At 39.4% G+C, this 72,089-nt stretch overlaps 1 protein-coding gene across 1 annotated transcript; it reads left to right on the plus strand.

The window, feature by feature from the left end:
* Nucleotides 1–37,321: 37,321 nt before the first annotated feature.
* Nucleotides 37,322–38,372, plus strand: LOC109207883 (dehydration-responsive element-binding protein 3-like). Its single transcript, XM_019370885.1, has one exon. It carries the CDS (start codon nt 37,535–37,537, stop codon nt 38,210–38,212), a length of 678 nt encoding a protein of 225 aa, XP_019226430.1. The 5' UTR covers nt 37,322–37,534; the 3' UTR covers nt 38,213–38,372.
* The last annotated feature ends 33,717 nt before the right edge of the window (nt 38,373–72,089 follow it).

The following is a 72,089-nucleotide window of genomic DNA, read 5'->3' on the forward strand; positions in this document are numbered from 1 at the left end:
CTCTGACATGTATATGTTTCCCCATGTCCACTTGCTAGCTGGTTTCAAGATGCCAAATTTGAAAAGTACAACGGGCACGGAGACCCGATCGTTCGCCTGAAACGATACTGTAACCATCTGAAGATGAGTTGTTAATGGCCTATTTTAGAGAAACTCTCACTGGAATTGCTTCCGAGTGGTACATCAATAAAGAGATTACTCATTGGCACGTGTGGGATGACTTGGCCCGAGATTTTGTCCGCCAGTTCCAGTATAATGTGGACATCACTCCCGACAAAAACTCTTTGTCCAATTTAAAAAAGAAAACAACAGAAAAGCTTCCGTGAATATGCTGTCAAATGGCGCGAGCAAGCCGCTAGGGTAAAGCCTTCAATGGACGAAGTTGAAATAGTTACGGTCTTCCTACGGGCCCAAGAGGCGGACTACTTCCAGAACATGATGTCTGCTATGGGTAGACCGTTCGCTGAGCTATCAAAATTGGAGAGATGGTCGAAAATGGTTTGAAAACGGGCTGAATCTTGAGTCAAACTACTTTTAAGGCTGCATCACAGGCCGTTCAGAATGGTTTGGGGAATTTGATGAACAGAAACAGGAGAGAAGAGGGAGCCATGATGGCTTCGAGCTCGAAGGGGGCCCGCAGGTCATTTAACCAATCATATATTCTTCCTAAGGTCCCACAACACTATTATCCCCATCAAGATGCTACTTATGCCGTGGCACCGCCTCCATATGCGGTGATGAACGCGTAACCTTACATGCGGCCATAATATTATACACAAAATCGAGCTCCACCTCCCAGAAATGCCCGTCCCTACCAAGCTCCATATAGTCCCCAACCAAATGATCCTTAATATAATCCTCGCCCGAAAGAGCCTTTTAGAAAGAATCATTTCACCCCTATTGGTGAATCATACTTGAGCTTGTTCCAAAAGCTAATCCGTCTAGATCTGCTGCAGCCAGTGGCCTCGAACCGACCGAACCCCGAGTCCCCCTTGCACCGAGCAGATGCAAGATGTGAATACCACTCTGGAGAAGTGGGACACAGTACGGAGGACTGTTGGACCCTCAAGAGGGCAGTTGAAGACTTGATTGAAGCCGAAAGAATCGTTCTTCGGGACGAGGAGGCTCCTGATATGATGAACAATCCCTTGCCTGCTCACAATAATGGCCAGTAGTCGGAATGATTTTTGAAGATGAGGAATTTGATCCGGCATTGAAAGCCATTGCAGCCATTGCCGAGACAGAAAAAAAGCCAAAAACCGGTCACCGAACCTGAAAGTTCCCTATCAGACGGGAGTCTTGGTAGCCAGTCTTGCTATCCTTTCTGCGTCTGGATTATCTCAGGGTGCGATCCGGATGTTTTACTTTATTGTCTTACTTTCCGATGTAAACCCTTCTATATTTAAAATTCAAAAAAAATTAAGAAAATCAAATAAAATTAATATTTCATTGTCCAGGAATGTCTCTTTTCTTAATCTTGTCACTTTTCTTATTTTCTTTTCAGTTCTGTTAAATGCAGATTTCAATAACATGACATGCTTGCGGACTTTATGCCCAGATCCTAAAACACTGTCAGACTTCGAAATAATAAATCAAGAATTAGAATGCAATGAAAATAGGTTTAAGGAAATAAAACAAAGAATCGGAACAGCTAAAGGAAAATTGGCTCCAAATTGGAAAGGTCCATACATTGTAACGAGAGTACTACGAAAAGAGAGCGTTGTACCTGGGAAACATCGACGGAAATGTCCCTGAAACAATTGTCAACACGGATGCAGTCAAAAGGTACTATGTTAAAGCATTAATACTCTCTGATTGGGATGACGAAGACTTTCATTCTCGCTATCCAAACACTATTAATTCTTTTGCTAACCCTTTGAGCCGGTTACCTTCCTTTGATTACCCTCTTTGGAACCTAAAAAAAAAAAAGAAAAAGAAAAAAAGAGACAAAAAGAAAATGAAAAGAAAAGAATACAAAAAAGAAAGAAAAAAAATAGAAAAACAAAGTTCCTTGAACTACGTTCGACTTGATTTCTAAAGGATACGTAGGCAGCCTCTCTCTGAGGTTTAGTCACACCAAAATAATAATCCACATTCCCCCAAAAGTTGAAACTGGGGCAGATGATTCGGCGATGGTTTTTCCTGAAAGGTTCCAAAGTAGTATTTCAATCCGATTTTTTTTCACCCAAATCCTTTCCAAGTCCTTCCCATCAATCGGCAAGAATGTTCAAGAATTGGAGGATACAGTCAGTCGGATCTGATACAACCAAATGAGAGAAATAAAATAAGAGAGTCTTATCGATGAAAACGCTCACGGGCACCGTAAGGCGATGGTAAGTAGAGAATGTAAAAATGAGAGAGTCTTGTCAGTGAAAACTCACAAAGAGCACTATAAGGCGATGGTGTGAAGACAAATGAGAGACCAGTTGTTGAAAACCCGCAAAAGGCTCCCTTGATCGAAAAGAGGATCTTCACAGCCAAGGGCATCAACACAGTCTAGGGCAAGGTTTCTCAATTTCGAGGCAAAAGTTATGACGAATTTCTGAAAGTCGGGCGGTTATACAGATCAGGCGTTGTGAGCACCTAATTTTTGCCCTAGTATAAAATTACTCCTAAAAAATTCCAAAAAAATAGCTATAAATTATTTTATAGAATCTTAATAATTTTTCTATATTTTTTACTTAGTTTGATTTGTACGTACTCATGTTTGATGCATTTTAAGTTGCATTTTAAATCCTAAATAAAATACAAAAATATTTTGAACCTTTACATTTTTAGATTTTAATTACATAGTTAATTACATTTGTAAAATACTAAAATACCAAAAAATTCATTAGTAACTCTACATGCATTATTAGTTATTTCAACTAATTAATGGTAGAAAAATAGGTCATTAGGTTAATTTTACAAATTAGTTGGAATTAGGAGTGTTAAATAAATTGGTTATTCTTGCAAAATACAAAGAAAGAAAAGAGAAGGCTATGGGGTCTCATTACAGCTTTGGGCCAAGTGCTTCTATCGGCCCATTTTCCTTCCATCCGCCCCAACCCTGTTCCCTTACCCGGTCCGTTTTACCCCCTAAACCAAAACGACCCCGTTTCCCCCTCCTTCAATCCAATCTATTGATCACCCCAAATCGAACGGTCCACAACTAACTCCTCAAATCCTTATATCTGTCGGAACCCCCCCCCCCCCCCCCACAAAAACTCTAGAGACACCCTTCATTTCCTTATCTCCCTTATCTCTCTCACCTCCCTAACCTTCCACCTTCCATCGCAGCCGGAAATCGCCTACGGCGGCGGTGCCACTCCAAATCACTCCAAATTAACACCACACGATCCCCACACCTTCCTAAACCCCAATCCGTCATCAATTTCCTAGAAAACTACCATAGCCCGTTGAATCGCAGATCTAAGAATCCATAAGAACCCTAATTTCTCTCTTTTCTCCATTTATCCTTGAACCTCTGCTCATGAGATGTCACTCAGCAATTACTGTCATTTGGTAGTGGTATCTGCTCATTCATTATCCACCAGAGTCCGGTCTATTCTCTTACGAAATCGCCATTTCCGTTTCGCAATTAATATTGCTACATATAGCATTGGCTTGTACGAGAAATTGATGGCCAATGCTAGTGTAGCAATTCCTCTTGCATGCCGGAATCTGGGCCTATTTGCTGAAATTTATTTTTAGTTTACCGGAGTCAATGTTTGTTCGAGTTCAACCCAAATAGGTATAATTCATTCCTCTTTTTCTTCGTTGCCTTTTACTGTTTTTCAGTCCTCTTGATTCCTTGTGAAATGTCCGATTTTGTTTAGACTAAATGTTTAGAGTCATTTTCTGCTTGAATTGATTTGTTTAATTTGCATATTGATTAATTAACATGTTTTAGCCACGGATTGGCTTAGTTTAATTCATGTATTAGTTCTTTTGGTTAATTTGTTGTTAATGTGGTTTAAGTTAATTTGCTGGGTGGTAAATGTTTGTTGATTATTAAGGAAAAGAGCAGTAGATTTTGTGAAGTAAAAGAAAAGGTAAAATGAAAGGAGGGTAATTTCAGAAGGTTGGAAGGGAAAGTTAGTCTTTGAAAGAATTTTAGGCTATAACTATTGAGAAGGTTCTAGAATAGAGATAAAGAACTAAAATGCAATAGATTAACTGATATTAGGACAGATTTTAAGGTAAGAAGGGGAATTTTCAGAATTTAAGAGGGCTGAAAAATAATAGGAAAATATCTGAATTGGACAGCTGTCCATTTTCAGTTTTTAAAGATGCCTTATCCCTTAAAATTGGCTGACATATTCCCCTATGTTCCCTTCCCTTTTTTCCATCACATGGAACCTCTCCTACATTCTATAAAAAGAGGGCAGAAATTCTCACTCTAGGGATAGAGATTTTTCACTCAGTATCTTCCTCTCAAAAACACTCAAGAACACACTGAATTTTCTGCATATTCACTCATAGAAAGGCACACACACAAATAAAAAAGGAAGCTGAGATTTAAAAAAGGATTTAGTGAGTAATTAATAGCTGAGTTTCTACAGTTTAAATTTTCCTTATTTGGATTTACAAAAGCTGTAGAAGTTTAAAAAGTGAAGCTGTTTTTTGCTGTTTTTTGTTGTGCTGTACTAAGAGCTTCAGATTTCTACTTGGTTATTCCTGCTGTTTTCCTTTTGCTAGGTATGCTGTTAATCCTTTTGTAACGATACGACCGGTCATTTTGAGCTCTAGCGCATTGTTCGGCGGTTTGAGGCCACGAGAAGCTTCACTTCTGGTATTATGACTTGTACGCATGGTCGGAATTGAATTTCGGGTATTTTGGAGTTGATTTGGAAAGAAAATTCTCATTTCGAAAGATATAAGTTAGAAGAATTAACTAGGGATTGATTTTTGAGTAAACGACCTCGGAATCGGGATTTGAAGGTTCCAGCAGGTTTGTATGATGATTTCGGACTTGGGTGTATGCCCGGATCGGGTTTTGGATGACCCGGGAGCGTTTCGGCGCCTATTGTGGAAGTTAGCATTTTGGAAGAATTCCATAAGTTTGGGTTGAAGTATATTTCAGTGTTATCGATGTCCGTTTGGGATTCCGAGTTGGGAATATCTCCGTATGGTGATTCTGGTGTTGGGAGCATGAACGGAAGTGGATTTGGAGGTCGGCAGATCATTTTGGAGTCATTTGGCTAAAGTTAGAAATTTGAAGGTTTTTGAAAAGTTTGACTGAAAGTGGACTTTTAGATATCGGGGTCGAATTCCGATTCCAGAAGTTGGAGTAGGTCCGTAATGTCGAATATGACTTGTGTGCAAAATTTGAGGTCAATCGGACGTAATTTGAGAGGTTTCAGCATCGAATGTAGAAGTTTGAATATCTAAAGTTCATAAAGCTCGAATTGGGGTGTGATTCGTGATTTCAACGTTGTTTGATGTAATTTGAGGCCTCGAACAAGTCCGCATTATGTTTTGGGACTGGTTGGTATGATTGGTCGAGGTCCCGGGGGCCTCGGGTGGATTCCGGATGGTTAACGGAGCAAATTTGAAATTTGAAGAAGAAATAAAGCAGCTGCCTTCTGGTGTAACCACACCTGCGAGGCTTGGGCCGCATGTGCGGAGCCACAGAAGCGGCCTAGGAGTCACAGAAACAGGCAGGAGCGCAAGTGCGAGGGAAGATCCGCACCTGCGAAGGCGCAGATGCGGAAGGGAGATCGCAGAAGCGGAAGCTGCTGGGTTGAGTTAGAGCGGCACCTACGTTGGATTTCCGCAGGTACGGAGCCGCAGAAGCGGCTACTGGACCGCAGGTGCGAAAATCGGGGCTGGGCAATGTCCTCTTCTAAATCGGGTTTTGGCTTATTTTTACTTCATTACTTTCATGAGAGCCGATTTTGGAGCAACTTTGAGGTGCCATTTTCATCACCAAGCATGAGGTAAGTGGTTTATACTAGTTTTGAGTTAAATACATGATTATATATGGATTAAAACATGGAAATTAGTGAAAAATTTGGGATTTTGAGAAAAACCTGGAAATTGGTATTCTTGAACTTTGACCACGATTTTGGACATGAAATTGAGAGTAAATTATATATTTGAGTTCGTGAGGTTATGGGTAAACTTTATCTTCGAAAAATTTCGGAATCCGGGCACGTGGGCCTGAGGTTGATTTTTATCGACTTTTCGATCGGGGCGAGGTGAGTCTCCTTTCAACCTTGTAAGAGGGAATTAACCCCATAGGTGAGATAATTAAATATGTGCTCCTATTTGTGGGAGCTACGTACGCACGAGGTGACGAGAGTCCGTGCGTAGCTACTATTATGCTTAGGTCCGGGTGTTTAACCAAAAAATGAAATTTTAGTCAAAGCTAGAATTTAGAAGAACTCGGGTTACTGATAATCAAAGAAATGAATAAAAGGAAATAATTCTGAGTAGCAATATGATAATCAAGAAAAACGAATGATACCAATGTATATTTCAATAATCTTTTTTGTGTCCTACAACTGATCATATATCTCCTTTTTATAGGTACCTTTGAGAATGTACGTTATGCCCAAATCATAATGAGGCTATTATGAATAATTAAAGACATTGAATACTACGTTATACAATCATTACATTGAATATATATATTCCTTAACGGACTCAGCATTTAATACTCATTAAATGTTGTATCTGCACTCTTTTTATAACCAGATTCATTCCTTCTGATGCCCGGATATAAATGATTTAAATAGGTACGGGCGTCGTTCTACTTATCTGATGTCCCGTGCCTCTTCCTCCTTCTTTGCTCGTGTCTGTTTTACAATTCTTGAATCGTGTCTAATTGTGATTCATTGACCATTTGACCAATCCACGTGTCCTAACACGTCACCGTATATGTAAAATACAATTTTCCCCAATACAGATAGTCCCCCACTTTTCATTTATTCATCAGTTTGAATATTTGGGAAGTGGAATTCATTTAAACGAGAATTTTTGTCACCATTAATGCTCTGACAGAATTGACGCTTCAATTGTCACTTCCATTTAATGCATTAGACACGTGTCGTCCTCTTATTGGTTCTACAGTTTTGCAACACTTTCTTAGGCTTTCTTTTCGGCTTCCCTATTCACGAAGTGTCAGTTATCATTATTATAGCTCTTCCATCATTGTACTTTTTCCTTTTGCTGGTTACCCATTAGTATAAATATAACTTCTTTACTTGTCTTTTACCACATAAAGCGTGTCAAACACTTTAGTTCTTCAAAAACCTCTTATTCTCTTCTGCTCTACTTCAATCTTCTTTGTCATGGCTTCACCAAACCCTAACCCTAGGAGAACCCCCATTTTAGATAACTTCACCAATGCTCCTATTAGGCATAGAAGAGGGGGTAGACTCCGTAGCTTGGGGTCTGCTCGTGGTGGTAGCACATCCACTCCTTCTTCTAGCTCGGGTCCCTCTTCTAGGACTAGAGGTTCCCTTTCTCAGAGGTCTTCTTCTAGGAATAAAGAATCCTCTGAGCCCCTTCGTGAGCTTCTAGTTGAAGAAATAGTCCCAACAGAAATTTCTTTTCATCATGATAGAGAATCTCTCAGGACCCAAGTTGCCTCTTTAGATCGTGCTGACGCTTTCCCCACTCAAATCACATATATATTAACTCCCATAATTCGTGAGGATTGTTACTAGAGTGACGATTTTCCAATTATCATTCCTGACCCAAATCAAAGGATCACTTCTTACTTAATCGGATTCTCTTTTGTTTATACATACCCTTTCACTCTAGGGTTTAAATCGGCCATTGACCCAGTCATTCTAGACTTTTGCCGTTTTTTCAACGTGTATTTGGGTCAAATTGGTCCGATTGTTTGGAGGGCTGTCACCTGCTTGAGGCACCTCACTAACCTGGCGGATGTTGAATTTACTTTTCCCCACCTAATTCATCTCTATTCCCCTAGGCTTTTTCCCAACGGCGTGTTTACCCTAGCATCCAGGAGCAAGAGGGTTTTAGTGAGCCCCGAGGACGATAAAGACCGTAGCTGGTATGCTCGGTTTGTTTCTGCCCCCACTGCTGGTTTAGTGGGTGGAAATAACGTTCATTTCCCTGAGAAGTGGAACTTTGCACGTAAGTGTTAAATCTTCCTCGTGCCTTTTCCTTTCAAGCTTTATCAACTTTTCTAATGTCGCTTCTTTTTCTTTTCTTAGCAACCATGGGTGTTGTGGAGACCGTGCCCAACTTCCGTGGTTGGGTAGGAAAATTGCTGAAGACCGCTCCAATTGAGGGTAGGTCGTGGAAAAACCTTTCCAACCGTTACGGTTGGAAAGTAAAAACTCATGGTAAGAGTTTCTATTTTACCTTGTCTGTATATAAATATTTTCTTTGTTCTAACTTTTATCCTTCTTTTTATCAGGATTTGCTATTCGAGGAGTCACCGCAGAGGCAATCATAGCTTCTCGTGACTCTTTGTGTACTCGTACCTCTTCAGCCCAAGATATATTCTTGGGTTCTTCAAAAAGAAAAGCTACTGAGAAGATTCAGAGGAAGAAGATGAGGGCTCCCTGGTGATGAGACCACGAGCCAGGAGACGTATTGTCTCTGATGATGAGGCTGAAGTCTCCCCTCATCTGTCTCTTTCCGAGCCTGTTGTTACTCTAGTTATCATTTCTGATGATGACGTCTCTCCTCACGACACTCGTGAGTCTATCGATCAACTTTTTGTTAGTGGTTTTGGTAGTGGAAACTTAGGACATGTTCTAGACGAGCTTCCCTTATCTTCCTTTTCATCTCCTGTACCTATGATTGCTTCTTTACCTTCGTCAACTGTTGCTTCTGTTCCTTCTTCCACCGCTCCTCCTTTAGCAATTCCTCCACCTATCGTTCACCATACGGAGGTGGGCTCTTCAAGTATGAGTACTGCTATGAGGAGCGTAACCATTGAGGTTCCTGCTAACAACAGCCTCTTGAAAAAGTCCGGTCAAGCTGATATTTGGCTCGAGCCTTTGATTGGCCCCATCGAGAAAGCAAAGCTTGAGAGCCATAGCAACCTGACTCTCATGAATGACATAGTGCATGCCACTTTAAAGGTATTTTTCTTTCCTTCTTTTCTCCATTCTGTAAAAATTTTCGACTTTGGGATTCTTACTTCTCTTTTTTTACGTAGGCCAATCTTATTGGCACTGAGCTGATGAGTAGAATCTCCCTCTTGGAGAAGGCAGCACGTGATTCCCAGTTGGAAGCAAACAACTGGAAGGAGCAGTTTGACAGCGCTCAAATCGACATGGAGGATTTACAAGAGAGAAGAAGTACCTTAGAACAGCAAGTACGAGCATTAACTTCAAAGCTGGCGGTTATTAAGGCTTCCTCGAGACAAGCTGAGAAGGAAAAAGAACGCCTTGAATCCTCCTTTTCAGAACAGCTATCCAAGGCTAGCGAGGAGAATAGGACATTAAAGGCTTTGTTGGTTCAAAAAGAGGTTTATGCTGGGGAACTTGTGCAAAATTTCACCCAGGCACAAGAGGAACTTCGAGTTTCTGTTGATAAGGTACGTGCTTTAGAGAGCTCACATGCTTCCCTTCAAACTTGTTGTAATTCTGTCTTGGCTGAGAATGAAGAGCTCAAAAGTGAGGTCGCTGCTTGGGAAAAGGATTATGAGATTCTTGAAGAAAAATTTGATGTTGAGGTGAGTTGGGCTTTTCTGAATTCCCGTCGTGATACCTTACTTGAAGTTGGGCAAGAAAGTTTTGACCTGGAGGCTGAATTAGCTAAGGTCAATAAAACCATAGAACAAGCTCACCAACCGCAGGACTTCCCCTCACCTGTGATTGAAGCTCCTGTGGTTGAGGTTCATGCGGGTATCGCATCTTCTTCAAGCCCAATCGAGCCCACTGCTACAAGCCAAGTTGAAACTACCTCTGCTGAAGCCCTTACTCAAGTCGAGCCTGTTGTCGCCATTGAAGCTCCTGCCCAAGTTGAGCCCGTTGCTGTTGATGCTTCTTCTTCAGTTCCCACATCTTCTTAGAAAATTTATTTTGAATTCCTTGTTTTTGCTGCAGGTACCTCTTTGGAAAATCGTGTTAAAAACCCTTGGCTTCATCTAAGGGTTTATTTTTAGAACGCAAGTCCCCAAGTCTTTTGTGGGGCAATTCTGTATAAACAATTTCACAGTTTTTTGATTAAGTTTGCACTTAATCTTAAGTATTTAAGAAGCTTTTGATGTTATTATCTTAGACTTCTGTTTATTCTATTCTTGCCTTTATTTTTTAAGGACTTGTAAAATAGCTTGCATTTTTGCTCTTAAAAAATGCTTTTGTTAATCTCATGACTAAATAGTTTTAAACATGAGTTTTATAAAAGAGGTCCCTTTTATATTTCGACACTTAATGAAGAAGACGTCTCAACTTCATAATGGTGTTAACATACGATAAAAGAAATAGGAACACACATGTTTCTTTGGAATAACATTGACAAGCTTTTATTTTGAGCCTTGACAAGTTTTGAATAACATCTTACATGTATTTGAATTACATCTATAACTTTCTCGTAACTGTTTTTCCTTGTAACAGCTTTTTAAGAAAAAATAATAAACACGAGGTTTTACTTTATAACCCGTTTTAGAACAATAAATGTGCATGGTTTTTCTTTATAACCTGCTAACCTGCTTTAGTACATAGCTTTTACCCTAACTACAGTAAGGTTTTCTTTAGCCTTGGCTCATGACTTCATGTGACTTTTATTACTCTGCACTTGACTTTTTCAGGCTTGATTTTTCTTCAATCTTCTCCGCCTTCTTTATATATACTTGTGTATATTATGTAGTCCCCCAAGTGTTTGAGTGTTGAAGTATGAAGCCTCGAGCACTTGATAGTTTCTCTCATTTGGTCCTTTTCCTGAAAAGGAAATACATACGGGACTCGGAGGTACGATTATAGATGAAGACTGCTTAACCCGTTTAAATTTCTATCAGAATAATTGTAACCCTAGGCCAGGAATTTTAGGTTATTCCGTGTGCCTTACAGGTCGTGACTCATCATTTAGTACGGGCTAGCTTTTTGCCTATCATCTAAAATCGTTAGTAAAATTTTAACAATTCAAAAAATTAAACGTAAAATGGTGATACCTGACCGTGGGTATTCCTTAGAAGTAATATCTCTTCAAATGAACAGCATTCCAATGTGAAGGCAATACTTTGCCATCCATTGTCTCCAATTCATATGCTCCCTTGCCTGCAATATCACGAACTCTATAGGGTCCTTCCCAAGTTGGACTTAATTTACCCGTGTTGGCTGCCTTTGTGGATTGAAAAACCTTTTTAAGCACGAAGTCCCCAACTTTAAAGAATCTGAGGCGTGCTTTCCTGTTGTAATATCGTTCTATGACTTGTTTTTGTGCTGCCATTCTTATTAATGCAGCTTCTCTCCTGCCTTCCAGTAGATCCAAATTGACCTGCATCTCCTCATCATTAGATTCTTATGTCGCTTGTGTGAACCGTGTGCTTGGTTCTCCTATCTCGACTGGAATTAAAGCTTCTGCTCCATAAACCAACGAAAATGGTGTTTCTCCCGTACTTGTTTTTGTTGTGGTGCGATATGCCCATAAAACACCAGGTAGCACCTCTGGCCAATTTCCTTTTGATTCTTCCAAAGGCTTCTTTATATTATTGATGATAACCTTGTTTGTTGACTCTGCTTGCCCATTACCTACCGGATGATAAGGTGTGGACGTAATCCTTTTAATTTGCCAGCTTTGAAAAAACTCTGTGATTTGAGCTCCTATAAATTGAGGACCATTATCACATACGATCTCCTTTGGTACGCCAAATCGGCATGTGATGTTTCGCCAAATAAAATATTTGACTTCCTTTTCTCGTACCTGTTTGAAGGCTCCTGCCTCTACCCATTTAGTAAAATAATCAGTAAGTACGAGCAGAAATTTTACCTGTCCTTTTGCTTGTGGTAATGGACCCACGATGTCCATTCCCCATTTCATGAATGGCCATGGTGCAATGACCGGATGTAATAATTCCGCGGGTCTATGCATGTTGTTACCGTACCTTTGACATTTATCACATTTGGCCACGAAACTTTCCGCTTCTTCTTCCATTTTTGGTCAGTAGTAACCTGCCCTGATTAAGGTTCTTACCAATGATCTTCCTCCGGCGTGATTTCCACAGTGTCCCTCGTGTTTTTCCCTCATCACGTACTCTGTTTGAGAAGGACCGAGGCATCTAGCTAAGGGGCCACCGAACATTTTACGATATAGGTTGCCTTGATTTAAACAGTAGCGAGCAGCCTTTTTGCGAAGTGCATGGGCTTTTTTCTTGTCATCAGGGACGGTTCCAACTGCAAAAAAACTACAATCTCGTTCCTCCAATCCCAAGTTAAATTATTAAAATTGACCTCATTCTTGTCAGGGTCGAGAACTGAATGAAATAAATGAATAACTGAGGTATTTGCATCGCTTGCCACGTCAGCCGCAGATGCGAGATTAGCTAAAACGTCTGCTTCAAGATTTTCATCCCTTGGTATTTGTGTAAATTTCCAGCTTTGAAATTTCTTTATTAACTCCCGCACCTTTTCTAAATATTGCTGCATCCTTGCTTCCCTGGCTGTATAAGTCCCCAGCATTTGATTAACCACGAGTTGTGAATCGCTCTTGATTATAATCTGATTTATGCCAAGTTCTCGTGCCAACTCTAAACCTGCAATCACAGCCTCATGCTCTGCCTCATTGTTAGTTATTGAATGAAATTTGATAGCCTGTCGAATGGTTTCACCCGTAGGTGGTACCAAAACAATCCCTAAACCTGCTTCTTTTACATTAGATAAACCATCAGCGAATAAAGTCCAAGTTCCCGGATTAGCTCCATTGAGCACCTGTAATTCTTTTTGTGCTTCTAATTGCATGCCGTGGCTAAAATCAGCCACGAAATCAGCTAACACTTGTGATTTTATAGCAGTTCTAGGTTGGTACGTGATTTCGTATTCACTTAACTCTATTGCCCACTTAGCCAACCTACCTGATAATTCATGCTTATGCAATATATTACGTAAAGGATAGGCGGTTACTACAGCAATAGGATGACACTGAAAGTAAGGCCTTAGTTTCCTAGATGCCATAATTAATGCGAGTGCAAGCTTTTCCAATTGAGGATACCGCGTTTCTGCATCTAACAAAGATTTACTAAAATAATAGATAGGGGATTGTTTACCTTGTTCTTCTCGAACCAAAACCGCACTTACCGCTACTTCCGAAATAGCAAGGTAAATGAGCAATCTTTCCCCAGCCTTTGGTTTTGCTAGTAACGGTGGATTTGATAAGTATACTTTCAAATTCCTGAGTGCTTTCTGAAACTCTTCGTTCCATTCAAAATGATCCTGCTTCTTAAGAGCTGAGAAGAATTGAAAACACTTCTCTGATGATTTAGAAATGAATCTTCCCAAATCTGCAATCCTCCTTGTTAATCTTTGAACCTCTTTCTTGCTCGAGAGTATATCAGGGATTTCTTCAATGGCCTTAATCTGTGCAGGATTTACCTCAATACCACGGTTAGAAACAAGAAAACCCAAAAACTTACCTGATGCAACACCAAATGCACATTTTTCGGGATTTAACTTCATATTAAATTTCCGCAAAATTTTAAAAGTTTCAGATAGATGCGATATATGATCTCCTGAATGCTGTGTTTTAATAAGCATATCATCTATATATACCCCCATAGTTTTTTCCAAATGCTCTTAAAACATTTTGGTAACTAACCTCTGATACGTTGCTCCTGCATTCTTTAGACCAAAGGGCATTACTTTGTAACAGTAAGTCCCCATGTCTGTTATGAAGGAAGTTTTTTCTTCATCTCCTGGATCCATTTTAATCTGATTATACCCTGAATATGCATCTAAAAAACTTAACAGTTCATGACCTGCAGTTGCATCAATCAATTGATCTATGTGTGGCAGTGGAAAAGAATCTTTAGGGCAGGCTTTATTAAGATCTGTGTAATCTACGCAAACCCGCCACTTACCGTTCTTTTTTGGAACTACAACAGTGTTGGCTAACCAGTTAGGATACTTTACCTCACGAATAGAGCCAATTTTTAGCAATTTTTGGACTTCTTCTTGAATCACCTGATTCTTGAAAGTTCCTTGCTTTCTTTTCTTTTGCTTGACTGGAGGATATGAAGGATCTTCATTTAGTTTATGAGTCATCACCTCCGGTGGTATCCCTGTCATGTCAGTATGGGACCAAGCAAAACAGTCTGCGTTAGCTTTTAAAAATTCAATTAACTTACGCTTCCCCTCCGGGCTAAGATTAGCTCCTATATACACTTTTCTCTTTGGCCAGTGTATAAACAAAACCACAGCCTCCATCTCTTCTATCGTCGTTTTGATATTTTCATTTTCCTCTGGTTATTGAATGGAATCGGGCCTTGAATCTACATTTGTTTGCTCTTGTTCAGTTGAGGTTGACGCTATGTTATCCTCAACTGGATTTTGTAATTGCTATTTTTCTTCACCCTTCGTATTTGAATCTGCCACGGAGTTGATGTTCCTGGATGTCTGTTGATCTCCCTGATTTGACAGATTCCCCATGGCGCTGGAAATTTAATGACTTGATGCAAAGTTGAAGGAACAGCACCCATTTCGTGGATCCATGGTCTCCCAAGAATCATATTGTAAGCCATCTCCATATCTACCACCTGGAACTTTGTATCTTTGACAACTCCTTCAGCGAATGTGGTGAGTGTTACCTCTCCTTTTGTGACAACACTAGAATTATCAAATCCAGATAGAGTATGCGCCTTTGGTATCACGTTATCTTCAGCTTGCATCTCACGTAATACTCTTACCAAAATAATGTTCATGGAACTACCTGGATCAATTAAAACTCGTTTCATGTTAGTGTCATGTACAAGTAAAGATATTACCAGTGCGTCGTTATGTGGAGTTAATAGACCCTCGACATCTACATCATCGAACGTAATATTTTCTCCCTCCAAGACATGTCGAGGCCGTTTCCCGTGGGTAATTGTTACTTTAGAAACCTTTTTATATGATACGTCGTTGATCTCTTCACCCCCCAATTATAACATTGACAGTTCTCTTGGGAGAAAGTGGTTTTGGAGGCTCTTGCCTATTTTTCATGTATGCTTGTTTACCTTTCTCACTGAATAACTCAGTGAGATACCCATGTTCTAGCAAATGATCAACTTCACCTTGCAAAAACCTGCAATCTGCTATTTTATGCCCGTGATCGTTATGAAATACGCACCAATGATCAGGGTTTCGTCTGTTTGGATTCGATCGCATTTTCTTTGGCCACCGTACCTTATCTCCCATGCTTCTTAAAACAACTACGAGTTCAGAAGTGCTTACGTTGAAATTATAACCTCCAAACCTTGCCTTTAGACCACCATCATTATCTCGTGGCTCACGTGCGCTTCGGTCACTCCCAAATCTTGATGACGAGCCTGACTCTCTATTCCTTGAACTTTGATCGTACCTCTGATTATCCTGCTTTGACCGTGAGTCTCTTTCCGCAGGTCCCATGTATGGCTCGTACCTGTTTTTACCGGACCTTTTTTTGTTTTCGGCCCGTCTTGATCTTACCTTTTCTTCTTTTTGATGTCGTGAAATAATATCTTCTTCAATCCTCAATTTTGTGCTATAACGATTGTAAACATCATTCCATGTTGTAGCTGGGAATTCTCGAAGGCTTTCCTTGAGTCGCCTCGTGGCTTCTGAGCTTTTTTCATCCAAGTTGCTCGTGAATGCTATAGCCGCCCAGTTATCTGGTACACGTGGCAATGTCATTCTTTTACGCTGAAATCTGTCCACAAATTCCCTAAGCAATTCTGAGTCCCCTTGTTTGATCTTGAAAATATCTTCCATTCTTTTTTTGACTTTTTGGGCTCCCGAGTGTGCTTTGATAAAAGAATCTGCAAGCTCAGAGAAAAAATTTATAGAATTTTCGGGTAAAAGAGAATACCATGTTAGTGCACCTTTAGTGAGTGTTTCACCAAATTTTTTGACTAATATAGATTCGATCTCCTGCTTAGTCAAATCATTGCCTTTTACGCCTGTTGTGAAAGAAGTCACGTGGTCTCGCGGGTCTGTTGTTCCATCGTATTTTGGCATCTCAGGCATTTTGAATTTCTTTGGGATTGGAAGGGGAGCAGCACTTGGCTTCCAAGGTTGTTGTGAATATTTATCCATATCTACCCCTTTGACCACTGGTGGCACCCCGGGTATTTGCTCTATGCGGTCATTTTGCTCCTTGAGCTGTTTCTGCAATGTTAGTACTAAATTCTGTAAATTAGAATTACCTGGTTCTCCCTCCTGTGATTCGCTGGGGGTTCCACCACTACCTGAATTAACGAGTCCGGAACCAGGATTCTCTAGAGTGTTGTTATTTGGTGTGGGCGTAGGTGGTGCAGCAGGTAGTTGACTGACAAAAGCTTGAAGAGCTTTATTGACTTGTGTGGCGATAAGTTTTTGTAAAGCTTCATCCATAGCCTCCACATTTTCGAATTGAGCTTGTCCATCTGTATGAGACCCCTCAGGAGTACCTTCACGAGACCGTCGTGGAGAACCTTGTGGAGAAGGAACTAATGCGTTATTATCCTGCAGATCTCCCTGAAGTTGTTGATTTGTTTGATTTTCTTGGTTTCCTTGAGTGTTATCATTGTTTCTTGCCATAGTTGATGTAACAAGGAAAGTTAAGTAAAAAGAAAATAGATTATCAGATTCCCGGTAACGAAACCAATTTGTTTAACCAAAAAATGAAATTTTAGTCAAAGCTAAAATTTAGAAGAACTCGGGTTACTGATAATCAAAGAAATGAATAAAAGGAAATAATTCTGAGTAGCAATATGATAATCAAGAAAAACGAATGATACCAATGTATATTTCAATAATCTTTTTTGTGTCCTACAAGTGATCATATATCTCCTTTTTATAGGTACCTTTGAGAATGTACGTTATGCCCAAATCATAATGAGGCTATTATGAATAATTAAAGACATTGAATGTTACGTTACACAATCATTACATTGAATATATATATTCCTTAACGGACTCAGCATTTAATACTCATTAAATGATGTATCTGCACTCTTTTTTATAACCAGATTCATTCCTTCTGATGCCCGGATATAAATGATTTAAATAGGTACGGGCGCCGTGCTACTTATCTGATGTCCCGTGCCTCTTTCTCCTTCTTTGCTCGTGTTTATTTTACAATTCTTGAATCGTGTCTAATTGTGATTCATTGACCATTTGACCAATCCACATGTCCTGACACGTCACCATATATATAAAATACAATTTTTTCCAATACACCGGGTAGTCTAGACCCAAAAGCATGCTTTACTTGTAATATTTGAAATCTTGTTGTCAATTTAAAATACTGAAACCATATCGAATTGGTAAATGAATTTTTAAAGAAATTAAACATCATGTTCTTGACCGTTAAAGAGAAGTTGCCGTTTCATTGGGTAATTGTTTCCTTGATGAATTCTTGGTTGACTGTTTGATATGTTTATTTATATTTGACCGCGTCGCTTGTATGATTCACGAGTGGGGTAATAGATGCATCTATGATTCGCACCATTCGACTCTCTAGCATTGCACAGTTTAAATATTTTTTGGATCGGGCCGTACGACCTCGGCATGATTTGCGCATGCTTGTATGCTTGACGTGCAAATTTGTGAATGATGATATTGCCTCCCTGGCTTGAGATAAATGTATAAATAATGAAAATGAATTTGGAAATTTCCTATTAATAAAAGAATTGTTTACTTGCTTCATGCTATTGAGTTACAATCATTTTTATAAAAAAATCCTCGATTTACTATATTATCGGTATATTTTTGGACTACTAGTAGGTGTCGAATTCGACCTCTCGTCACTACTTCTTTGAGATTAGACGGGATACTTACTGGGTACGCGTTGTTTCGTACTCATACTACACTAGCTGTGCATTTTTGTTGCACAGGAACATGTATCTCTAGTGGCCTAGTGGGCGTAGCAGCATGGTTGATACAGAGACTTAGGTGAGCTGCATCTCTCGAGACGACCCACAGCCAGCAGAGTCTCTTTCAGAGTATTGTATTTACTTTCTGTCCAAAAATATGTATTCCGGACAGCTATTGTACTTCATCTGATTTCCTAGTGATTGCTCATGCCCTTGTGACACCGGGTTCTGGGGTGATTATAGGATATTCGGTATTAAAAATTGTAAACACTTTTATTTATTCTGTGAAGATTACTTTTTACTAGTTAAATTAAAAGAAATTTATGGTTTCAAAAATATTAAACTGAAAGTTTAATTAATTATTTAATGTTGGCTTGCCTGACTGAGGTGTCCGGCGCCATCACAGCCTTTAATGGATTTTGGGTCGTGACACCTTTGTACTCCCTATTGAGTCTATGAATGAAATATTGGCTTTTCTTTAGGCAATACTCAAGTCTGATCCAGTAGATCTAATGATTTAGTTGTAAATTTGGATTCCTTCTCTGATAATCTATGGCGCATGTCTGATGTTTGAACTAAATGTTTTATCTGTTATCATTCACATAAAAGGTTCATTGTTGGAATTTTCACTCTGTTTGGATAATGATTTATATTTGAAGTGATGTTGAAGACGATAAATTTGTTCCCTTTCATCTTTGAATAAATCTTATCTCAGCAAGTTTTAGTTATTGTTTGAAGTTTGCTGGCTCCATATTTGCTGGAAATTGATTGAAGCTGTGGTAGACGACCATGTAGGAGTATCGAAGGCTCAACTGTAAAAGTGGTTGGTTGTATCCACCAAAGTGGTCATTAGTGTAGTGAATTGAGGAAGGAATAGTTTGCTTTAATGTTCTGTTATGACATTAGTATAAAAATTGCTTTGATTATCAACTCTTAAAGTGTGTAGGCTTATCTTGAAGGGTGTAATTAAATTCCAACTTGGATGCAGTGACTTCTTTCCCATCATTTTCTGAAGTGTATGTTGGAAACTTGATTCTTTAGTCTATGTTTAGATGTTGCGATGGTTAAAATATGTTGATAGCTCAAGATGGTCAGTGTTAAAAGCAGTATGATTTTAGTTTCTTGCTTCAAAATAATGGCTACAATATTTCGACTATTCTTCTTTGGACAAATATTTTGGATGCAATTAAAGTTAAACGTAGAGATTTGTCTTATTGAATAAACAGAATGATGAGTGGAGTTTACGTTTCTGGATTATTATAATCTAATGTGGATTTTGGATGATTTTATGATGATAATCTAGGCTATGTTGTAAAGAAATTTGTATTCGTTAAATTTAATCTGTGTGTCCCCTTCTTCACGTTATTGGGCTGAATAATAGATCGGCCCATTTTGGAAATCTCCAAATGATTGAGGGGATAATTAATAAAGTTTTGTTTGAGACCCAAATTGGCGAAATCTGTCAAGGCCTAGCTACTCTGTGGGCAGGGCTCTAATTAAGCCTAATTTGCAAGACTAAACCTTTGAATACATAGCTACCCCATTGTTTGGTTGGAACAGAAGGTTAAAATTATGTAGTTCCTTATAAGATTTGAAACGCACATCCCATACCACTACACTTATCCATATGCAAAGACCTTGCAAAAATCTCAAAGTAGTTTTAGGAAGAAATGATAGAATCACAAACATCGTAGCTTGCTTTAGGCGCGATTAATAATAAATCATCGTGACTATGGGTACGGTTTCCGTGGCATAGTCATGACACATAATCCCAATTCGAGTGCGCATTTCATGCGAATCGACCTTACAACTTCAAAATAAATAATAATAAAATCAACATGTTGTAAATAGAGGGTGCGTTTCACGTGGCGTGATTAACAATGTATACAAAAACAAACGAGTGCGCGATATCGCGACTTATTCAAATAAATCCCATAAGCAATAAAAGCGGTTGAATAACTATAAGCGGTTAGAAAGTTAAAAATGCACAATAGGTTTTGAACATGCATTAAGTTAGATAATTAGGCCAATTATTAATAGTTGAGCGACCGTGCTAAAACCACGGAACTCGGGAGTGCCTCACACCTTTTCTTAGGTTAACAGAATTCCTTACCCGGTCTTCTGTGTTCGCGGAGCAAAAATAGAGTTTATTTCCTCGATTTGGGATTTTAAAATAAATCGGTGACTTGGGACATAATAAATTATTCCAAGTGGCGACTCTGAATCTAATAAGTAATCCCTTTTCGAATAATGTCACTTTAATTGGAAAAAATCCCTATCCTTTTGGGAAAAAGGAGGTGTGACAGGCATCCAGTCCAAAAGGCATGTCATGTTCATTGAAGTCTGTATGTACTCCAGTTAAGTCCTTCTTTCCTTTCCCCGAAAGGGATACCTCTTGTCTAAATTCATTGTCCATTCCATTATTATTTTTTCTTTGAATCCATTTCGATCTAACTCTGTTCCAAAACTAAGGCGAAGAAGGGATGACAAGATTGATTTACAGGGCTTTTACTTGATACAAGTTAGTGTGCAGAAAAAAAATGGACACCCAGCCTCGGGAGGGGTTTCAAGTCAACCCAAACTAGCCATGGCGGCAGATGCTTCAAAATCAAAACTCTTGGAGGGAGAAAATCAAATTGAATTGCCTATAAATTGCAAATGAAGTCGAAAAGGTTGAGTCTCACGTGGCTAATCGTCTTGGCAAAGTTTGAAAAGCTAAAGGTTCCCCAATGCTGTTAAATTTAGAAGAAAGAAGTGAAAAGTCCCATGCGACCAACCGTCATGGTAAAATTTTGGAAAAGCCAAAGGTTCTCCGGGGCCAGAAATGTAATCGATCTTCAGGGCACAACCAATTGAAAGTATCATCAAAGAAGACGGGCCGAGATCAAGCGACTGAAACACTCAAGGCCGCAAAACCAACCACCGTTTCAAACTGACAATCGTTCTTTGTTTGAAAAATAGGAAAACATGTTCAATTCAAAGAAACCTTGCAAGAAGCAAGTTCAACCAGAAGAAATGGTGCGAAGACTAAAATAGCTCTGCGGCAACAACCACTCCAAAAAAAGGGAAGTCTACTCCAAATTCTTTCCCGCATTTTACTCATTTTCTTAATAAAAGGAAAAAGTAAAAGAAAAAGAATTCCAAATTAGGGTAGTATAGGGTCTCCAATCCCTAGCTGCATTTTCCAACATAGGGTCTCCACTCCCTAGTTGATTTTATTTTAGACATAAGGTCTCCACTCCCTATTCACTTTTCAAACATAGGGTCTCCACTCCCTAGTCGCTTTTCCAACATAGGGTCTCCACTCCCTAGTTGATTTTATTTTAGACATAGGGTCTCCACTCTCTAGTCTCATTTTCAACATAGGGTCTCCACTCCCTAGTCGCTTTTCCAACATAGGGTCTCCACTCCCTTGTTGATTTTATTTTAGACATAGGGTCTCCACTCCCTAGTCGCTTTTCCAACATAGGGTCTCCAATCTCTAGTTGATTTTATTTTAGATATAGGGTCTCCATTCCCTAGTCACTTTTTCAACATAGGGTCTCCACTCCCTAGTTGATTTTATTTTAGACATAGGCTCTCCACTCCCTAGTCGCTTTTTCCAACATAGGGTCTCCACTCCCTAGTTGATTTTATTTTTAACATAGGGTCTCCATTCCCCAGTCGCTTTTCTAACATAGGGTCTGCACTCCCTAGTTGATTTTATTTTAGACATAGGGTCTCCACTCCCTAGTCGCTTTTCTAACATAGGGTCTCCACTCCCTAGATGATTTTATTTTAGACATAGGGTCTCCATTCCCTAGTCTGCTTTTCCAACATAGGGTCTCCATTCCCTAGTTGATATTATCTTTAGACATAGGGTCTCCACTCCCTAGTCTTCTTTTCCAACATAGGGTCTCCACTCCCTAGTCTCTGTTTTCCTAGGGTACACCAATCTCGACTTTTATTGCTTTTAATAATGAAGTAGTACAGAGTTTTATTACAAATAACTCACAAAATTTTCCTAGTGAAAACTGGAAAAGAAAAATTTTGTTCGTTTGTTTGCTTTGGTGTTTGAGCAGGTTATACCTCGAGGGACAGGGTTAAAGATGACCAAAAGAAGACTCAATCCAAAATAAAGAAAAGGAAAGAAAAACAAGTGAATCCAAAATGCAGAAGCGGAGGAAAAGATGTGGACTGCTCAAGACATGACGAATTCACGAGCTTTGCATGTCCCGTTTTGATTCGAATAAGCCTTAGAAGAATGAATTAGCACCTAAAGCTAGCAAGCATCAAGGTTCAGGTCAGAGTCTGAGTGAAGAACCAGCCAAGACTCACGACCAAGTTTCAGAAGACCTATAAATAGGAATCTTGTAACTCATAGTTGATAGGCTTGCTTAGTTTCTTTTTTATTTTGATTTTGGTGTAATAAGGAGTCCAGCAAGCGGTAACAGCAGCAGCAGCAGCAGCAGTCAAATCACAGCTTCTAGTAGTCCCAGCTGCCAAAATTTCTAGAACTATTCTGACCTGATTCCTTTACAGCCAAGGATATGTAGGCAACCTCGGAAGCAAGGTTCGGTCAATCTTTTTCAAAATGCTTCCAAAGGAGTATCAAACGGGAAAAAATTGTTCATGATTGCTCACTTTATCTTTGCACGAAAACTCTTCATGTACTCGAACAAAGAGGGGCAACTGTGAGCACCTAATTTTTGTCCCACATGGAAATTACTCCTAAAAATAGTCCAAAAATAATTTTAATGGTTTTTAAAGAATTTTAGGAGTTTTCTTTTATTTTTTTTCATTATTCGAAGTGTTCACGCATATTTTAGATTTTTTTTTAAAATCGCAAAAAATCATCAAAAATATTTTATCTTTCAGTGTGTTAATTGCATTTAGGAATTAATCATAGGTTACAAGCATGGTTAAAACAAAAATCACAAAAAATATACATTAGCGTTAATCAATTAGCTTAATTAATTAGTTAAAATGCTAACTAGATTGTTTTGGAAAAACAAATTCAATTAGTAGTAATATGGCTATTTTTTAAAGATCAAATAAAAGAGGAACAAAGTCTTTTGCTTCTTGTTCCAAATTGGCCCAATTCCAACCCAGACCCGCCTGGCCCAACATACCCCCTCTTCATTAAAATACTCCACTCCCTCAAAACATAGAGAGTCGGATCCCCCCTCCCCCCCCCCCTCCCCACAAGAGAAAACCCTAGCCACCCCTTTATTCCCTATTCTCTCAAAGATCAGATCCTTCCCTCATGAACGAAACCCTAGACCCCTTTCTTGCTTTTCTCTCTATCACACAACTTCACTTTCACTTCTATTCCTTCTCCTCTCACGCACATCACACATTAGAAAAGCTAAAAAACAAATTTTGAAATTCAAGAAAAAAAAAAAAAAAAACCAGATCTGAAAATCACAAAGCCCAGAAAACAAAAAGGGAAACTGGATTTCAAAGAAGATTTAGAAGGGAATTGATTACCGATGTTTCAAAATTCAACTTCCTCTTTTTATGGACTTGTACAAAGCTGTCAAAGCGCAAATTTATGGGTGTTTGTTTCTGATTTTGCCAAACTCCAAAAGTCTGCTAAACTTTTGGCATTTAGGTAAGCTATACACCCCTGTATTGTTTTCACTGAATGATTCAAAATCTATCAAGTCTTGGTCTAATTTGTGAATCTGCCTAAATTTCAAATTCTGCTATTCTATGTGTGCAATGAATGTGTTTTTGTGTATCGATCTGGCAAAAATATCTGAAATGACGAAGTAATTCGAGACACGACGGCTTGTTTGTGATAATTTAGCTTCTGCATTTCTTTGGAAATTCATCACATGTTATATGATCAAATCAACTCCACTTGCATATGTTATAGTTTGAATGAAATAAGCATGATGAGGTTCAGTGAATATCGCACTGTGTGAAAGATATATTTGATGCATATGCGTACAGATTTTCAATCATAGTTTTGAATTCGTTTTGAATGTTAAAAGCAGTTGTTTGAGCAGTAAACTTTAAGACAAAGTGGACTGAAATTTGAAGCAAAAGAGCTTAAGGGCATCTGTAATTCATTAGGATATTATTTGTATAACTCGAATTATTTTATTAGTGCTTTTCATCTTCGAATGTAGCTTATTACGTTTTAGGATATGAACTAACCGATTTGGTGTTATAAATTGACTTGGTAATGTACTTGATTAATTCTCTGAAATTCTTGCCGCACCAATAAATCTGGGCTATTGTGGTAATAATAGATAATTGAGACTGAGGGACAATCTATGAAACTGGACCTGGGCTGAAATTTAAGACTGCTTGACATTTTATCAATAATTGACTCAACGTCTATTAGTTATTCATAAGACGGCCCATTCGTCCTTAAAGGATAAACGCCTAACAGTCACCCGACATTCTAACAATCCAGATTTAGTTAATTCTTCTAAACTCCCTTTATTTAAAATGAACAGTTACCCGGTCTTCTGTGTTCGCAGACTTCAAAACAGAGTCAATTTCTTCTATTTGGGATTTAAAATAAACCGGTGACTTGGGACACCATAAAATTATTCCAAGTGGTGACTCTAATTAAATAAATAATCTCATTTCTAATAATATCACTTTAATTGGAAAAACTCCCGATTCTTCGAAAAAAGAAGGTGTGACAGAGGGCTATTTTAGCTTTAGTTTCATATATCGGTTTTAGACTCACCTTTCATATTTAGTTTCAGTTAGCAGTTACTGGCTCGATTTCAACTTCAGTTTTAGTTTTAGTTTCGGTTTCAGCTTTCACTTATTAGTTTTAAATTTAGGTTTCAAAATCAGTCACAACGTATTCAGTATTTATTATGTGAATTACTGCTCTACTTGTTGTATTTTATTATATTTATATATACTCCGGACTAGTCTTTTTCTCCATTTATAGGGTTGTCAATTAGACTTTCTGGATATCTTTTAGTGGTACTTATCATGTTTGGACATGTCACGTCGTGTGGTAGATGTTGAGTGTACAGGTAACAAAGCATATGGCCAGGGAAGGACATTTCAAATTTAGTTACAAGCTTCGTTGATTTTATCCCCGGAGGTAGCAATTCTTTTCATGCATTTTTATTATTCCTGAAAAAATTCCCGTAAAACATAAATTAGAGGCTCGTGACTTGGTAATACGTTATTAGCTACAAGCTACTATTGATTTTGTATTCAGCTTTCTAGCTACTATTATCTATAGACCTTGTTATTAATTATTTGAGTATGGCATATGGTTCATAATTTTGGTTAGTTAGAAACGGGTTAACTCGGCGAGGTTGGGTGCCACTCACGTCCCGCCCCAATTTGGGGGCGTGACAATCGATCTCTACTCTATTTAACTAAGATATATCAATCAGTGGTGATTGTAAAGCACAAGTATTGGATTCATCTGAACGTAGTGTCTTCGACACATGTACAGTATAAATATATATGTAGAAAATTTATTAAAATTTTAGCAATTTAGATTTAAAACCAGAATTTCAGAAATATAATAAGTTTGATTGTAATGATCTAAAGATTGAATTCATCGAATTAAAATATTGGATGAGCCTCGCATATCAATTTCAGCACCTACAAGCACGGCATACGAGTCAATTTCTTTAATGGTCACCCAAGTTATGGGAATATCCTATCAAAGTCACTTTTATTTTATTGAGGATAAAAAAAAATCACTCAACAATTGCATGTTGACTCAAAAAATAAAAGGCACATACACCCCAAGTACCCGTATAACCCACCCAATAAGAAAATAGGCCTATCTTAAAAGTTCCTAGCATACTCATATTCTCACATGTTCCTTCATGATATCAGATGAGATAAAACATAAAATTCTAGGGATCTAAAGTAGAATTCAGATATGAACTTTCAAAGAAATTCATTCCTCCAGTTCTTCGAGGAGTAATGTAAAGCCCCAAAAAACTTTTACTAAGTATTATGTTCTCGCCCAAGCTCTAAGTTGGACACAAAGGTGTGTGAAAAGTTATGAAGATATAAAATACATAAATCTTATGTTTAGAAGGTTGAATGGATGGTAATAAGAGGAGAGAGATAAATTGGAATATATTGGAGTTATTTAAGGGATGAAAATGACCTTAGCCGCACATGACCTAATTTTCAATGAGCATATCTATCAATATATATAATTAATTGAGATTTGAGCTATATATCAAAAAAAAATCCCTTGAAGACTAGTTTCTAACACTTCAAACATTCATCATTTTGATATTCCTATAAAAAGTTATAGGCGTTTTACTGAAGACTATCCTGTCAGAAAAATGGCTGCATTTTTGGGCGCCTAGGGGTGCGTCAGGCGTGAATCAGAATGCCAAAATCAGAAGTTATTTTATTTGGGGCATTTTGGGTGGCGCTATGCATGGACTGCGACACCGAAGGCGTGAAATTGAAATAAAAGGGACGGGGAGAGAGAAAATAGCCTCATTCTTTGAAGATTACCCCTCTCATCCTCAAGTCATCCAAGGGTTCTCATACTACGAAATGTTTGAGTTTTCCATGCGATTAACGTTAGAATACTACTTTCAAACATCAATTCTAACAATATTCTATCTCAAAATTTCTAGATTCTCAACAAGAACTCAAGAATAAGGTCTCTCCACTAACCTAGGGTTTCACAATTCAAGGTTAGTTTCGTAACCGCTTTCAACTACGGTTGTTAAAGAGGTTTATGTTTGATATTTATTCCTATAAACTACTACAAGAACTTAGATTAACGATGAACCCTAGAAGGAGAGAAGAATCAAACTTAGGGTTTCTATATTTTGGAAATCTTGGAACTTCTAGTATTGATTTTTAAATTAACTATGTATAAAATTATTTGGTGAGTTGAACCCACTGGATTGGAGCAAACGAAGGTATTCAAAAGCAAGGAATCAAGGTGAGTAGAGACAATGCTTTTACTAAAGTTGTCTTCTCAGAAAGATCATGCCATAAATATTTATTGGACTGTATAGGACGTTAATGCGGGCTCTGAACGGAACGAGTGGGCTCACATTATCTATTAGAATTGTAGAAAAGATCTTAGATGATTATCATGGTTAATAACTCAAGAATAGTCTATTGTCCCATAAATCATGTCTCATGTATTCATGACTGGCATATATTTCTTTAATATATAGACTATGAAAATTTCTTTTACATGATTTTATGGTATTGTTTTGATGAGAATTGTGAAGATATATCATAGTTTTAAATTTGGTGATGCAAGAATTACTCAAAAGAGCATTTTTGGATTTTTCTTAGATCTATGAGAAGGGTTCATAGCCGTTAGTGGTTTATGTTACCCCGAAACTACTCGTGCCAGAGCAGGATATTAGTGTACCGTTCGTTCGGACACTATGATAGAAGTACCCTGGTAAGGCACAAGAACGCAAGCATGCTAGAACCTTGAATTGTAAGGTACCACAGAAATAGGGTCCAGGCGATCGGGCTGGGACCGTCCACCGTACCGATCATATATGGTGTCATTTTCAGAATCAAAATCAGAAAGAATGTCAGAATCAATGGAACTCCCCAGAAAAGAAAAGAAAAGAAAAGAAATGCTTTAGAAATTTATAAGGATTGTTTCGAGAAATATGGTATATTTATCTATTTGAGTTTTATATTTTTCCAGAAAAGAAGAGAAAAGAAAAGAAAAAAAAATTTCATGAATGACATTAAGAAGAACTTTATACTAGTATATGAGTTGTTTGTTTTTAACTCTTTATCAGAAGCTTTTATAATTTTCTTTTATCATGCATACGTACTTCTTTCAAAGTCTCATTCCAGATTTAGTAGGAGGATTGCTTTACTTACTGAGTACCGCTTCATGGGAACCACATTGACCTATGTCAATATAGGCACAGATTTTGCAAGTAAGCAGGCTACGAGCTAGGTTTTTCTCCTCCCATTACCAGTAGATTTATTGAGCTCCATTTTAGAATTCGCGGAGTTCAATGATTTCAGAATTTAGTCTTATTATTCAGTATTTCTTAGAGGCTTCATAGACAGAGTCAGAACAGAGTTATGGGTGTCCACTTTACATTACATTTATCTTTCAATGTATTCAAGATAACAAAATAAATTCCTTTTCAGACTTCTATTTCGACTAAAGATTCAGAAAAGATTTTGCTTTAAATTATATTGAATTGTGTTGAGATGCATTGAACAACAGAAATAGAACAGAATAGAGAAGCCTAGATGGTTCGCTCGGTCGAGTTAAGGCACCGAGTGCCGGTTACGACTTGGTTAAAAATCGAGTCTTGACAAGTAACTTAATAAATTTGTAGAGAGAATTATCCCCCAACCGCTACATGCCTTTGATGTCGAACAAAGGGACTACCACGAGGTAAACCAAAGGTCTTTTAGTTTCTTTTGTCTTTTAAGTGTAGAAGATGAAATAGTTTCAAATATCTTATGAGATATTAAAGTAATTTTCTTAAAAGTTAGGATTTTTCTGCTTGTTTGTATTTGAATCGGTTTTTCTATTTTTGTCTATGATATTTGTATGTTTTCTGTATATTTTCTTATATCTATTTCCGCAAATGAAATACTTTGTTGTTTTAATTTTTATTCAAAGAAATTTCAATACAAACTTCATGGAAGAAAAGTTCTTTAGAATACTTTTTTGGAGTAATTTCTAAGATTTTTTGACTCACAAGACTACCCAAAATAAGATGTATTTTTCTGAAAAATTCAAAAAGAAGGTCTGATACATGTGATTTTCGTCTCTGTTTACATACTTTTATATATTTTTTCAATATCATCTGTCTACTGTAGGAGTATTCAAATGGACCATTGGCCAAAAGTTAACATTAATATATTGACAGCTTAACATGGACCATTGGCCAAAATTAGTTAAGAAACAATAGTCATAATCGTGTTAGATTTGCCTGTAGTTTGAAAACAAAGAGTTCTTCACATTAATATATTGATAGTAAACCTATTTTCTTGTTGGGTGGATTAGACGTGTACTTGGGTCATGTATTTTATGAGTTTTATTATTAAAACGTGAGATTTTAATATAATATGTGCTTTTTATTTTTTGAGCCTAAAGACAATTGTTGGGTGATTTTTTTGTCCAAAGTAAAACAAATGTGACTTTGGTAGGTATTCCAATAACTTGAGTGATCAGAGAGTCCTCTAAGATGCCACCACTCCTTTATGCTTCCATGGAGCTTCCACCAACTCCATCGGATTCTCGAGAAGCCAATTCTCGCTCTCGATCTAGATTCGTCGCTTCTGGCAAAGCTGCGAGGTCATGAGCAAGTGAATGAACGAGCTATATTTCTAAAAGGAAATTACCCTCTTTCTTTTCTTTTCTTCCCCTATCCTTTCAAAGCCCTTATATAGGTTGTGCGCTTCGTAAACTCATTGTCGATTTCTATCGTAGTGGAGGTTGCTGTGAGGAGATCCTCCAAGGAATTGATTCGGACATGACAAAGCGGCAATACACCTCTGTCCCTCATATTTTTTGTTCTAAATAGATCCAAAAAGAGACTTTCTATATGCAAAAACTTTAACGACTATTTTACTGTAAAATTTTTGGTGTTATACTGTGCAAAGTATCATTAACTCGTTTTTATAATGAAAAAGTTATAAAGTTAGTTTAAATAAATTAGTTGTTTAAATGAATCTAACTCTTAGTTTAAAAAATGCAGCTCATTAGTATTTGTTTAGAATTTTTATTTTATTTTAGAGCTAAAACAACACCTGTCTCTCTTTTTGTTTTATCATATAGAAATAGATTGAGAATGCGTCAATCAATCACTGTCTACCGAAACCGATATTAAAATGTAAAGAGGAGAAAATTTTATTTTGTGTCTCACACAAAGAAAGAATGATTTAGTGACGAAGAGGAAATGTAGCAGTTTACTTGAGTTTAGAGCTATCAGTTTAGTTTATTCTTGTCTGCTTCAACTATTCCTACATACACTGTAAAATCCATGGCGAGCAATACAGCTTAAAATATGGTTAGTTTAACAATTACAAATATTTATTTGACAATCGGATGTACAAAGAACGAGCAAACCCTTAAGGGTTGTATCCGAAGAAATGAGAGTTCGAATAGAGATTAGTTTAATGGAGCTGTTAATGTTGATCTCCTTAAAAACCTTTGTTACAAAATCTATTTGTAGCTATTTGGTGATAGACCAATCACTTTTGCTTCTATATCTACAAGCACCCAATATTTTACCCCTTTACTAAATAATAATTGTTGGGTTTTTAAAGCTTAATGTAGCTTAAAAGAGGATGAACGGGAAATGGAGGGAAAATAAAATATTTAAGTTTCCCTCCTTGATAAAGGGACATTGTCCCATATTGAAAGAGGAAAATGTTTTTGATGGGTATATATACAATTGCTCTTCTTCTAGCTCTTAAAGAGTTAAGAGGAAGACAAGCCTCGCGCCGCCGTTGTCGTCGCTCGCTCGGCTCGGCTTCGGTCAATTGATTGATTAATTTTTTGGACCAAATTTATTTGTTAATAGTAAATATTAATGTAATATTATTAAATATCTGTTTTTTGTATACGGAAAATTAATATTAAATCCAACAGAAAATTAAGTGTCCGTTTTTGTAACGGAAAATTAAGTTTTCAATGCGTTATGAATTCCCGGTTTATTATTGTGTAAATAGTCATTTACCTCATGGCCGTTTTATGTAAACAGCCCTTCTGAAGAGTTGCACCTCTTCAATTTGAGCTCAATATATTGGCTATAAATAGCAGTCGATTCTCTCAAATGTTCCAACAGTAAGTGTGATTTGCTACCGATCATTGTGTTTGCTGAGACATTGAGGTGTGAAGTACCGCTACACCAGTGTGTAATTCGTTCTAACCTGGGAGGAAATAATTCACAACCTTGGGTACTAGGAGGGGATCAAGTTCCTTAAGGAAAAACTGTGAATTCAGTGGGCTCGAATAAATTCTATTTCTTTTCATTTTTGTTTATACGTTATTTTGTATTATCCAGAATTATTTTACAAATAAAGTTTAAAGTTGCAAAGACTCTAGTTGACGTGAATCTTGCATTAGTAAAGAACAAAGGCCAAAGCATATCACAATTTTATTATGCTCGTGTGTTGGGATGCTTAATGTATTTCATGAATTGTACACGACCAGATATAGCTTGTGTTATAAGTAAATTGAGTCGATAAACAAGCAATCCAGGTCAATCTCATTGGAAGGCAATGAAATGTTTTTGGGATATTTAGAACATACCCAGGACTTTTCTTTGCACTACAGTAAATATCATGCGGTGATTGAGGGATACTGTGATGCAAATTGGATTACCGGTTCAACTGATTCTAAGTCCACAAGTGGATATGTATTCACTATTGGTGGAGGAGCGGTATCTTGGAAGTCGTCCAAACAAACTTGTATTGCCTGCTCTACAATGGAGGCTGAGTTCATAGCATTAGATAAAGCCGATGAAGAAGCTGAATGTCTCCGGAATTTCTTTGAAGACATTCCATTTTGGCCCAAACCGTTGGCACCAATTTGCATACATTGCGATAGTCAAGCGGCAATTGGAAGGGCTGGGAGCGTTATGTATAACGGTAAATCTCGTCATATATGACGAAGACATAAAACCGTTATGCAACTACTCTCTAGAGGAATTATCACGATTGATTACGTAAAGTCAAGGGATAATGTGTCGGGTCCACTTACAAAATGCCTAACTAGAGAGGTAGTTGAGAAATCATCGAGGGGAATGGGACTATGGCCGAGAACAAGTCATTGTGGCAGTAACTCTACCTAGAAGACTGGAGATCCCAAGATCTAGGTTCAAGGAGATCAAACAAAGTCATTAATGACGGTTCAACATTGTTAACTAAAATTTTGGTCCATTCTCGTGAAGAGGCAATGTTCAGTACCAAGGATAAAGCATTAAGGTTTTTTAATAATTTCTAAACTTGATACGGGGTATATCAAATAGTGTATCTACGGGATGACACGTTCAGGAATCATCTATGTAAGTGTGAAGTGATAGCCGCTTCAAGGAGAATTCTATAAGGCTAGTTCTCTACACACTTATGAAACCAGACGGTGTTCATGGCTGAAATGAACACAACAATGAGAACCAAAGACGGTTAAGGGTTGATTGTGTGACTTATGGTTGTCTAGGTATACAACACAGTTCGACGGTTCAAAGATATCAAATCTACCGATTGACCGAGTTTATCCGACATAAGTTCACTACGGAAAGTTCAAAGGGAAACCTACTTATCCAGATCCGATTAATCCTTGCTTGCGAATCACACAGTTTTTCATGCATATTTCCGTGATATAGCCATTGCCCAACCAAGTGGGGGGATTGTTGGGTTTTTTAAGCTTAATGTAGCTTAAAAGAGGGTGAATGGAAAATGAAGGGAACATGAAATATTTAAGTTTCCCTCCTTGACAAAGGGACATTGTCCCATATTGGAAGAGGAAAAGGTTTTTGATGGGTATATATACAATTGCTCTTCTTCTAGCTCTTAAAGAGTTAAGAAGAAGGCAAGTCTCGCGCCATCGTCGTCGTCGCTCGCTCGGCTTTGGATTCAGATTTGGTCAATTGATTGATTAATTTTTTGGACTAAATATATTTGTTAATAGTAAACGTAATATTATTAAATATCTGTTTTTTGTAAACGGAAAATTAATATTAAATCCAATGAAAAATTAAGTGTCCACTTTGGTTTTTCGTTTTTCGTTTTCCGCTTTCCATTTTTGTAACAGAAAATTAAGTTTCCTCCGCGTTGTAAATTACCAGTTTATTGTTGCGTAAATAGCCATTTACGTTATGGCTGTTTTACGTAAACAACCATTTTGAAGAGTTGCACCTCTTCAATTTGAGCTCAACATTTTGGCTATAAATAGCAGTCAATTCTCTCAGATTTTTCATACGAACTTCTGAATTCTCCTCCTTTCTGCATTGTTTTAACTACAAAGAAAGCAACAGTAAATGTGATTTGCTACCGATCATTGTGTTCGCTGAAACACTGGGGTTTGAAGTATCGCTACACCAGTGTGTAATTCGTTCTATCCTGGGAGGAAATAATCCACAGCCTTGGGTAATAGGAGGAGATTAAGAGGGTGTTTGGATTGGTTTATTTTAAGTGCTTATTGGCTTTAAAAACTTTTTTAGTTTGTGTGGTGTTTGGCAATACTCCCTCCGGTCCACAATAAGTGACCAATTTGCTTTTTTATTTTGGTCCAAAATAAGTGTCCATTTATATAATCAAGAAAGAATTCAATTTGTTTTTACAAAATTACACTTATGTACATATCCCTAAAAAGTTTTCTTACTCCTCCCATTAAATATTTAATTAAGGCTAATTTAGTCATACTAGGGTTTTTTGTATAGAAATTAATATTTTCTTAATGGGCGTGCTAAAAGCAAATTGGTCACTTATTGCAGACCAGAGGAGTACTAAAAAATGCTTAAAATCACTTACTTTTAGGCATGAAAAATACAAAAATAAGCCAAAATGGGTATTACCAACTTATGGCTTTTGGATTTTACCTTAAAAGTTACTACTTTTTATAAGCCAATCCAAACACTATCTAAGTTCGTTAAGGAAACACTGTGAATTTAGTGGGCTCGAATTAAATTTTATTTCCTTTCATTTCTGTTTATACGATATTTTATATTCTCCAAAATTATTTTACAAATACAGTTTACTAACAATAATAAACTAAAGAGAAATTCAAAATTAATGAATTTATTTTAGGAAGGTTTCTTTTCTTCGTAACTGAAAAGAATTATTTTATGTAGTTGTTCATTACCAGAACAAATGGTTTATTCTAATGAAGCACCAAATCATTGAAGATAATTTTTCAGTGAGGGCTCAATTAGGTCAATAAACAAGCTTTTTGGTGATGGCTCTTTTACAATGGTGGGATGGGTATTTGTATGGTGGTAGCGATGACCGATGGGTGTTTGTGTCGTGGTGTTCTCTGGCAGAAATGGAGGAAAGAGAAATAAGAAAAGGAAAGAGAGAAAGAGAAAGAAGAAAACGGGAAAAACAAAAAAGAAAAAGGAAAAAATATTAAAAGGGTTAGTTTTACATTAAATACAACTAATTAAGTATAATTAAGAGCCTGTTTGGAAAGCCATCTTGGAAATGGATTTGGGTGTAATTGGGTGTAATTACACAGTTTGGCATGTTTGTTTGGCCAAGTAATTACTTGGTCAGCATGGAATTGGGTGTAATTGGAGGGGTGTAATTACACTCTCCAATTCTCAAGGGGGAGGTGAGAATTGGTGGTAATTACACTGTGTAATTACAAGGTTGCTTTTTAGTTTCTTTCCTTTTTGTTTTTATTTTAATTTATTTTCTTTATAACTTTTTATTTCTATTATTTTAATTTTTTAATTTTATTTTTACTTTTTAATTTCTTTTAAAATTTTAAAATATATTTTTCTTTGTACATTATTTATCTTTTATTTCTCTATCTTTACTTCTTGTGATTCTATGTAATTGCTTATATTTTTTTTTCTTATTCTATTTCTGAAACTACACATCCTAATATTAGAAATAATGGGTCATTAATAAACTTGACATATAATGAGTGATGCACTTAAAGTGAAATTTCGTTGTTGAATGTGGTTATAAACTTACCATGTTTCCTAATCTTAAGTTGCAGTGGAACTTACTATTATTATGTTGGAATTTGACATATGTAAAACTATATTTTTTTTTTGAATATTGAAATTGTGTTATATTCATGGTTCCCATTTACTTGTTTTAGTAGTTTTGGCTCATATTCTATGTTGTTCATTTTTTAGTTAGAATTGATAGATTAGTTTTGTCAAACATTTGATTAATGTTATGACACTATATTTATAAATATTAATTTATTTTATCAAACATGAATTCCATGATGTTCTTACAAAACGTATATTTTTAGTTTTTGTAAGTATCTAAACTAAATATTATTAATTTAAAAAATATACTATATAAATTATTTTTACAATATTAGTTATAAATATATGATTACTAGTTAATGTATATTTACGAAAAAATATACAACTTAAATACCAAATATAATATTATTTATAGTTATAAAAATTTATAGGCATATATTTAATATATTAATTTTTAAGTTTTAATAATTACTTAATTTAAAATTAAATCTAACTGTGTAATTATACTTGTGCAACCAAACAGTAAACTTGTAATTACACTATAATTACACTACGCGCTTTAAGTGAGGTAAACCCACTTTCTCTGCCACCTCATCTTTGAAGTAGGTATTAATTTCACTATGAATAAGAATAGGGTGGTAGTAAAATTCCTATAAAAGTTGAGTGTGAAACTGACTTACAAAGTGTATTTTATGTATTTTTCCCATGGACAAGTACAAAGTGTATCTTATGTATTTTTCCTATTTTTTAACTTCAACCAGATGTTGCCCAAACGCCCACTAAAATATAGTACTTACTACATTTGTTAATGCAAAAATACTTTTTTTCTTGGGCAGGGAGATGATTATAATATAATACTGATGAGATTACGTACTACTGAGACATTAACTTTTTTATTTTCTTTTGTGTGGAAAAAAAGGGTCAATCTTTATTTTAGAAAAAAGAAAATACTCTGATATTTGAAGTTATGAACACCTAATATAACGAACAAAATAGGAACTGTGCAATCTCTAATGAACACATGATTGAAAAATACGTGGATGATTATGATATTGATCAAAGAACTACAGTAACATGTATATATACAAAAAAGAAGAAAAAGGAACACCTATTGAATTAGCTTTTGATAGATCATGGTGGGATCACATTTGAATCTAGAATAATTATAATCGATGTGAAAAATTATTTTATTAGTTATTCTCTCAATGACGGAGCACACAATAACGGTACATAAAATTTCGTGAAAATAAATAGACATAATATCATAATATTGGCAAAGTTTTTAAAATCTGCTTATTTTGAGAAAACATTTTTCAAAAAAGTACTTTTGGTGAGAATCGATTTGTATTTGGCTAATTAATTTGAAAAGCACTTTTGAGCAGTAATTAGAGTTTGGCCAAGCTATTGAAAACTGCTTCTAAAGGTATTTTTCTCAAAAGTGCTTCTCAGAAAAGTGCTTTTGGAGAGAAGCTACATTTTTTTGCTTCTCAAAAACTGCTTCTCCTCAAAAGTACTTTTTTTCCTTCTAAAAGTTTGGCCAAACATCTCAATTTTTTGCCAAAAGCACTTTTGGCCCAAAACAAAGCTTGGCCAAACATGCTATTAGCTTGTAAGTAGATTTAAGGACCCGTTTGGCCATAGATTTTATCTATATTTTGGCAAATTCTCAAAACCGTTTTGGCCCAAAATATCACTATTACATTTTTTAAAAATCACCCCAAACTTTTGTATTTTATAAAAGATCTCACCATTTATTATTTTATAATAATGCTGCTTCTTCTTCTCGGTCATCTGATAGTGTATTATATAGTTCATTATAAAAATGATAATTTTTTGCCAAATTTATTTATATTTAGGACTATTTTGCGATATTATAATGAATGTTATTGATAAAGGTACTGTTGGGTATTTGTGATAGTTTTTAGAACTTGTGGTATAATTCGTGTTTCATATTTTTTTCAAAAAAAAAAAGTGAAATATGTTTTGAAAACTTATGTCCAAACACATTTTCATCTTCAAATCAAACTTCACCCAAATCTGATTTTTCAAAATAAATTTGGGTATTCATAGCCAAACGCTAGCTAAGTTTGAGTCATATTATTTTAAGGCTTTACTTGATTCTAAATTATATTTTACTGTATATTATTTTCAAATAATATCAATTTATCATTTATCTTCTTTAAATTTAGGGTTGTCAAATTTGGCCCAAGTCCAAATGATCTGTTTAATCCGCACAAGGTTGGACTGGTTTGACCCACCCATTTATTGAACTCAGCTCATTTTAACCCAACCCATTTAAAGTTAAGCTGATTTTTAGCCCAAATTGATCCATGTAACTTTGCCAAAATATCTTAGAAATAATTTTCTTTTTTTTGATATGTTATATATGACCATAACAAAAGGAGAAAAAAATCTTATATTATACAATTCATAAAAAAAAAAAAAACACCAGATATTAAGCAAAACTTGATAAGAGTTGGGCGGGTTGAGTTATGATCCAAATTTTAGCCCACCTAACCCATCTTAGCTCAAATAACTTTTGGGTGGGTCATTTGACCTACCAAATTATAAACTCAACCAATTTTGACCCCTCAAAATCGGCCAAACCTGCCCATTAGATACCCCTATTTAAATTCATTAAATGGTATTATACACATTTAAAATTGAGAAATTTTTGAAGTACTCATATGGTTCTTCCTTAAATAAATCTTCTTCTCTTGTTACTCTATAGAAAACACTTGTTCCTTGTGTGACACTATCTGAACCCACAGACACTTAGATCTTTTTATTTTCTCTTTCATTCTCATTTTCACCCTACTAATATGGAAAGCTCGATTACACTTTGACTTTGTCCCTCCCTCCTCTTTTGGCATTCGATATATACTTACCCCCACAAAGGCAATTTCCAACTCTCCTCTGTACTTCATTGCATTAACCACGGGAGACAATATCATCTACAAAACATCAATTAATGGGTGAATTTGGAGTTCAACCATCCTCATTCTCTTCCAATTACACAAACAACATGGTGTTGGACACGTCAAACAAGTCAAAAACAGAGGAACCAGAAGAGAAACGCTGGACAAAGCGAACAAGAGATCAGTATTCTAACTGTACTGAAAACAGAGCATACCCAGTTTATAGAGGAGTTCGAATGCGAAGTTGGGGCAAGTGGGTGTCTGAAATTCGGCAACCTCGTAAGAAATCTCGTATTTGGCTCGGTACTTATCCTACTCCAGAAATGGCTGCAAGAGCACATGATGTTGCCGCGCTTAGTATTAAAGGAGAATCAGCCATTCTTAACTTCCCTCAACTTGTTGAGTCACTTCCTCGTCCAGCTTCAGTTTCACCTACAGATGTTCAAGCTGCTGCTGCAAAAGCAGCTGCAATGGACGATGTCCTAAATTCTGTATCTTCTTCATCTTCGTCTTCGTCTTCAGTATCAGAAGAACTGCTAGGCCAGATTACAGAGCTACCGAGTTTGGAGGGGGCTTTTGACTCGGACGAGTTGAAGTTGAGTGACTCGGCTGATGGGTGGGTATATCCGCCATCGCCGTGGGGGGCATTCGACGGCGAATTTTATAGCTATTCATTTGAGCAGACTGCCATTGGAGAGAGTTTAATATCTACCACAGATTGGAGATGCTGAAATGGGCTTGAATCTTGATAGTGTTGATCAAGTGTGGCCATCATAGCTTTTTTTACTTTTTTCATTATTTTTTTTGTTGTGAGTGAAAAAAGAGTTTCTTTGCCTTGGGATGATATGGTATGCTTTGTTCATAATCATAATCATAATTCTTCTTCTTACACGTTTGTGAATAAAAGAAATCTCTTTTCTTTACTTTAGTGTAACAAGCCTTAAAATTGTTAGGCATTATGCACTAGCGTCCATATTTAATGTAAATTTTTTAGGCTTGTTAGATATTTATATACCAGATTAATTTCTTATAAAATAAATTAATGAGCTTAAATGGAGCGATATGAACTCATGTAATTGTTGTTGTTAGTCATGCAACGGGAAATTAAAATATTTGCCCTAGTAAAACTTGTAATATCTTTGTTGGAAAAAAATCAGAAATAGCCAGATTCGTAGTTGTCAGCTGGTAATTGAAAAATAATTATAATTTCAAAAGTAATCGAAATTTTGCAACTTTTTCACGTAAAGATAAAATCTAAACAAAAATACCCTTAAAAAATCCGGAAAAATTCCAGCATAATATGCTGAAGTTTGAATTTTTTACATATGAGATTCCAACATATTATGCTGGAACTTTCCGTCTTTCAGCAAAATAGTGACTAGTTTTTAATAACTTTGCAAATGCTGGTTATTTTTCAATTAACAGCCCGAAAACTGGCTAGCTCGTGTTATTTTCATTCTTAATTTTATCCTCTTAATACAATTGCATTACTTTCGAATTGACAGCTTAATAGTAATGAAACATAATTAGGGTTGTAATGTAGGCCGGGCCTGATCCTAAATGGGCTTCGTGGGCCAGTCCTAAGTGGTCCCGGACCTATGTGGGCATTTTGTAGGAACCAGCCCGGGACCAGGACCACGAACTAATGGTCCCGAGCTAAGTGGGCTGGTCCCGGGCCTATGTAGGCCCAACGGATACTTTCTATTTTATTTAAAAAAACTCTATCTAAGGCAATTCAAATTATATTTATAGAATTGTGACCTAAATTTTTTAATTCAAATTTAAACACAAAAAATATTGTAAAGAGATATTCAAGCAATGCGTTATAATTTTATTATAGCATTAACAAAACATGGCAATATCTTTCTTAGTCTTCCTCCCACCCCTCTCCCCTCATGGAATGAGCACAACAAGGTGCTAATACCACCATTGAGAAGAAAAAGAAACTAATCAAGATGCGCCAAAATACAAGTTACATATTAATTTACATGGTATCTTACAAATTTCATAAATTCTTCAAGGTTCGGAGGAATTTCTGTTGGTGGTGGCGAAAAAGAAGCTTGTTCAGCACCGCTTCTGGGCGAAGCAGCATCCTCCGCAAGTTCAGCTAGCATTTCTTCGTAAGCTTTGTCTACCTCTGGTTGTGATTCAGCAAGTCCAAAATTTTTTCATTCCGAATGGATCCAATCTCTGAAAAGTACTGATTTTTCCAAGCTCCCCCTCATAGACGCTCTATAATCACCGAGTTGAAGTCTTGCTTGACTGAAAGCGCTCTCCGATATAGTGATTTGACTATTGTTTTGGGTTTTATTCAAAGCAATGCGTTATAATTTTAATATAGCATTAACAAAACATGGCAATATCTTTCTTAGTCTTCCTCCCCCCATGGAATGAGCACAACAAGGTGCTAATACCACCATTGAGAAGAAAAAAAATTAATCAAGATGTGCCAAAATACAAGTTACATATTAATTTTACATGGTATCTCTTACAAATTTCATAAATCCTTCAAGGTTCGGAGGAATTTCTGTTGGTGATGGTGGAACAGAAGCTTGTTCATCACCGCTTCCGGGCGAAGCTGCATCCTCCGCAAGTTCGGCTAGCATTTCTTCGTAAGCTTCGTCTACCTCTGGTTTTGATACAGCAAGTCCAAAATTTCTTCGTTCCGAACGGATCCAATCTCTGAAAAGTGCTGACTTTCCCAAGCTCTCCCTCATAGACACTCTATAATCACCAAGTTGAAGTCTTGCTTGACTGAAAGCGCTCTCCGATGCCACTGTTGAAGCTTGAATGGTTGAAATATCTTGGACCATACTTGAAAGAATCAGATAGTGTTTTTCATTGTCCTTCCACCATTCCAAAATATTAAAGGAGCCGTCGGGATTCACTTCCTCAATTCCCTGTGACAAATACACTTCAAGCTATTTAGCTAGCGTTTGGCCATAGATCCCAAATTTGTTTTGAAAAATCTGATTTGGGTGAAGTTTGGTTTGAAGATGGAAATGTGTTTGGATATACGTTTTCAAAACATATTTTCCAACTTTATTTTGGAAAAACATGTATATAATTCCCAAGTTTTGGGATTTTGGTCCAAAATCAGCTCAATAGCTGATTTTGGGATTTGAAATTTGGGATTTGGGATTTGGCCAAAATATGGGCAAAATTTATGGCCAAAAATGAGTTTTGAAAATAAATCCCAAATTTATTTTGGCAAAACTCATGGCCAAACGGGGCCTTAGTTGTGAAAAATCACTACTACTAGAACCTTGATAACCCCTAAACCCGGACCAAGCAGTAAGTGCTCTTACTCCCCCAGGTCTTTTAGATGATTGAGAACTAGAAGAAGAAGGAGTTGGAATATTTGGTCTAGCATGATCTAATGCAATTTGATAAGCACTATAAATAGTTTGAGCATTTTATTTTAATTGAGACTTGTGCTTCCGGAAGTTTAGACAACTCCTCATCTTCATGTGCTAAACCATTATAAACAGTTGCATACCAAAATTGAGGACCTCCTAATTTTATAGTAGGATTTAACAAGGTAGCAACACCATAAATAGGGGGAATAGGGAAAAAATATTTTTTAAACTTTTTTCTCATAGAATCAATAGCTTGTTTATAAATTTCCCCACCCTCTCAAAAATGAGCAAACAAATTTGCAAGTTCTGCAATATAAACTAAATAGTTAGAAATAGTAGGGTTATATTGCCCAGAAAATTCATTTGTAGCAATATGAAATTTTTCTAAAAAATCTACAAGAATTTTAGCATTAGCCCAATCCGCATTTGTAAGGTGCTCATCATCATCACTTACATGAGCATTAAACGTTGAGTTTATGCAGTTTCTATATTCATATGCAACAACAAAACTTTCGTACATGTAATTCCATCTAGTTGGACAAGCTTTAGGAACCTTTCTTTCTCTTAGGCCAAATTCATCGCATCTTTTAAAATATTCTCTAAGTCTACTTCTACGGTTTGAATAAAAAAGCCAGTTAAGAGCCATTTTAACCTTTTCAATTTTAACATTTAAAATTCTCATACCATCACCCACAATTAAATGGTAAATATGACAAATACATCTAACATGAAAAATGTTACTAACTGCAGGATTTAGAGTAGTGATAAGCAAGGCTACAATATTAGTGTTACTAGTAGCATTATCCATTGAAATGGATATTATTTTATCACTAATGCAAAAATATGTACAAATATCCGTAACCGTGCTAGAAATAAACTGCTCTGTGTGACGTGAATTAATTATTCTATAAGCAATAATGCGCTCTTGCATTATCCATTCCTCATCAATCCAATGACTGGTAGCAGTAAGATAATCACAGTCATTACCACTTCTACCAATATCAGTAGTAATAGCAACACGACAATTTATATGAGTAAATAAATAGCGCAAATATTGTTCATATTCATGTTTATATTTATAAATATCGCTCTTTACGGTTTTGCGAGGCCATCCTTTATAAGTGGGATTAAAAACTTTTCTAATATAATGCGCAAAGTGAGGGTTAGAAGGAAAACTATAGGGTAAGCACATAACAATAACCATTTTTGCCAATTTTTCCCGATCTTTTCTTGGATCACAATATAAAATACCACCGGTAACAGTGTTAATTACCGGTTGAAATTGATTTGACCCGGTACTAAGGTTAGCCTGACTAGGTACACTTGTCCCCTCAGCCAAAACTTTCATCCGAAGATATTTAACTTTATCTTGAGGGTGTAGCAATATGTGTCTCCTCAAACTTCTCATCCCCCCCCCCCCCCCGACCTCCAACATATTTAAAATCTAACTCTTTGCCACAAGTTTTACACTTAGCCCTATTTTTTTCTCTTAGTTGAGTAAAAAAATGGTCAAACAAGAGATGTTTCGCTCCATTTAGAAGGTTGTCTAGAAAAAGTAGGGGTAGTAACAGGAGGGTCAGACGGGGCATCATTTGGATTATTATTAGTTGGGTTAACTTCAGCAACAGGACTAGTGGGTGTATTGTCCTCAAGAAATTATGCAAATATTGACTCTCAGTAAATTGTAATAAAGTATTATCACTACCAAGAATAGGAGCAGGTGTAGGACGGGTATGGGGTTTGGGTAGAGGAGCCCGAGGAATTGGAGGAGGAATAGATTGGCCACTAGATTAATCACTCTTGGATTTTTCCTTATTTTTACTAAACATTTTTTTTAACGAGAAATCTATCTTAATTAATCAAACAATACAAAGTAAATAAATGTGATGACCCAAAAGGTCATCTCGTATTTTAGAACCCAATTCGGAGTTCTGAGGCCTCCATGACCTCATTTTCCTTCTCCCCGATTTGCGTGCACAGTTCGGGCGCGTTTCCGAAAAGCTTTTATGTGAAAATTTGAGGAAATATTAAGTTTTTCCTATAAAATTGATTTAAGTTGACTTCGGTCAACATTTTGAGTAAACGGATCCGGACTCGTGATTTGACGGTCCCGGAGGGTCCGTAGAAAAATATGGGACTTGGGCGTATATCCAGAATTGAATTCCAAGGTCCCTAGTCCGATAAATGAATTTTTGAAGAAAATTGTTAAACTAGAAATATAATGATTTTTAAAAAATGAATAATGTTTGAACTTGTTGGTATCGGGCCCGTATTTTGGTTTCGGAGTCCGGTACAGGTCGATATAATATTTATACCTTATCTGTGAAATTTGGTGAGAAACAGGACTGATTTGACGTGATTCGGACGTCCAGGTGTAAAAATAGAAACTTTAAGTGTTCTTGAGAATTTCATTGATTTTGATGCTAAATTCGTAGTTTTAGGTGTTATTTTGGCGATTGATCGCACGAGCAAGTTCGTATGATGTGCTAAGACTTGTGTGCATATTTGGTTTGGAGCTCCGACGGCTCAGGTGAGTTTCGGATAGGCTACGGGATGTTTTAGACTTGAAAATTCTGGTGTTTTTGGCTTCTGCTGTCATTTGATATATCCTTCTTCGCGTTCGCAAAGGGACTCTTGCGAACGCGAAGAGTAGGTTGGTTTGAAGGAGGAATCCTTCTACGCGAACATGAAGCACTAGTCGCGAACGCGGAGCGTTGGGGGCAATATCCTTCGCAAACGCGACCAGGCTATCGCGAACGCGAAGCAGGGGAACTGGGGGAGCGGAATCATACTCTACGCGAACGCGACAAGTGGCTCGCAAACGCGAAGGTTGGGGGGCTATACCTTCGCGAACGCGTAGGGTGTCTCGCGAACGCGAAGGTTACTAGGACCGCAAGCAACTTCGCAAACGAGAATAAGGTCTGTCTAGTGTTTTAAAAACAGAACTCAAAACGGGATTAGACCAAAATTTCATATTTTCTTCCATAGAACTCGACCTTGGGAGATTTTTGAAGTGGCGATGCAACACAAAATCATAGGTTGGTGTTCTAAAACTCGTTTCTTTCAATTTCCATCAACATCCATTATATTTCTAGGCCTAAATCTTGTTCTTTAAGGGTAGAATTTAGGGATTTGGGGAGAATTGGGGATTTTACAAATTTGGGAATTTAGACCTCGATTTGGGGTCGGATTCCGAAACTAATTACATATTTGGGCTCTTGGGTGAATGGGTAATCGGGTTTTGGTCCGAACTTTGAGTTTTAACCAAGCGGGCCGGGGTCGATTTTTGACTTTTGGAAAAAATGTTGGGAAATCTATAATTATGTATTAGAATTAGTTTCTTTGGCATTAATTGATATTATTAAGTTAAATATGATTAGATACGAGCGGATTGGAAGTGAAAACTAAGGGAAAAGCGGTATTTGAGGCTTGAGTTTGGCCGTGGAATCGAGGTGACTGTTGTGGCTAACCTTAGCGTGAGGGATTAGGTATTGTTGGCTTATTTGCTACATGTTTATTTGTTAAGTACGACGTATAGGTGAGGTGACGAGTATTTATACATTGTTGTCGGGTCATGCATGCGAGTGAGTCTTATACTTGTGACCGTTGTGTTTCTTTATAAGTACTGTTCCACCTTAAACTGGTTACTACTCATGTTAAACAAGTCTTATTATGTTTTTCCTGGTTTTTGGATATTGGTTGAGTATTGGCTCAAGTTGAGATTTATGTTGTGAAGTTAAGTGATGAAATAAAGTTGTTTAATTATGATGCCCTTGCCGGGTTGTTATTGTTTCTGTTGTTTCTTATGCGGTGAAGAAGAGTGATAAAGCACGAAGGGTGATGCCGTGCACATTTCTATTATCCATATGGTGAAGTTGAGCGGTAAAGCACGAAGGGTGATACCGTGCACGTATCTATTATTGATCATCTGGTGAGGCTGAGTAGTAAAGCACGAAGGGTGATGCCGTGCACGTTTCTATTATCGATTACCTGTGAGGTTGAGGGTAAAAGCACGAAGGGTGATGTCGTGCATTTTCTGTTTGCTATATTTATTTGTTAATATCGGTTCAAAGTGTACTAGCTGTTCAAATTTCTTTACTGTTGTGATTCTTTATTTCAGTACCCCCATAGCATGTTGCCCTTCCCGTTAATTTCTGCTTAGCTTCTATTAATTGTTATTCTGTTAGCATACTGTTTAACTGCACAGGTTTATATTATTGTCGTGTCCTAGCCTCGTCACTACTTCGCCGAGGTTAGGCGTGACACTTACCAGTACATAGGGTCGGTGGTACTGATACAACACTCTGCACTTTCTGTGCAGATCCTGGTACTAGACCATACTGTTCAGAGTTTGGGTTGCTGCATTCAGTCCACAGGAGACCCAAGGTAGATCTGCCAGCGTTCGCAGACCCTGGAGTCCCCTTCCCTCTATCTTAGTTCCTGTTTTCTTTCATTCCGAAAAACAAATGTACTTCCTTTAAACCATTATTTATAGAAATTCTTAGACGTTCGTGGATTGTGACACCAGATCTTTTGGGTAGTCTTGTACTAGAGTATTTAAAACTGTAATAAAATTTCCGCACTTCATATCTGTTTAGTTTTAATTATTGCTAATTACTGTTTTGGTTAATGATTTACGTGTTAGAATTGCATCCGTTGGCTTGCCTAGCATTATCAGAGTTAGGCGCCATCACGATCCCGATGATGGGAAATCCGGGTCGTGACAAGTTGGTATCAGAGCACTAGGTTGCCTAGGTCTCACGATTCACAAACAAGCTAGGTAGAGTCTGAGGGATCGGTACGGAGACGTTTGTGCTTATCGCCCAGAGGCTATAGAGTTTAGGAATAACTTCACATCTATTCTTCTTTGTCGTGCGATTTGATTTCTCAATACTAATTGAACTTCTACTCTGTTCTTTCGCAGATGGCGAGAACACGTACCGCTTCATCAGCTGCCCGAGCCCCCAATGGCAGCTCCTACGAGGGGTAGAGGGCGAGGCTGAGGTCGTGCTAGAGGTCGAGGCGGGGCAGGGCTCAGCCCAGAGCTCGAGCAGCAGGACCATCGGCGGAGCCTCAGGTAGAGTTTGATGATGAGGTTCCGGCCCAGACCGTTCCAGCAGGGCCAGCTCAGGTTCCATAGGGGTTCATCACTATCCCGGTACTCCAGGATGCTCTGGTTCGTCTAGTGGGCCTTATGGAGAGTGTTACTCAGGCATGTATACTTCCTGTAGCACCAGCCATCTCTCGGGATGGGGGAGGAGCACAGACTCCCGCTACTCACACTTCGTAGCAGATGGCTCCCTAGTTTCAGACTCCAGCAGCTCAGCTAGCTGGGGCATTCCCGCCGGGTGTTGTAGCACAGACCGGTGATGGATCGGCTCTGTCTTCTGATGCTTTGTGGAGATTGGACAAGTTCACCAAGCTTTTCACTACTACCTATGGCGGTACATCTTTAGAGGATCCCTAGGATTATTTGGACAGTTGTCACGAGGTTCTACGGAACATGGGTATAGTGGAGACCAATGGGGTCGACTTTGCTGTATTTCGTCTGTCAAGTTCCGCCAAGAAGTGGTGGTGGGATTATTGTTTGGCCAAACCAGCTGGGTCGCCTTCTTTGACTTGGGACCAGTTCTCTCAGCTATTTCTCGAGAAGTTCCTTCCCGTCACTCAGAGAGAGGAGTACCGCAGGCGGTTCGAGCATCTTCAGCAGGGTTCTATGACTGTCACCCAGTACGAGACTAGGTTTATTGATTTGGCTCGTCATGCTCTTCTTATACTCCCCACCGAGAGAGAGAGGTTGAGGAGGTTTATTGAGGGACTCGCTCAGGCTATCAGATTATAGATGGCTAAGGAGTCAGGAAGCGAGATTTCTTTTCAGGATGCGGCCAATGTGGCCAGGCGAGTCGAGATGGTTCTAGCTCAGGGGAGTGGTCAGGGGTCAGATAAGAGGCCTCGTCATTCTGGTAGGTTCAGTGGTGCCTCATCTGGAGGCAAGGATTCTTTTGGTAGGGGCCATCCTCCCAGGCCGTTTCATTCCGCACTTCGGGCTTCTCACGGTGCTCCAGGTGGTCGTGGCTCTCATATACAGTATTCAGACCAGCTACCCTACAGTGCATCACCAGCTCCTATCAGTGCACCTCCGCTCTAGAGTTTTCAGGGTGGTTACTCAAGCCATCAGGGTCAATTCCAAGGTCAGCAGTCTCAGCAGCCGAGGTCTTGTTGTACTTGTGGTGATCCGAGGCATATTGCTAGATTTTGCCCTCGAGCATCGAGCAGTTCTAAGCATCAGGGTTCTCACGCCATGGTTCTGGCACTGGGTGTTCCACCGCCGCTCAGCCAGCTAGAGGTAAGGGCCAGGGAGCTAGAGGTGGAGGTCGAGGTATTAGAGGTGGAGGTCAGGATGCTAGAGGTAGAGGCTAGCCAGCAGGAGGCTGCCCCAGGGATGTAGTTCAGAGTAGTGGGGCCCAGCCCCGATGTTATGCTATTCCAACCAGGCCTGAGGTTGAGTCCTCCGATGCAGTTATCACAAGTAGGTTTCAGTTTGCAGTAGAGATACTTCGGTTCTATTTGATCCAGGGTCTACATACTCCTATGTGTCATCTTATTTTGCTCCATATTTGGTTGTGCCTCGTGATTCTTTGAGTTCTCCCATGTATGTGTCCATGCCAGTAGGGGATTCTATTGTTGTAGATCGTGTCTATAGCTCGTGTATGGTTGTTATTGGGGGACTTGAGACTAGTGTAGATCTCCTACTTCTCGATATGGTTGACTTCGATGTTATTCTGGGGATGGATTGGTTGTCACCTTATCATGCTATATTGGACGGCCATGCCAAGACCGTGACCTTAGCTTTGCCGAGGTTGCCTCGATTGGAGTGGAGAGGGACTCCTGGTCATTCTATCAGCAGGTTTATTTCTTATATGAAGGCTCGGCGTATAGTCGAGAAGGGGTGTTTGGCTTATTTGGCTTACGTTCGTGATTCTAGTGCCGAGGTTCCTTCTATGGATTCTGTGCCAGTTGTTCGGGACTTTCCAGAGGTATTTCCTGCAGACCTGCCAGCGATGCCACCCGACAGGAATATTGACTTTTGCATTGATTTGGCCCCGGGCATCAGCCCATTTCTATTCCGCCATATCGTATGGCCCCGTTAGAGTTGAAAGAACAGTTGCAAGACTTGCTTGATAAGGGCTTTATTAGACCTAGTGTCTCGCCCTATGCGCTGGTGTTGTTTGTTAAGAAGAAGGATAGATCGATGAGGATGTGTATAGATTATCGGTAGTTGAACAAAGTCACCATCAAGAACAAGTATCCATTGCTGAGGATTGATGATTTGTTTGATCAGCTTCAGGGTGCCAAGGTATTTTTGAAGATTGATTTGAGATTTGTCTACCATCAGTTGAGGATTAGGGCATCTGATGTCCCTAAGACAACTTTTCGCGCTCGGTATGAGCATTATGAGTTTCTAGTGATGTCATTTGCGTTGACAAATGCCCTAGCAGCATTTATGGATTTAATGAACCGGGTGTTCAAGCCCTATCCGGATTCCTTTGTGATTGTTTTCATTGATGATATCTTGATCTACTCCCGCAGCCGAGAGGAGCACGAGCAGCATCTTCGGATTGTTCTTCAGACTCTGAGAGACAGCCAGTTATATGCTAAGTTTTCAAAATGTGAGTTTTGGTTGAGTTCAGTGGCTTTCTTGGGTCATGTTGTATCAGCAGAGGGTATTCAGGTGGATCCTAAGAAGAACGAGGCAGTCAAGGACTGGCCTAGGCCCACATCAGCTACACAGATTCGGAGTTTCTTGGGTTTGACGGGTTACTATCGTCGGTTTGTGGAGGGGTTTACATCCGTAGCAGCCCCGATGACCAGGTTGACCCAGAAGGGTGCCCTGTTCAGGTGGTCGGACGAGTGTGAGGTGAGCTTTCAGAAGTTCAAGGCTATGACTTCAGCGCCGGTGTTGGTGTTGCCCACGGGTTCAGGGCCCTATACAGTATATTGTGACGCATCTCGTATTGGACTTGGTGCGTGTTGATGCAGAATGGCAAGGTTATTGCATATGCTTCGCGGCAGTTTAAGATTCACGAGAAGAATTATCCTGTTCATGACTTGGAGCTAGCAGCCATTGTGCATGCGCTGAAGATTTGGAGGCATTATTTATATGTCTTGTCGTGTGAGGTGTTCATGGATCATAAGAGTTTGCAGTATTTGTTCAAGCAGAAAGAGCTCAATTTGGGCAGAGAAGGTGGTTGGAGCTATTGAAAGACTATGATATCACCATCTTGTATCATCTCGGGAAGGCCAATGTGGTGGCCGATGCTTTGAGTAGGAAGTCGGCCAGTATGGGCAGCCTTGCATATATTCCAGTCGGTGAGAGACCGCTTGCTTTGGATTTTTAGGCTCTGGCCAATCAATTCGTAAGGTTGGATGTTTCTAAGCCCAGCCGTGTTCTAGCTTGTACGGTCGCTCGGTGTTTATTATTTGAGCGTATCAGAGATCGACAGTATGATGATCTTCATTTGCTTGTCCTTAGGGACACAATGCGGCACGGAGATGCCAAGCAGGTTACAGTTGGAGATGATGGAGTTTTGAGGATGCAGGGTCAAGTTTGTGTGCCTAATGTGGATGGACTTCGTGAGTTGATTCTAGAGGAGGCCCATAGTTCCCAGTATTCTATTCATCCGGGTGTTGCCAAGATGTATCAGGACCTGCGACAGCATTATTGGTAGATGAGGATGAAGAAGGATATTTATGCATATATAGCTTGGTGTTTGAATTGTCAGCAGGTAAAGTACGAGCATCAGAGACATGGTGGTTTGCTTCAGAATATTGAGATTCCTGAGTGGAAGTGGGAGCGTATCACTATGGATTTTGTTGTTCGACCACGGACTCAGAGGAAGTTCGATGCAGTATGGGTTATTGTTGATAGGCTGACTAAGTTAGCGCATTTCATTCCTGTGGCAGTTTCCTATTAGCTGAGATCTATATCCGGGAGATCATTCGTCTTCATGGTGTGCCCGTGTCTATCATTTCTAACCGAGGTACGCATTTTACCTCGCATTTCTGGAGGGCGGTTCAGCCTGAGTTGGGTACAAGGGTCGAGTTGAGCACAACATTTCATCCTTAGACGGACGGACAGTTCGAGCGTACTATTCAGATTTTGGAGGATATGCTCCGCACATGTGTTATTGACTTTGGAGGTTCTTGCCTACAACAACAGTCACCAGTCGAGCATCTAGATGGCTCCCTATGAGGCGTTGTATGGTAGACGGTGCCGATCGCCAGTTGGGTGGTTTGAGTCGGGGGAGGCTCGTTTATTGGGTATAGATTTAGTACGGGATGCATTGGATAAGGTTAAGATCATTCAGGATAGACTTCGTACAGCTCAGTCCAGGCAAAAGAGTTATGCCGACCGTAAGGTTCGTGATATGGAATTCATGGTCGGAGAGCGAGTGTTGCTTCGAGTGTCGCCAATGAAGGGCGTGATGAGATTTGGGAAGAAAGGCAAGTTGAGCCCTAGGTTCATCGGGCCTTTTGAGATCCTTGATCGAGTGGGAGATGTGGCTTACAGACTTGCGTTGCCACCGGGCTTATCAGCGGTACATCCATTGTTTCATGTGTCCATGCTTCGGAAGTATCACGGCGATCCATCCCACGTGTTAGATTTCATCACTGTCCAGCTGGACAAGGATTTGACCTACGAGGAGGAGCCGGTAGCCATTTTAGACAGGCAGGTTCGTCAGTTGAGATCGAAGAGTTATCCTTCAGTTCGTGTGCAGTGGAGAGGTCATACTGTCGAGGCAGCTACCTAGGAGTCCAAGTTCGATATGCGGAGCAGATATCCCCATTTTTTCCCTAGCTCAGGTACTTTTCTATGTCCGTTCGAGGACGAACGGTTGTTTTAGAGGTGGAGAATGTGATGACCCAAAATATCATATCGTATTTTAGAACCCAATTCGGGGTTTCGAGGCCTCCAAGACCTCATTTTCCTTCTCCTCGATTTGCGTGCTAGTCCGGGCGCATTTCCGAAAAGCCTTTATGTGAAAGTTTGAGAAAATAGTAAGTTTTGCCTTTAAAATTGATTTAAGTTGACATCGGTCAACATTTTGAGTAAACAGAACCGGACTCGTGATTTGACGGTCCCGGAGGGTCCGTAGAAAAATATGGGACTTGGGCGTATGCTCGGAATTGAATTCCGAGGTCCCTAGTCCGAGAAATAAATTTTTGAAGAAAATTGTTGAACTGGAAATATAATAGTTTTTAGAAATTGAATAATGTTTGAAATTGTTGGTATCAGGCCCGTATTTTAGTTTCGGAGCCCGGTACAGGTCGGTTATAATATTTATACCTTATTTGTAAAATTTGGTGAGAAACGGGACTGATTTGACGTGATTCGAAGGTCCGGTTGTAAAAATAGAAACTTTAAGTGTTCTTGAGAATTTCATTGATTTTGATGCTAAATTTGTAGTTCTAGGTGTTATTTCGGCGATTTGATTGCACGAGCAAGTTCGTATGATGTGTTAAGACTTGTGTGCATATTTGGTTCGGAGCCCCGAGGGCTCGGGTGAGTTTCTAATAGGCTACGGGATGTTTTAGACTTGAAAATTCTGGTGTTTTTGGCTTCTGCTGTCATCCGGTATATCCTTCTTCGCGTTCGCGAAGGGACTCTCGCGAATGCGAAAAGTAAGTTGGTCTGAAGGAGGAATCCTTCTACGCGAACGCGAAGCACTGGTCACGAACGCGGAGCATTGGGGGCAATACCCTTCGCGAACGCAACTAGGCTATCGTGAACACGAAGCATGGGAACTGGGGGAGGGGAATGATACTCTACGCGAACGCGGAAAGTGGCTCGATAATGCGAAGGTTGGGGGGGCTATACCTTCGCGAACGCGTAGGGTGTCTCGCGAACGCGAAGGTTACTAGGACCGTAGCTTCGCAAATGCGATAGACCTCTCGCGAACGCAAATAAGGTCTGTCCAGTGTTTTAAAAACAGAAATCAAAACGGGATTAGACCAAAATTTCATATTTTCTTCCATAGAACTCGACCTTGGGCGATTTTTGAAGTGGGGATTCAACACCAAATCATAGGTTCGCGTTCTCAAACTCATTTCTTTCAATTTCCATCAACACCCATTAGATTTCTAGGCCTAAATCTTGTTCTTTAAGGGTAGAATATAGGGATTTTGGGAGAATTGGGGATTTTACAAATTTAGGAATTTAGACCTCGATTTGGGGTCGGATTCCGAAACAAATTACATATTTGGGCTCGCGGGTGAATGGGTAATCAGGTTTTGGTCCGAACTTTGAGTTTTGACCAAACGGGTCCGGGGTCGATTTTTGACTTTTGGGAAAAATGTTGGACTATAATTATGCATCAGAATTGGTTTCTTTGACAATAATTGATATTATTAAGTTAATTATGATTAGATATGAGCGGATTGAAAGTGGAAACTAAGGGAAAAGCGGTATTTGAGGCTTGAGTTTATCGAGGTAGGTGTTGTGGCTAACCTTAGTGTCACGCCCCGAACCTGGGCCTGAACGTAACACGGCACTCGGTGCCTGACTACATGTGACCGAGCAAACCAACTGGCTGGCTGAATCAACATGTGGTATCATAACATACTGAACGCGGAAGAGAAACTAACACATGCTGATATACTGAAAGTCTGGATGATATAAATCAATGTGCGGAAATACTAATACAATTCTGAAACATATGTAGCCAACATAGCTTAATATTAAAAGCCTGTGACTCTGTCTAACTGTTACTCTAGTCTATGAAGCCTCTAATGAAATACTGAAAACACTGACTGTTTGAAATACTGAAGACTATAAGGTAATGATAATGCCCCGAAAGAACTGGGGATCACCAAATAGCTGGTACGAGAATCCTAGCGCTCTGAATCGTCAACTTGTAAATCATTACCTGCATCGTGAGATGTAGGCCCCGAGCAAAAGGGACGTCAGTACATTTGAATTGCACTGGTATGTAAAGCAACTGAAAGAAAGAATTAAAAATGCTGAAACTGAAACTAAGCTGATAACTGAGAATTGATAATTGATAACTGAAATGATAATTATTGAAACTGAAACTGAAATGATAACTAATAACTGAACTCATGACTGATAATTAAAATGATAATTGGTAACTGAAATGATAACTGATAATTGAACTGAACAAAGGAAGTAAGGATATGAATACTCCCTCTTTTGAATGATGAACAACATGTTTATCTGAATAAGCTATGGCCTCGGGCCCAATATATATGTGCACAAGCTACGGCCTCAGGCCCAAGTATACGTATACATAACTACGGCCTCAGGCCCAAACATGCATAAAGCATAAACTACGGCCTCAGGCCCAAGCATGCATAAATCATAAACTACGGCCTCAGGCCCAAGCATGCATAAAGCATATAAACTACGGCCTCAGGCCCAAATACAGGTGTTCAACATTCAGGAACTGAGAATCAAACTGCAATACATGATAGTGAAATAATGAATCACACTGAGTTACATGATACTGGAATACTGGATCACACTGAGTTACATAAACCTTGAATACTGAATAGGACTAGACTGAGACATGTATTCTTGAACTGATTATGAACACTGAAACTTCAACTGTTTATGGCATACTGAGTAATCTATACTAAGACTAGGGGGCATCAAACCCAAGTCTATATTGAATATGCAATAAGCTCACAACGTTCAGAATGAAAGTCATGAACGAGTTATGAAACTAGAGAATAGAAGTTCTACAACTATTCAAGGAACTAGGCTAAACTATATTTCTGAGGCAATCAGTAACCTCGTAAAAGAAACATAGTGTAGGGAGAATCATTAACATTCCCAAACATAGAGAGTTAGCCTCACATACCTTAACTTCCTGCTCTTGAGTGTCATGCAACATTCGCCATCCCTTTCAACTTTAATCTATATCAATACAAGTCAAAGGGATTCCATATTAGCAATAATACTCATGTTTTGGTTACTTAGGCATTTGCTCAAACACTTGATGGCATAAAGCTTCATAGTCCTTATTAATGGTATTTCTACACCCAATAACCCATTCTCTTGATCCTAGATAAATTCTAAAGTCTCAAATGGTTATAATCAACATCATTCTTTATCACCCATAAGGTAAACAACACCCTTAACCAACAATCAACAATCAATAACCCAAACCTATAACCGTTCATGTTTTTCTATCGAACCCATCAACTCATATCTCATGAACTAGAGTCTATAATCGTTAATTCAATGATAGAATCAATTAGAGGGTGAAGATATTACCTTTTGACGTTCGATCTTGTTGAATTCGAGTTCTAGGGTTTCTTTTCTCAGCAATGATGCCCCAATCGAATATCTATGATTTGGAGGGCTTACCCATGTTAATAAGATGTTGGAAAATTGAAATTAACTTAGAATCACCATTAGAACTTACTTGCGTGGTGGAGGGACCCTTAAGAAGTTAGGTTTTTGAGAGCTTTCCTTTCTATAGCATGTTTTTATGTTTTGGGGTTGTGGGGGACAAAATAGGGCTAAAAAATGACTTCCCAAGTCGGCCACCACGTCCCAGTAGGCCTGACCGCGGTCCCGACCACGGTAAATAACTGGAGCACTGCTTCACGACAGCGGTCGCGGTCAAACGTGGTGGTTACGCACTATTCTGTAAAACGGGCATAACTTTTTGCACATAGCTCTGTTTGGGCTTCACAATATATCGTTGGAAAGCTATTTTAAAGGCCTACAACTTCCATTCTTTGAGTTTTCCCAATTCCTTACACATTCTCACCAAGCCCTGCTGGAAGATGGACCTTCTGCAAACTTAGTCGATTTTGTCGAATCTTATGCACCTCACTCTCCGTCTTGATTCCAAAACAATTATTTTTACCCATATTCATCCCGCTAGGACTTCATATGTATAAAATATCAAATTAGTACCCATTTAATATATCCACACCTAGTCTGAATGTACAGGGTGTTACATTATCGCCCCCTTGGGATCATTCGTCCTCGAATGATTGTCCTGACTGTAACTTCCGCTAACTCCGAACCTTAAACGGGTGGTGGAAACATGAACTTCCATTAACACTGGCATACTAAACATAATGAATACATGATTACTAAATTGTTGAGATAATGAACTGAATGACTACTACATTGACTGAATATTGGTCTGCCATGGATACGTGAATACTAAACTAACATGGATATCTGAATATTGAACTGGCACGAATAATTGAGTATTGAACTAACATCAATATCTTAGTGCTAAGTTGGCATGAATATCTAAGTATTGGACTGACATGAGTAGCTGAGTATTGAACTGGCATGAGTATCTGAGTACTGAACTAACATGAGTATCTGAGTACTGAACTGACATGAGTATCTGAGTACTGAATTGACATGAGTATCTGAGTACTGAACTGACTTGAGTATTTGAGTACTGGAAACTTGAATGTTATAACATGACATGTGAAATACTGGCTGTACCACCGCTAATTCTGGTGGCAACTACAACTCCATAAACTAATTGACCGATCCTTCACATTTCTATATGGCCCAATATAGCAGGGACTATGCTTCCCTTTCTTCCCAAATCTCATAACGCCTTGCATAAGCGAAACTTTTAGAAACACCCAATCATCAATTTGAAACTCTAGGTCTCTATGCCGCATGCTCGAATAGGACTTTTGGCGGCTCTGAGTTATCTTCAAATGCTCTTGAATCAACTTAACTTTCTCTATAGTCCGATAGACCAAATTTAATCCCAACAACTCCTCTTCACCAACTTTGAACTAACTAATTGGCGATCTACACCTTCGTCCATACAGAGTCTCGCGTGGTGCCATCTTGATACTAGAATGGTAGGTGTTATTATTAGAAAACTCAATGAGAGGTATGTGATCATCCCAATTACTTTTACCATCAAGGACATATCCTCAACTGTCTGAATAATGCGCTCTACCTGGCCATCTTTCTGAGGATGAAAAACTTGTGCCTAATCCTTTCTGAAAGAACTTCTAAAAGTTCATTTTAAACTGAGCATCACCGTCCGGAATAACGGACAACGGGGTCCCATTCAATCAAACGATTTCCTGAATGTACAACTTGGTATAATCTTCTACTGAATCTGTAGTTTTTACTGGCAAGAAGTGTGCTGACTTGGTAAGTCGATTTACAATCATCCAATCAAATCATGCTTTTAAAATGAGCAAGATAATCCTGTTATAAATGTGATATTTACCATCTCCACTCAAAATATGTGTATTCTGTGATAAAACACTAGGCTTTGTGCTGCTCGACTTTCACTTGCTGACAATTCGGACAATCGGCAACAAAGTCTACAACGTTCTTTTTCATGCCGTTACACCAATAAATATCCTTAAGACCATGACACATCTTTGGGGAACCTGGATGGAAAGAATACCTGAAATTATGGGCTGCTAACATGATCTTCCCTCCTTAAGTCTACCTATGTCTCGAACACGCGGTCCATTTCGGTACCTCAAAGTACCATCATCTCCCCCTTATTCAAAAGCTATCGATTTATGCATGTGAATCCCTCCTTTTTTTTGATATCCCATGCTAACTATGCAGGTTTCAAATGTCCAACTGGACTTACTGACAATTTTCACATCTCCCCCTTAGACCAAAGGTTAAGGTCTTGTACCTGTGGATCCTTCTCTTTTTGTTGGGATTCAAATAACTTTCCTTATTTTCTGCAATTCTTCGCACTCTATGTCAGTCACGACTCATCTTCCAACTTACTTCTGAGAAATCTTTCTTACTAGGAAAACTAAATTATTCACTTAACGGAAAGCTAATGATATACAATCTTAATAATTTAACTCTGCTCACACTGTCAATCCTGGAAAAACCACATTACGATAACTCTTAAAGGCTATTCTTCTGTAGTTTGTGCTCTCACTGCTAGCTAATTTTTTTTCCCACTGCCACTGTACTTCGAGTTTAACTTAAACTCTTTGGGTTCTAACACACGTTCGGTATTTCAAACTGTCATCCACTCACTAGAGTTAACCTAGCTAAGTGAATCAAATTGTACCTCTACTAGCTCTGCTGAAATTGCTAATTCACTATATCAACTCAAAACTTACTTATTATTCTTTTACTAAACACCTGCTAGAATCACGTTTTCTTGTTCTACTTTGGATAACTAAAGTGAGGAATAAGGTTATTTCTAAATTCCCTCATCATCCGACCCTATTCTATGGTCGCATACTATCCCTTTTTTTCCAAACTATGTGCATGGATCACACTTAGGGAATTCATCTGTCTTAAATAAAATTAGAATATCTAATCCCAAACTTTCTATATAATAAAAAATCATATCATACTATAAACATCTGTGGTAATCACTTAGTCACATAACCTAAGGGGGAACTGCCATATCTTTTATCTTACACCAATTGCTGCTTCTTATTGTGACTTACTAATGTGGTACTTCTAGTTCTGATTTGAATATATATGAACAACTTAAAATCGTTCCCTAAAATTCACTATTGGCTGCTCTTGGTTCTCATTTCATACATCATATCTTCTAGTCATTTGCATAAGTTATACGAGATCCCATCTTTGGTAATAACAAACGTCTCTGACTCCTAGGTATTTTGCCCTTAGGCTCTTTTCTGTCCAAACTATAGTGACCAATGTTAGGGTCTGACATCTGAACTATCATCATTCCACATGTGGCTCCATTTGCAAGAATTAAAAGAAATTGTTCTCTGAGGTAAAACACATACGATTACCATACACAAACTTATCCTTCAGAGTATACCATTATCTGATAAATCACTTTTTGCGTCATCCGGTGAGTCTTGGTCTTAATCCAGAGCTAAATATGCGAAGATTTCGCTATAATCACTCTTACTTACATTTTCTTTGAGAACCCATATGTATCACTGTATACTCACAAGTCACCAGAAATTTTCATACACTGAAAATTGGATATTTGGTAAACATATAATTGGATACTGGAGTACTGAATAACCACAACTTGCTAATTGAAAGACTGTATAACTGGTAACTGAGGTAAACTGATAACCATAAGACATGATAATTGCTTTTGTACCTCCTGATAAGATTATGTTCTAATATGTACTACTATCCATTGCATCCTACATTTAACATCCTCTCAAGTGTCATATTTACCAACCCGTACTCCATAATTATACCCCAATGGGCAATTATCCTCTCTAGGACCTTAGGTTTCTCCTGCGCGTCGCGTGGGCATCCAATACGTTTGGAATTCGATAGGAAGAGAAGGTTAACTATTGCTCTAAGCTTCGTGGCACGATCTAGAGTAGAAGAAATAAGACAATCGTGGATGTCTTGGTAGTTAACCGTTTATATGAGTGGCCGGCACACACATATAAAGGAAACTCCATTGGACACGGCTTCATAGACTCCCTAACACTCTTGAACCTAGTGCTCTGATACCAAGCTTTGTCACGCCCCGAACCTGGGCCTGGACGTAACACGACACTCGGTGCCTGACTACATGTGACCGAGCGAACCAACTGGCTGGCTGAATCAACATGTGGTATCATAACATACTGAATACGGAAGATAATTTAGCACATGCTGATATACTGAAAGTCTGAATGATATAAATCAAAGTGCGGAAATACTAATAGAATTCTAAAACATATTTGTAGCCAACATAGCTTAAAATGAAAAGCCTATGACTCTGTCTAACTGTTACTCTAGTCTATGAAGCCTCTAATAAAATACTGAAAATACTGAAGACTATAAGGTAATGATAATGCCTCGAAAGAACTGGGGATCACCAAATAGCTGGTACGAGAATCCTAGCGCTCTGAATCGTCAACCTGTAAATCATTACCTGCATCGTGAGACGCAGGCCCCGGGACAAAAGGGACGTTAGTACATTTGAATTGCACTGGTATGTAAAGCAACTGAAAGAAAGAATTAAAAGTGCTGAAACTGAAACTAAGCTGAAAACTGAAATGATAACTATTGAAACTGAAACTGAAATGATAACTGATAACTGATAACTGAACTGATAACTGATAACTGAAATGATATCTGATAATTGAAATGAACAAAGGAAGTAAGGATATAACTACTCCCTCTTCTGAATGATGAACAACCTGTTTATCTGAATAAGCTACCACCTCAGGCCCAATATATATGTGCACAAGCTACAGCCTCAGGCCCAAGTATACGTATACATAACTACGACCTCAGGCCCAAAAATGCATAAAGCATAAACTACGGCCTCAAGCCCAAACATGCATAAAGCATAAACTACGGCCTCAGGCCCAAACATGCATAAAGCATAAACTACGGCCTCAGGCCCAAGTATGCATAAAGCATATAAACTACGGCCTCAGGCCTAAATACAGGTGTTCAACATTCAGGAACTGAGAATCAAACTGCAATACATGATAGTGAAATACTGAATCACACTGAGTTACATGATACTGGAATACTGGATCACACTGAGCTACATAATACTGGAATACGAATAGGACTAGACTGAGATATGTATTCTTGAATTGATTATAAACACTGAAACTTCAACTGTTTATGGCATACTGAGTAGTCTATACTAAGACTCGGGGGCATCAAACCTAAGTCTATATTGAATACGCACTGAGCTCACAATATTCAAAATGAAAGTCATGAACGAGATATGAAGCTAGAGAATAGAAGTTCTACAACTATTCAAGGAACTAGGCTAAACTATATTTCTGAGGTAATTAGTAACCTCGTAAAAGAAACATAGTGTAGGGAGAATCATTAACATTCCCAAACATAGAGAGTTAGCATCACATACCTTAACTTCCTGGTCTTGAGTGTAATACAACATTCGCCAACCCTTTCAACTTTAATATATATCAATACAAGTCAAAGGGATTCCATATTAGCAATAATACTCATGTTTTGGTTACTTAGGCATTTTCTCAAACACTTGATGGCATAAAGCTTCATAGTCCTTATTAATGGTATTTCTACACCCAATAACCCACTTGCTTCTAGATAAATTTTAAAATCTCAAATGGTTATAATCAACATCATTCTTTATCACCCATAAGGTAAACAACACCCTTAATCAATAATCAACAATCAATAACCCAAACCTATAACTGTTCATGCTTTTCTATCGAACCCATCAACTCATATCTCATGAACTAGAGTCTATAATCATTAATTCAATGATAGAATCAATTAGAGGGTGAATGTATTACCTTTTTGATGTTCAATCTTCTTGAATTCGAGTTCTAGGGTTTCTTCTCTCAACAATGATGCCCCAATCGAATATCTAATAATTTAGAGGGTTTACCCATGTTAATAAGATGTTGGGAAATTGAAATTAACTTAGAATCATCATTAGAACTTACCTTGGGTGGTGGAGGGACCCTTAAGGAGTTAGGTTTTTCAGAGCTTTCCTTTCTAGAGCAAGTTTTTATGTTTTAGGGCTGTGGGGGACGAAATAGGGCTAAAAAAATGACTTCCCAAGTCGGCCACCACGTCCCAGTAGGCCTGACCATGGTCCCGACCGCGGTAAATAGCTGGAGCACTGCCTCACGACTGCGGTCGCGGTCAAACGCGGCCGAACATGGTGGTTACGCACTATTCTGTAAAACGGGCATAACTTTTTGCACATAGCTCCATTTTAGCTCCACAATATATCGTTGGAAAGCTATTTAAAAGTCCTACAACTTTCGCACGTTGAGGTTTCCCAAATTCCTTACACATTCTCACTAAACCCTGCTAGAAGATGGACCTTCTGCAAACTTAGTCGATTTTGTCGAATCTTATGCACCTCACTCTCCGTCTTGATTCCAAACAACTATTTTTACCCATACTCATCCCGCTAGGACTTCATATGTCTAAAATATCAAATTATTACCCATTTAATATATCCACACCTAGTCCGAATGTACGAGATATTACACTTAGCTTGAGGGATTAGGTATTGTTTGCTCATTTGCTACATGTTTATTTGTTAAGTACAACGTATTGGTGAGGTGACGAGTATCTATACGTTGTTGTCGGGTCATAGCATGCGAGTGAGTCTTATACTTATGACTGTTGTATTTCTTTATACGTATTGTTCCTGCTTAAACTAGTTACTACTCATGTTAAACAAGTCTTATTATATTTTTCCTGGTTTTTGAATATTGGTTGAGTATTGGCTCAAGTTGAGATTTATGTTGTGAAGTTAAGTGATGAAATAAAGTTGTTTAATTATGATGCCCTTGCCGGATTGTTATTGTTTTTGTTGTTTCTTATGTTGTGAGGAAGAGTGATAAAGCACGAAGGGTGATGCCGTGCACATTTCTATTATTCATATGGTGAGGTTGAGCGGTAAAGCACGAAGGGTGATGCCGTGCACGTATCTATTATTGATTATCTGGTGCGGCTGAGTGGTAAAGCACGAAGGGTGATGCCGTGCACATTTCTATTATTGATTACCTGTGAGGTTGAGAGTAAAAGCACGAAGGGTGATGCCGTGCATTTTTTGTTTGCTGTGTTTATATATTATTATCGGTTCAAAGTGTACTAGCTATTCAAATTCCTTTACTGCTGTGATTCTTTATTTCAGTACCCCCATAGCATGTTGCCCTTCCCGTTAATTTCTGTTTAGCTTCGATTAATTATTATTAAGTTAGCATACTGTTTAACTGCACAGGTTTATATTATTGTCATGTCCTAGCCTCATTACTACTTCGCCGAGGTTAGGCTCGGTACTTACCAGTACATGGGGTCGGTTGTACTGATACTGCACTCTGCACTTTTCTGTGCAGATCCCGGTACTGGACCATATTGATCAGAGTTTGGGTTGCTGCCTTCAGTCCACAGGAGACCCAAGGTAGATCTGCCGGCGTTCGCAGACCCTGGAGTCCCCTTCCCTCTATCTTAGTTCCTGTTTTCTTTCATTCCGAAAAACAGATGTATTTCCTTTAAACCAGTATTTGTAGAAATTCTTAGACGTTCGTGGATTGTGACACCAGATCTTTTGGGTAGTCTTGTACTAGAGTGTTTAAAACTGTTATAAAATTTTTGCACTTCATATCTGTTTAGTTTTAATTATTGTTAATTACTATTTTGGTTAATGATTAACGTGTTAGAACTGTATCTGTTGGCTTGCCTAGCATTATTAGAGTTAGGTGCCATCACGATCCCGACGGTGGGGAATTCGGATCGTGACAATAAAACAAACAAAACTATAATATTAAAACTTAAGAGTTAGAACAAGTTTACCGAATTGATGAACAACTTGTTGAAAATTAATTATTGTTGAAGACTTGAAGACTTCAATTCTCTAACTTCACAATTTTTCACAAATTGCAACAATAAAGTAACCAATTATAGAAGAATTTTAGAGAGAGATTGATGATTTGGTGAGAAAAATAAAAGAGTGAGGGGGTATTTATAGTTGAAAATAGGGAAAAAGTATAATTATAAAAAGCAAAACAAAGTTGGGGGGACGGGGGGGGGGGGGGGGGGGTTTAAATGGCTATTTTGTAAATAGCCAACGGCTATTTTGGCAGCCCAAACGGCTACTTTTTAAATGCCCTAATGAGCAGATTTTTTCTTTTAAAAATTTGGAGCCGTTGGACCCGTTTAGGACCGGTTGAACTGGCCCACTTTCCAGCCGGTCCTGGGCCCAAACGGTCCCAATCTCGCGGGCCTAATGCACAATACCGGCCCACTACCCAGTCCACCTCCCCACGGTCCCGGTCCTATCCGGTTAGGACCGTTTAGGCCCACCGCCCATATGGGCTTGCGGTCCTGAGCCGGACCTGGTCCTGACCGGCCCACATATCACCCTTAAACATAATGAAAGGTTAACCTTAGCATATGCCTCATGTCCAAAGTTTCAATGCTCTTGGTTGGCTACGGGTTCATTGCGCCCTATTTCTGTAAGAGTCGATCTTTATGTAATTTTAAGCCCTTGTTTAGATACCTATACACCATCCAAGAGTAGCATGTACATGTATTATACTCTCTCCATTTTAATTTATATAACATACTTTCCTTATTAGTCTGTTCTGAAAAAATATTCCCTATATATTAGAAAGTAAAACTTTTTATTTTACTAATTTCACCTTAATGAGAAATTATTATAGCCACACATATTGAAGCCCTACAAAACTTTTACCCTTTAAATCATTAAGACCACAAGTTCTATTTAGAAAAAAAATTCATACCAAATCAAACTATCTCACATAAAATGTGTGAGACAGAGTATAGTGCTAGAACCACTTGCCTTTTGTATGGTGTCTTTTAAGTAGTAACAAATATTGAAGTACAGTAGCGTGGTTTTTTTGTATAATTAATGCTAATTACATCACCTGGTCTGTAGCTTGCTATGGTCCGTTTGTCCACTCATCTTTGGTTCTTTGAACTCAAAAGTCAAAACTTGCACCATTCGATACAGCTACCGTACGCATTAGAGAAACTACAAATTTTCTATAAATAACAAATAAACTAGAAAGAGAAGTGGGTAGGGGGCTGTACACAGTACACAAGGATCGTGATTGGAAGTAAATTAAAATTCATAGGCATTACCATGTCATTTTCCCAGTTCAATACTTGCAAGTGTTGTCAAATTTCTTTTCTTTAAAGAGACTGGACTCATTCAGTCCTTTGGATGACTCTTTTTTTAATAAAAAAAAATTGAATATATATAAAAAGAATGATTCGTTCCTTTTTTAATTAAAAATAATTTAATTTAAACTTTTCATTTTATTCATATTTGACTAACTTTATAACTTGATAAATATCATAACATATTTAAGATTACAAATTTTTTGTAGTGACACAAATATTATAACAATTTTAATATTACAACTTCAAGCATCTCAACAACTGCACTTGTTAGTTTTATGTGAATAAATAAATAAATAAGTAATTACTCCTACTGGTTTTCCTAAGTTTGAATGAAACCACAAGTTTGGATTCACACCGTGAAGTCTAATATTTAAGAGTAAAACGCTCTCTAACAAATATAATTTTATATTCAGGCTTAAATCAAAGACTCTGACTAAACAACAATGTATAGGGTCAAATTTGACCCTCAGTATCTCTACGCCAGTGGGTATGCCCAATGAGTGTACGCCGACCAACGTAGCGGGTACGACTCGGCTGTGATGAGGACAAAAGCGACATCGTTAGAAGCTCAGCGTCCACATAGGAGACGGTTACCTATTTTTAGTAACTTTTTGATTTTTCGCAGGAAAGGTCTCTATTATATAAAAGATCTCCACATTGTAAAAAGGGGATGAATCTAATACACTCTCTCATTTTTCTTGGCTTCTCTCTCATTATATCTCTACCTCTAACGAAAATATCTTATTGGTAAACATATCACTTTGCAATACTCAATCTAACAAACAATATTATCATCTTTGCATCCTAGGCTTATCTATATTTGATTACGATTTACCCTTTTCTATTTTTGATTGTCTTTTATCGCTTACAAAGTATATCTTACCTTTTGACCCAAACAAATTTGGCGCCGTCATGTGGGGATTTCGAGAAATCACAATCATAGGTATCACCTAGAGATCAAACAACTAACCACTCTCTACACTACACAAAAAACAGAAAAATGGCAGAAATAGCACAAGATCGAAAGCATATTGAGTGTACACTACATCTCCTGGCCCTCTCAACGAGGAGCCAGTGATGATGTGGCATCCTGAATGCAACCCTAGCATCACACCAGGTGCAGAGAATCTCACCTTCCCCATCCAAGGCCTGATGATCTTGCACGAAAAAGAGCTTCCCACATCTGCGGCTACGGAAGCACCCTCAGCGTGTCAAAGACGCTTACTGGAAAGATGCTAACAAAGCACTCTAAGTGGCTTGGTTGAGAGGTCCACCGACAAAATAACATCGTATGTACACCAAAAACGGTGGGTACCACTTGCTGCCGGGTGAACCGGAAGCACACTAGTAAATAAAGACCATCGAAGGACACAGGACAACCGATAGCACGCTAAGCCATCCTAAAGAAGTGGAGAAATGGGAAATGAAACACTAAGGCGTCCCGTGGTCAGATGAAGGAAAATCAGGAAGAGGGTCGACAAGATCCGGGTGCTCCCAAGTTAGCTAACCAACGCGACGTGGAAGGTTCGGTTGAACACCATCACCGAAGAAGCTGCTCCTCACTCCACCCAAAAACTTTCAAGATGTCACCCGATTAAGGGTAATATGACGAAACCTAAGATCCCGGGTCATTCTGATCCACTACGTTACCGTTGTGAAGGGCACGACCTATCGAAAACAGAACAGGTACCGCGTGGTACTGCTGCAGAAGTTTTGGCGAGACAGTTGAAGGAGGGTGCTTAACCATGGTACTCTCAGTAACCGGCTAAGGGCAATATTCAACGTTCCGAGGAATGGCGCGAATAAATTCGTCCACAGCCCAATGCAGGCGCGAAGAAAGCGGCAGGCCAAGGGTCAAACGACATCTTCGCCATCAAGCAAAACGCGGGAGAAGGACTCAGGGACTTCCTGGCAAGGTTTAAAGGGTAAGGATGAGTCCTATCAAAGTATCGGAACGCTATGGCAGTCGCCGCTTTCCAGAACGGCTAAGCAGAGATGTTCGAGGGAAACAACCAAGAAGCTGTTGAAGCCTCATGAATATCCCCCTACACCATGGAGGAATCCACAACGCCTATTGCGCGAGGTACGAGGCGGACGATTGGATGATCTTAATGGGCCGATCCCAACGGCTAACAGGCGATACACTCAGAAAATAAGGAGAGATCCGACGGAAGAAGGTCGACAGGAAAACTCCCCGCTCCACGAGATCGCACAAGCCCATACGCCATGATCCTCCATACGCCACAAAAGGCATAACAGACGCACTCAGCGACAACGTCGCCCCACTGCGAAACGAAAGAGAGTACGCCCCCTTATTAACGCCATAACTTTTGATGTATCTCCTTCAGAGATAGTGTACAGCCTGGAGAAGCCTAGGTCACCAAGGTGCAAATTGGCCGAGAAAGATGAAATCAAGCACCCCGGCTACAAGGAAATCAACAGCCCCTAATGTGAGATTCCATCAGGAACGCAGGACCACAATAAACCGAAGGACTGCATAGGCTCGGTAGAGGTGGTCAGGATGCTGAAACCAGGGACACTGAGGAGCTACTACAGTGACAAAAGGAAAAAATCAACTTTAGCACGCGGACGGAAACAAATCCAGGCGCAAGCCGAAGCCCACCTTCCCCAGCGCGCAAATACGATAACAATTGATCGTCGGGAGGCGCGAGAGTCAAGCGATCAATCACGTCAAGCTCGCCAACACACAACAACGCTAAAGCGGACCAGTCGCCCATCGAACGAGTACGAGGAATTCCGAAGATTGTATCACTTTCGATAAGTCAGTGATGCCGACGGTTTTGTCTTTCCCTCATTATGATGCCTTAGTTATCACTTTAACGTACTCGCTTGCACGCGAATGTTAGAAAGAATCATGATCGATGACAGAAGTGGACGCGCTATTTATCCACCACAGGGTCCTCATACAAATGGGACTCGAACGGATAAGAGTAATACTTGCGCTGCAAAACACCTAACGGTTTTAACAATGCAGTGGAACGGACGTCCGAAAGAAATAGTCACTGCCCTTCTTACGGAGGAGTCACGCTGGAACAACTTTTCCACGTGGATGAACAGCAAGAAACGGGATACAGACGTTCATCATAGGACCCCGTGGATACACGCCATGCGAAGCGGTGCCCTTCAAGCCTCTACCAAAGTGACATCAAATTCCCTACCCCATGGGGAGTAATTCAGGTAATTCGAGCCGAGCCACGCACCGCACAAGAATGCTAAAAATAGCCCCAAGACTGCGCCCACACCCCAACGCTAAAAGGGGGCGAGCGCGGAGGCCATAGCAATTAGCCGTGTCGGGAACTAAGGTCACCCGACAACGGGACGTCATCAAAGACCCCGACGTCGTGGAAGCCTGGTTAAAGCAACGTCGAAGACCTCGACCCAGTCCAATTGGACAAAACCTATCCTACAAGAAAGCCTAATATCGGCAAAGGTCTCGCAACCCAAGTAAAGTATTGTGAATTCTTAAACTAACCATGCAGATTTGTTCGCCTTTTTCCCATTCAGATATGCCGCATCCCGCGAGACCATCGCCACCACAAAGCGAATGTCGATCCATACAATCCGCCCGTGCGACAGATGAGGAAAAATTCAACGCCTGCATCAATAAGCGGGTCGGTAAGGAAAGTAGACGAGCTACTGGCCAACCGACTCCATTAGAGAATCAAAGTACCCCGAGTGGGTCTGCCAAATGTTGTCATGGTCAATAAAGGAAAAACGGGAAGTTTTGGAGAATGTGTGTGGATTTACCCGATCTGAACAAGGCATGCCCAAAAGATTCATTCCACTACACCACATCGACCAAACTGATCGACGTCACTGCAGGACATGAACCTACTGAACTTCCTAGAAAGCCTACTCCGGCTACAATCAAATCATGATGGCCCGAGGAGGACGCAAGAGAACAGAAACTTTCATCACCCCCAAGGAACTTACTGCTACAAGGTAATGCCCTTCGGGCTCAAAAATGCGGGGGCTACAATAACCAGAGACTGGTAACCAAAATGTTCAAAGAAGCAGCTCGGTACAGACTATGGAAGTCTATATCGACGACATGCTGGTAAAAGTCGAACAGAAAGAGGACCACATCGCCTGCTGAAAGAAACCTTCGAGATGCTGAGAAAGAATACGGGATGAAACCTGAACCCCGAGAAATGCCGCTTTTGGCATGACATCAGGAAAATTCTTAGGGTTTTCTCATATCGCAACCGAGGTTATCGAAGTCAATCCTGATCAGATAAGGCCAAATGACGCAATACCGGAGATTACTGAACAGCAAAAAGCAGGTGCATAAAAGCTGACGGGGCGAATAGCCGCCTTGTCTAGGTTTCATCTCCACGGTCCTCCGACAAGATGCCCATAAGTTTTTTAATGTGCTGAGAAAGGACAAAGGGTTACAGTGGGATGAGGAATGCGTCGAGGCCCTAAGGAAATTGAAAGCGGTACCCATCCTCACCGCCACTGCTGCCCAAGCCACCCCAGGCCAGCCACTGGCTGGTATATTTAGCGTATCAGAGTCGCCGTAAGCGCAGTCCTAGTTCGTGAATTGAAAAAAGGGTAACGCAATTCTCCTTATTTACTATATTTTAGCAAACCTTAGTGGACGCCGAAACAACGTATCCACACCTTGAAAAATTCAGCGTTGGCATTGGTCGTAGCTTCACGGAAGCTCCAACCCTATTTTCCAATGCCACCCATAAATGTAGTCACGACCTTCTTGAGAAGTATCCTGACAAGGCCCCCTTGAAAGGTTTTTATCGGCAGATCGCCTCATGGGCATGTAGCTCACTGAGCAGCGATATCTCATATCATCCAAGGAACGCCATCAAGTCGCAGGTTACTTGCCGACTTCATAGCCGACTTCATGCGCAGAGATACTACCAAGAGGCGGAATTGGAGGCACGCTGTGCCCCCTCCATGCCGACCTATGGAATCTTTTACACTGATGGCGCCCGCTAACTGCCTCGGGATCCGGGACTGGGCTCCGTTCTCGAGGTCCCCACGGTGAAACAATTCGCCAGTCCTCGATGCCCCGAATGACTTAACAAACGAAGCGAGTCGAGGCTGTTTTGCAGGTTTGAAAACTAGCCATCAAGTATGGAGCTCGACGACCCGTTCTGCCATTGCGACTCTCAGCTCGTGGTGAACCAGGTACAAGGGATTACCAAATCAAGGAGCAGAGTTGCAAAAATACCAGTCAGCAAATCCACAGGTTTTAATGACCGAGTTCGAGAGGTGCCGCTTCGAACAGTTCCAAGAACACAGAATCGTCGAGGCTAGCGGCTTAGCCAAAATTAGCCGCAGCCACTAAAACTTCAAACAAAGAAAAGCCGTGGTCACCCTCCTCCATTCAGGCCATTGATCACCCCGAGGTACTCTCTCTAATTTTTTGACTTGGGACTGCGCAACCAAATTTGTATCCTATCTGCAGGGATGGGACACACTCCCCCTCGACAAAAAAGAAAGCCAAGAGCTCCGCGTACAGGCTGCCCGTAAATTGCCTGCATAAATCACGACTCTCAAAAGGACGTTTTTGGGGAACCCCTGGCCAGTGTCTAAGGCCCGCAACCAAACGCGGCCAGTGCTCGAGAGAGGTACATGAGGACATTGCGGTGCCCATCAGCAACCCGCGCCCCTCGTGCGTTTTGCATAATACGAGCCGGCTATTATTGGCCCACTAATGAAGAAAGACCAGCAGAAATATGTCCGCGATGCAAACAATGCCAAAGTATGCCCCCATGGATACATCAACCAGAGAACCACTTTCACTCGGTCACTCCCCAATGGCCTCATCAAATGGGGAAATGGACATAGTTCGGTCCCCTACCAAGCGGGACGAGGAAAGGTACGATTTCTATTAGTTTAATTGACTATTTTTTCTCAAGTGGGTGGAAAGCAGGTGCGTACGCCGCAAATACGCGACAGGAAGTGAATCGACTTCATATGGAAAAAATATTATATGCGCTCGGCATCCAAAGAAATAGTTGTGACAACGGAGACAGTTCATCAGCAACAAACAACCGAATTCTTCGAGAAATGGCCATCAAGAGGATACTCTCCACGCCATATCACCTGCCGCCACGCCAAGCGGAATCCCCAACAAAACACTAATATTAAAACATACTAAGAAGACTCGAGGACGCCAAAGGGCTTGGCCCGAGCTGCTACCCGAAAGTGTTATGGGCACACAGGACCAACACCCAAAATCCAGCACGGGGGAAACAACCGTACTCGCTGGTCTAACGGAACCGATGCCGGTCATACCCGTCGACGGTCGGCGAACCAAGCCTAAGATTATCACACACCAATGGAACAGATAGACACAAACAGGCTCCAAGACGCTCGAACGAAGCGAAAAAGGAGAGAAATGGCCCACTATCAAGAATGGTGGCCCAAAAGCAACAAGTTCGAAAGGTACTACAAACAAGAGGGCCAAAATAAGACCACTCAAAGGTGGGAGACTATGTCTTAAAGCCAAGACATTGGCATTCCAAAAGACCCCAGTGAAGGGAAACTGGGCCACAACTTGGGAAGGACCCTTACAAATCACAACGTTAAGCCGACAAAGGCGCATTCCAGTTGGGGAACATGGAAGGGAAAAACACTCCAAACAACTGGAACGTTATCACCTCAAAGTATTTCCCACTTCTGAAAGGCGTCTGCCGAGTCGTACTCTTTTTCCCTACCCGAGTTTTTTTGTCCCAATTGGGTTTTTTCTCGGGGACGGTTTATAACGAGGCGGCAGAGGGACACTTGGAGATATTCTTGCGGAACAAAGTTTATCATATCAACCTTCTCCTTACGACTCCGGGCCGACATGATAAAAGGGGACTGGACTAGCTGATCTCGAAAATGTTATGAAAATGCTACGGCCATCTACAACGTATGAAAAGGCTACGGCCATCTCCAATGGTATGAAAGGCTACGACCCTCTCCAATGTATGAAAGGCTACGGCCATCTCCAAACGAATGAAGGGCTACGGCCATCTCCAATGTAATGAAAGGCACGACCATCCTCCAATGTATGAAGGCTACGGCAATCTCCAATTGTATAAAAGGCTAAGGCCATCGCCGCTAATTGGTCGACCTAGTTCGACTACGGTGAGTAAACGACCTCGAAGCCTTGATCTCCAATGTATGAAAGGCTACGACCATCTCCAACGTATGAAAAGGCTACGGCCCATCTCCAATGTATGAAGGCTACGGCCCTCTCCAATGTATGAAAAGGCCTACGGGCCATCTCCAATGATGCAGGCTAACGGCCAATCTCCAAATGTATAAAAGGCTAAGGCCTATCGCCGCCACGGTCGACCTAGATTCGACCTACGGTGAGTAAACGACTCCGACGACAGTCGAGGTCGCCTGCGCATTGGGCTAAGGCCACAGTTCTTTATGGCTAAAGGCCATCGCCGCCAACGTTTGACCTAGAATTCGACTACAGTGAGTATAACCGACTCGACGACAGCCGAAGTCGCCTGCATGGCTAAGGCCATAATTAATTATGGCTAAGCCATCGCGCCAAACGGGTCGACCTAGATTCGCTACGGTGATAAACGACTCGACGACAGTCGAGAGTGTTCCTCATCGGCTCGGCCATCAGTTTATATAATGCTAAGGCCATCGCCGCCAACGGTCGACTAGATTCGATACGGTGGTAAACGACTCGACGACAGTCGAAGTCCGCCTGTCTGCTAAGGCCATCAATTATTTATGGCTAAGGCCATCGGCCGCAAACGGTTGACCTTAGATTCGAACTAACGGTGAGTAAACGACTCGACGACAGTCGAGTCGCCTGCATGCTAAGGCCATCAATTATATTAATTTGGCTAAGGCCATCGCGCCAACGGTCGACCTAGATTCGACTACGGTGAGTAAACGACTCGACGTAAGTCGAAGTCGCCTGTATGGCTAAGGCCATCAGTTATCATCATGGCTAAGGCCATCGCCGCAAAACGGTCCGACCTAGATTCGACCGACGGTGAGTAAACAATACGACGACAGTCGAAGTCGGCCCACATGGCTAAGGCCATCAGTTATTATTATTGCCACGCCGCCAGGTCCCCGACCTAGTTCGACTACGGTGAGTAAACGACTCGACGACAGTCGAGTCGCCTGCACAGCTAAGGCTATCAATTACATTATGGCTAGGCCTAATCGCCGCCAAATAGTCGACCAGATTCGACTACGCGTAAGTAACGACTCGATGACAGTCCGAAGTCACCTACACGACTAAGGCCATCAACTGTATAATGGCTAAGGCCCATCGACGCCGATAAGTCGACCCAACTCGCTATGACAGCAAGTAACTCGACGATAGTCGCAGTTGCACACACGGCTTAACCATCGACCAAACTAGGCCGAAAAATAAAGGGTACAGAAAGAAAATAACAGCAAAAGTATAACTTCCATGTATCAATCCAAAAATGCTATACAAAAGGGACCCATTTACATCTCAAATACAGCAAAACAAACAATGAAATACGAGTCCTAAGGGGCTTCGACCCATCCTGATCACCACCTCCCGACGGATCGTCCAATCTCTCGTCCACCCGCCGTCCCTCTGCCTGATAGGCCGCAGAAATCCAAGGAGCCGCAATTCTAGACGGTTGAATCTTC

Source organism: Nicotiana attenuata, unplaced genomic scaffold (assembly GCF_001879085.1).
Source record: "Nicotiana attenuata strain UT unplaced genomic scaffold, NIATTr2, whole genome shotgun sequence".
Classification (NCBI taxonomy): Eukaryota; Viridiplantae; Streptophyta; class Magnoliopsida; order Solanales; family Solanaceae; genus Nicotiana; species Nicotiana attenuata.

Excerpts from the sequence above, each read along its gene's own strand:
- LOC109207883 (XM_019370885.1), top strand. The coding sequence starts at position 37,535 with ATGGGTGAATTTGGAGTTCAACCATCCTCATTCTCTTCCAATTACACA.